Source organism: Castor canadensis, chromosome 11 (assembly GCF_047511655.1).
Source record: "Castor canadensis chromosome 11, mCasCan1.hap1v2, whole genome shotgun sequence".
In the NCBI taxonomy this organism is placed as follows: Eukaryota; Metazoa; Chordata; class Mammalia; order Rodentia; family Castoridae; genus Castor; species Castor canadensis.
This window is the reverse complement of record NC_133396.1, coordinates 127809708-127875450: the sequence shown is the minus strand read 5'-3', so window position 1 is coordinate 127875450 and position 65743 is coordinate 127809708. Positions and strand designations below refer to the sequence as shown.

Sequence of the window (65743 nt, the reverse complement as noted above, 5' to 3'; positions counted from 1 at the left end):
ATCCCCTTCTGTAGGGGAAACACATCCAAACACTACCAAGAACTAATGGAGAATGGTTTCTAAAATTGGCTGTGTATAGATGGGACACTGAGTCATGACATCAAGAATATTTGTCTTTTTTTTGTTCAGAACCTTGTTTCTTCCCTACTATGTATTGAATAACACTTGGGTTTTTGGTTTTTTTTTTTTTTTTTTTTTGGCAGTACTGGGTTTTGAACTAGAGCCTACACCTTGAGCCACTCCACCAGCCCTTTTTTTGTGATGGGTTTTTTCCAAGATAGGGTCTCATGAACTGTTTGCTTCAACTGACTTGGAACTGCGAACCTACTGATCTCTACTTCCTGAGTAGCTAGGATTACAGATGTGAGTCACCAGCACCTGGCTCACTTGGAATTTTTTTATAGCAACTTTTAAAATAACGTTTGAATACCTGTACATTCGAAATCCTCCATGATCTAGCTCCAGCCTATTTTGCTAGCATTCTATTCTAGCACCAACCAATAGAAATATGATGCAAGCCACATATGTAATTAGAAAATTTCTAGTAACCATATTTTAGAAAGTAAAAAGAAGCCAGGTGCCGGTGGCTCATGCCTGTAATCCTAGCTACTCAGGAGGCAGAGATCAGGAGGATCACCATTCAAAGCCAGCCTAGGCAAATAAATTTGTGAGACCCTATCTTGAAAATACCTAACACAAAAAGACCTGGCAAAGTGGCTCAAGGTGAAGGCCCTCAGTTCAAGCCCCAGTTCCTGCAAAAAAAAAATAAATAAATAAATAAATAAAAAGCAAAAAGAAACAGTGAAGCTAATTTTAACAATATTTTTATTCAACCCAGTATATCCAAAATAGTATTTTTTAATATGTAATCAACGTAAAACATTTTTAATGAGATATTTTATGGGTTTTTTTCCCTAATAAGTCTTTGAACTCTGATGTGTATTTTACACTAACAGCACATCTCAGTTTGGACTAGCCACTTTTAAGCCACATAGTATAGCTATTACACTAGTGTAATTCAATATTATATCTCATCCTACAACCAATACCAATCGATCTTATGCATAATAACCAACTCTTCCGTTAAACTGGGTTCTTCTCAGACTGTGACTTTTCTTCTTTTCTTTTTTGCAGTACTGGGGTTTGAACTCAGAGCCTACTCCTTGAACCACTCCACCAGCTCTTTTTTGTGTTGGGTTTTTTCAAGATAGGTTCTCATGAACTGTTTGCCCAGGCTGGCTTTGAACTTCAATCCTCCTGATCTCTGCCTCCTGAGTTGCTAGGATTGCAGGCGTGAGCCACCAGCACCTGGTTCAGATTTTGTCTTCTAATTCCTCATCCTTCCCTCCTCTTTATTCATGCCATCCCACTTCTTCAAATGCCTTCTCCAATCTCTGCCTCTTGAAATCCTACTTATTTTTTAAGGCCCCACTCAAATTATATCTCTTTTACAAAATCTTCAATGATTATGTTAATAGGAAAGAAACATTAATTAAAAAGCCCTACATCCAGTAATACAGCCATAATTTATTATTCAAATTGAAACAATAAAATTGGATCAGTCTATCACAACATGCACAAAAATCAGTTCTAAACAGATTAATGGCTTAATTGTGAAAAGCAGATCTTTCAAACTTTTACAAGAAAATATATAAGAGCATTTTTATGGCACAAAGACAGAAAAAAAAAATCCCTTAAATAATATATATTTAAAAATTGGGCTGGAGGTGTGGCTCAAGTGGTAGAGAACCTGCCTAACAAGTGTGAAGTCAAGTTAAAAAATAAAAATCACAAAAAATAAAGGAAAATAATAAGTTTTACTTCATTAAAAAACTTGTTTAGATCCCAGCACAACATTAATTTAGGGTTGGTGGAGTGGCTCAAGTGGTAAGTGGGCCAGCCTGGCAAGTATGAGGCCCTGAGTTCAAACTCCAGTGCTGCCAAAAACAAAACAAAACTTGTTTACTGCCAGTGTGGTTGTGCACACCTGTAGTGCCAGTACTTGGGAAGCTGAGGCAGAAGAATTGTGAGTTTGTAGACTATCTGAGCTACATAGTGAGCTAAAGGTCACCCTGGGCTATCCTGTCTTCAAAAAACAAACAAAAAACCCAAACAAACAAATAGGCTTATCAAAGGTAAAATTTAAAAAGTGAAAGCAAGCTATAATTGTGAAGATGATAACTGTAATACATATAACCAAGAAGAATTAGTATCCAGATTATATAAAGAACTGTTACAAATTAATAAGAAAAAAAAACCCAATAGAAAAATGGACAAAAGATAAAATTAGGCAGTTCATAGATGAGGAACCTTAAGTCAATAACTATGGAAAAATCTTCAGTCCTGCTAATAATCACATAAAACAAACCATGAGGAGAAACCATTGCACATCTATCAGGTTTTCCTATAATCTGAAAATGCTGATGACTGGCAAAGACATGAAGCAACAGCCTTCTTATACATGCCTGTCAGGAGTATATATTTATACAATTACTTTGGAAAGCACTTTGGTATGATCTACTGAAGTGTGTGGTATGTACAGCCTGTGACCTAATAATTCTGCCTATGGTGCACATGGAGACAAGTTTGAGTAGGTTGACAGCAGCACTGTTTGTCACAACAAATAATTGGGAATACCTAAATTTATTTATTTATTGTGGTGCTGGTGATTATACCAAGGACCTGACACATTCTAGCTAAGTACTCCACCTCTGAGCTATATCCTCAGTCCTTAAATATTTATAAAAAAAAAAAAAAAAGGGCTGGCACAGTGGCTCAAGTGGTAGAGCACCTGCCTAGTGTGAGAAAGCAGTCTTTTCTATCAAAGTGTGTGTCACCATTTTAATTACCAGCATTATCTGTAGTTGCAGCTTCTTCCTGATTCTTGCTAATCCCCTTTGCCCATGAAAATTGCCCTCGATGGTAGGTATCTTAACTCCTCCCCCAAATTAGTATAGAATTTCAGCCAATTGAGAAGATTGTGAACTCTTGATCTGGACCGATCCAGATCAGATCAAGAGGCAGGGTCAGTTGTGTCAGAGATATAAGGAGGGACACTGCCTGTCTCTTTTGTGCTTGCCCTGCTTGCCAGCATACTCATACCCTTCTGGTCAAAAGTAAACTTTTGCATTGCTGAGACAATTCATTGTTACCGTGTCTTCCACTGGAACTTTCATTTCTACAACTTGGTGCGTGGGCTGGGAAAACCTCAGAGTACTTGCATCTGGGAGAGGTGCCCAGAAGTCCCTTCTGGGGGAGGCGCGCCCCTCCACCTCTCTGTGAGAGGTGAGGGGTATTGGGTGAAGGGCATTCCTGGACTAGGGGCGGATTCTCTCATCAACACAGGGAGAAAGGACCCTAGCAAGCACAGCACACTGCAGCGACCAGGCAACTCTGGGCACAGGCCAAGTAAGAAAGGCCATTAGGTGGCAAAGTATTCCTTGGTGGCTGGGGGAGGTCTTGGGGGTTAAGAGTGAATGAGATATGTCTTAGACACAAAGTGAGTGCGGAGCTCCAATTCAATTCCCCAAACTGGAAGGAAACAATATCAGTGGACAGTTCTTTCACAAGGTTTCACAGATTCTCTCAACTTGTTCAGTCAAATTTTAGAATAAGCACTGGAAGAATTTGCCCTTCCCCATCAGACAAATTTATTACAATATGTAGATGATCTTCTGTTCTCCAGACACTGAAAAAGAGGTGACTAATGCTACAGTCAGTCTTTTAAATTTCCTGGGCCACCAAGGACTAAGACTCTCTAAAACCAAACTGCAGTTGATAGAGGAAGAGTTAAGATATTTGGGACACATAGTCAGTAAAGGAAAATGTAGACTGAGCCCTGAAAGGATAGAGGGGATTACTGGCATGCCTCTGCCTCTGACCAAGAGGATTGATCAGGTGTTGTAGGCTTTGGATAGAATCCTATGCTCTTAGAACCAAAACGTTATACTCCATAGTACTAGAAAAGGAGCCTGCTCCCTTAATTTGGAAACGAGGAAATTCTAATGATAGAGGACCTTAAACAGTCTCTGATCACTCCCTGTGTTGGCCCTACCCTCCCTGGAGAAGCCCTTCCACCTATTTGTTGATGTAGATAAGGAACAGCCTCGGGAGTCCTCACCCAGGAACGAGGAGGGACTTATCCAAAATTCTTGATCCTGTCACACAAGGATGGCCAGAATGTGTCCAAGCAGTAGTGGCCACAGCCCTATTGACCAAAGAGAGCAGGAAGCTGACTTTTGGGGGATCTCTAATATCTCTAATGACTTACCAGTTTAGGGCCATTCTCTTATAAAAAGTGGGGAAGTGGTTAACTGGCTCTAGGATTTTAAAATACAAGGCTATCATATTGGAAAGGGATGATCTGGCTCTGATTACTGAGAATTACCTAAATCTGGCTGAGTTACTATTGGGAGGGAAAACACAAGATACCATGGAATATTGTTGCTTAGATATCATTGAATATCAGACCAAAGTTAGGCCAGCCCTCAGAGAGACTCCCTTTCTGGATGGATTCAAATTATTCATAGATGGTTCCTCTAAAATGATCGAAGGGAAAAGACACAGTGGGTGTTCAATGGCGGATGGAGAAACATTAAGTTATTGAGTCAGGAAGATTACTCAATAATTGGTCGCTCAGATCTGTGAGTTGTTTGCACACAATCAGGCTCTAAAGTTTCTAAAAGACAAGGAAGGAACCATCTACACAGATTCTAAGTATGCATTTGGGGTAATAAATACCTTTGGGAAGATGTGAGTGGAAAGGTGATTAATTAACAGTAAGGGACAGGATCTGATATACAAGGAATTGATTATTAAACTGCTAGAGAGCTTTACACTTCCTGAAGAAATTGCAATAGTTCATGTTCCAGAACATGGAGGAGGTAACTCCCCAGAGGCTCAGGGAAACAATTTAGCTGATAAGGCTGCAAAGGAGGCTGCTTTTCATCCAGAACTCCAAATGTTACATCTCACTCCTGTTGTCCAGGCACCATCCCTAAACCCTGTTTTCACTCCCCTGGAGAATGTTCAACTAAAAATGTTGGGTGCCTCCCCAATGCTGGAAGGGAAATGGCTACTCCCAGATGGGAGAGAAATACTTTCTAAACCTCTTGTGAGAGTAGTAATGACTCAACTATACTGGGGGAGTCTTTGGGGGAGGCAAGCCATATGTGACTCTATTCTCAGGGTTTACATATGTCTGGGAATTTATACCTTGGCAAAACAGGTTATTGAGAGCTATTTGCAGAAATGTTAACAAGCAGGTTCTGTGAGGACAACTTCTGAGGTGGCGGCGGGGAGAATACAGGATTAAGGCCCTTTCAGAGCATTTAGGTGGATTATACAGAGTTACCTTGGGTGGGTCACTTAAAATATTCACTAGTTATAGGAGACCATCTAACCAATTAGGTCGAGTCTATGCCTTTATCAAGTGCCACTGCAAAGGGAGTAGTCAAAGTACTTTTGGATAATGTAATTCCTCGATTTGGACTTGTTGAAAATACAGATTCAGATAACGGGAGCCACTTCACAGGCAACATAATTAAGGAATTAATGAAGGCATTAATATGGGAATATCAAAGCCCATGGCGTCCCTCCTCCTCAGGAAGAGTTGAAGGGATGAGCCAGATCTTAAAAAGACAATTAACCAAATTAGTTCTTGAGACCAGGCTACCCTGGACTAAGTGCTTACCCCTTGCCTTGCTTAGGATCAGAACAGCTCCCCAAAAAGGTATAGGCATTTCTCTTTATGAAATGTTATATGGGTTACCTTACTTAGGCCAGCCCTCTGGCCTCCCCTCTGAGTTCCTCTGAAACTATGTACTCAATCTCTCTTCAGTCTTGTCATCCCTTAGGCATCAAAGACTGTTGACTCAAGCCCTACCACTCGAGTTCCCAGCATACCTATACCAACCCAGAGATTACCCCTTGGTCAACCTAGAGCAGAAAGAAGCTGGAGCCATCCTGGGAGGCACCATACCAGGTGCTACTCACTACTGAGACAGCAGTGTGCACCGTTGCACTCTTAAGCACACTAACACTCGAGTAAAGTGAGCACCCCAGGAAGAACACTGGACTGTGTCCTCAAAACCTGGCAACACAAAAGTAACTTTAAAAAGACTCTAGTGGGACTGTTGTTTCTTTCTTTCTGGATTTATACAATTCATTCTAGATTTATACAATTTAATATATTAGCATACAACAATATTATTGTAAGTGAAAATGAATTAACTATACAATTTAATATCACTGACCTTTACAATGAACAAAAATGTAAGCTGTAGGGCAGGACATATATATAGCTTGATGCCATTTTTTTGTGTGTGTGTGTTACTGGGCCTTGAACTCAGGGCCTACACCTTAAGCCACTCCACCAGTCCTTGTTTGTGATGGTTTTCTTTTCAGATAGGGTCTCAAGAACTATTTGCCCAGGGCTGGCTTCGAACTGTGATCCTCCTGATCTCTGCCTCCTGGGATTACAGACGTGAGCCACTGGTGCCCAGCTGCTTGATGCCATTTATAATAAAATTAAGAGCAGAAAATGCTTTTAAGAAATATACACATACATAAATCCTAAACATCTAAAAAATGCGTAATGGGGGTAAATATCAAACTCAGATACCCTCTGAAGTTGAAGGAGGAAGACGACAAAGAAAGAACTTTGTGTAGGTGGAATATTGCTCCTTAGGAAGAGTGGTGGGAAAAAGGTTATCTTCTTTTTTATACCTTTTTGTATGTATAAGGTGATTCATTGTATCTTTCTTTTTTTCAGAAAAGCTATAGACCAGTAATATTGACTATTAAATCTTTTAAAATGAACTGTCATAGAAAAAAATGTGTAATTCAATCATCTTATTTTACAGATTGGGATACTGAAAATCTGAAGAACTGTGTAACATCTGGTTTCTAGAAATAGCTAGACTATAACCCAGATTTCCTGTTTATTAGATAAAGAAGTTTTTCCTTTTCAGAGAAGGAAGTGGTACTAAGAGTTAGTTATTAATTCTTCAGCCAATTTCATTTCTATGGTAAGGTTATTTATTTGACTGTTAGAAAAGGAATATAGTAATTTTTTTATAGGAAGTCACTTGATGAAGTCTTATGAAATACTGCTGTACATTACCATTAGGTAGTCACTGGTGTTTGGATGATTACTGAGCAATTAATCACAAACCAGTGTCAATCATGATGGGCAAAGCTCTATTCTTAGCTATTCAACATATTTATCAAGGCTTTAAAGGGAGACAGATTAAATATGTTGATCAATATGTTGCAAAATGCAACAATTAAAGAGTTACTGTCCCTTGACCCTCCAGCTGAGACTAACAGCAGCTCATCAATCACTGCACTTACCACATTCTCTTGACCTGACAGTCTGACTGCTCCAATTGCCAGATTCCAGGTGTTACTTGTTTTGGAAGCCTCTAGGTTAGGCTGTGGCACATGGGTGTTCAACAAATACTCGTTGACCTTAAACAAACTGAACTTTGTGGCATGGGAATCTTAATTCCGCCACTCCTCTAGGAGAAAGGCACCTACTGCTAACTAAATACTATTTAAAAGACCCAAAACAAATTACTGTTTTTTTTTTTTTAAGTAGTTACACAAAAACAGGGGGAATAGTTGTTGTGGTTCACCTAAAAAAGCCCCTCTGCATCTTAAAAAAAAGTTTTTTTTTTTTTTGTCGTTGGTCGTGAGCAACTGTGAAAAAGAGACTTACTTCTTCAGCTCTTTTACAGAACTCCGATCCTCCCAGTTAGGGAGAGATTATGCTGGAAGTAGAGCAAGATTTAAGATGTAAATGAAGGAAAGTCATTGCCCAATTTTATTTTGCATGCGTATGAACCTATCTCTGGTAGCCACATTTTAAAAAGAACGAACAGGTGTTTGTCCAGAAGATAGCGACCAAAGAGACAGGGGGTTCAAAGACATGTTAAAAAAAAAAAAAGTTAAAAACTCAGGGGTTTCTAGCTTGCAGAGAAAGTAGGGAGAGGGTAGAGGACGGGAATTGGAAGCTGTCTTCAAATAATTGAGTATTGAAAATAATGAAACCGTACTCTGTTCTGTAAAGTGCAGAGGTAAACCTAATTACGAGGTAAATTATTTCAGTTTAGGAAATCCTCTAAACTCAGGATTCTCCTGAAATAAGTAAAATGAGGTATTTGCGGGAGGCTATACCTCTGGGCAAACCGGCAGCAGTTGAATAAAGCTTGTTGGAGAGGTCTGCCCAAGGCGCTTCCATATCGAGAGATTAGATGACCTGCTTGTGTGACCCAAATTAGCTCTCACTGTTCTTTGCACCTCTTTTGGCATTTACCATTTATCTTGTAATTGTTACTCAATAACCTGTTTTATCTTCCCCCATTGAGCGACAACACAGGGGGCTCTGTTTCCCCCTTTCTGTCAACCCGTGGGGAGTAAGGATGACAAAGGTACATTAGGGAACAGAGGGAGTGGCAAGAAAGCGTCATTTTCCTGAAGAACTGAAGGATGCCTCTGACTACGCACCTAACTCTCTCCCGTCCCTGTTTTCTGATCTCCTATGACACTATGTAGCTATCACAAGACTCTGAGAGTTCCCCAAGTATTCTCTCCCGCGACCTCACTAGTTTCCGTTGTCCAGGATCGGCGACTCTCTCTCCAGAAGAGGGTCTACTCTACTGTAGCCGGCGTAGCCTCTCTAGCACTCTAGTCCTCCAGATCGACCTCATCTATGGTTTCGGAGGCCTCACCGGAAGCTCTCGCGCGAGATGGGTTTGGGAGGCCGGAAGTTGCGTCCTCATTACTCGCCGTTTCAAAATGCTGCTGAGGGCTTAAGACTTGCGATTGCCACCCTTCCCCCTGGATTCGGAGTGGGGGCAACTCATGGAGCGGCCGTAAGGTGTGGCTGTCGGGCTTGGTCTGCGGGGTGCCCGCAAGCCGGGAGGGGAAGGAGGAGGGAGAGCAAGCTGTGGTGCCGCCACTTGTCCGGGCCCCGGAGCGGGGTGGCGAGCGCGCGGAAGGAGCTTGAGGTGTGGGTGGCGGCCTCCGATGGTGGCGGAAGGAGGGCTGGTGGGGGATGGGTGTGAGCTTAGATAAAAATGGAGGTGGAGTTAAGTGAGGCCACGCTCACCAACGTAAAGTCGGGGTTGTGGGATTAGCGATACTTAACCAGACACAAAAAATTTGAGGCGTACCGGGACGCTTTGTGGGACAGAGGGAGGTGGAGAGAGTTGACATTGACATGACTTAAGATTTTTAATAATTTTTAGGGCTGCGGACCTGCCTGCCTCAGATTGTTTCAAAAATGCCCGTTTTGGGGCTAAATCTAGACCTCCTGAAACAGAATATCACGGAATGGGACTCGGGAATATGTAGTTCTTAAATCTCGCCTCCCAGAAATAGGTATTTTAGTCATCACACCTTCCAGTGATCCTATACTTTGAAAACCACTGTTTTAAAGTGATACCCAGAGAAAATGCTGCTACTCTTTTAACGTCCTCCGGAAAGATCATTGTTGGTGAGGAAGCGCCACCAGGCCTTAGGATTGTCCGCACATGGAACAAGTATCTGTCAAAGATAACTTGGAGCCTTTTGGTGGTGTTAACTTATGTATCAGTTCAGGTTTAGTCTCTTCTCATACAGTCCTGATATAAGGAAGTATTTTAGTTTAAATGAATTTCTTTACAGTATTCTAGGAAGTTTCATGTTAGTCTTAGAGTTGTCTTCGAAGGTAGAGATTTGAACTCTACCTTTAGTCTCTTGGACTAAGTATAGGGTGGAAGCCACTGGTCATGGAAAGAATAAGACTCCGTTCCCTATGATTTCAGTCTAGTAGGGACACACACAGAAACATGAATATAGTAATTTTTTTGTGTGGGGGTGCTGGGGAGTGAACCTAGGGCCTTGTCTAAGCAGGTGTTCTCATAGCCACACCCCAATGCCCAAATAAGTGTTTTAATAGATGTGTTCAGCGTCATCATTTTGCCTTGGGGATTCAGAAAAGCCTCGACTAAGGAGATAGGTGACTTTTGACCTAGTTTAAAAAATGAGTTAAGAATTTTTGAGGCATGGGGAAATGAGAAAGGATAGATGCTAAGGTAGTGGCTTTCAGATTTTAACCATGGTCACCCTTGAAGAATAAATTTTGTATTGTGACTTGTTGAATACAAAAAACCAAAATCTTTTTAAATATTGTGACCTGTTATATGCAGGATGGGTGGTTGTTAAGATTTCTGGCTTCTGCAGACAGAGTGCTTGGACTCCATGATTTTGGGCAAGTTATCTTCCTCTTCAGTTCTCTTATGAAAATGAAGACAGTATGTTATCTACCTCATAGGATTTGCATAAGGATCACATGAGTTACTGTGTGTATTGTGCTGTAAAGAGTGTCTAACACAAAGTAGCTGAGTCATTGGTATTGGCTGTTGTATAACAGAAACAAGTTCCACAATACACAATCTAGCTTTGTTATGCACTACTTTATTTTCTGTTCTATTCCATTAATTTTAAGGGAATGTTAGATTAATTGATGTACAACTTGCAGTTTGAAAAGTCTGAAAAATGCTAAGAGGAGTGGTAAAGGGGCTAGGCAAATTCCAGAAACTGAATTCATTATTTGGCCTGGAGAGTGGAGACTTGGAGAAAGACACCATTTTGGGATAGAAAGTAAGTAGGAGATAATCAGAAGTTTCTTCACCTGTACCAGTGAGGGGGTTGAATGTCTGGTAATGGGAGTGCTTACTGTAGGGGACTGAAAAATGGATTCCTTCCACATTTCTAGGTTCTTTAACTGGTCTACAAGTTAAATTGACACAAAATATTAACAGGAAAAGAATATTATGGATGTATACAAACTATGATTTAACCTTCCTCTGGGGAAAGGCATTGGGGCTGGAGGCTTCAAGGGAATGGTGTTGACACAAGTTACAGGAGCAGGAGGGGAGCAGTTTTATGATGAATAAAGGTTGTCTTCTTATGCATTGTTTCTCATGTAATAAAGTCTCCTCAGCCCTCTTTTTGGGCTCTTTGATACCGATACCTTACTGATTAGGTTTCTTTTCTAGATATAAATTTGTTTTACACGAAGCCACTCTTAAAACTACTCTTTTGTTAGCAGTTTCTCAGGATAACAGCTCCAAATTTGCAGAAGAATTGCAAGGGTGCTCCCTGTTCACTTGGGAGGAGGCCAGCCTGAGCAACATAATGAGGGCTTGGCAAAAAAAAAGAAAAAAGAAAGAAAAAAATGGCCAAAGAACCATTTTTTAGGTTGGTACATTCTGGTCTCCTACAACCGTATTTAGGTGTCGGGTGTCCTGAGATCCATCATTAGTAGTCAGGGCCTCATGCTTGATAGGCAGGTGCTCTACCATTTGAGCCACTCTACTAGCCCAGTAGTCAGCTGTCTAGGCCCGGATAGCATAATCCTTTGCTTTTCTAGTGTCCTGAAAAACTAGGCTATTTTGGCCTGCCCTGGATAGTCCTAATTCTCTTATATTGTGGGATGAGATGGTCAGATTGGCTTCTTTTTATCACTGCTGTTGTCAGAAAACATGTCTTTGAGGGAAAACACCTCTTGAGAGCAAGCAGAACTACAAAAAGGACTTCTCTCATTCATTTAAAAGCACGTAAATATTTTCTGCTTTCTTCTTATCCCTAGGATTTAATTAGTTGAAAAGACACATCTTCAGGAAGCCCAAATCAGTTAGTGATAATGATTCTTTTATTTATTTATTTTTTAAGTCAACAGTTTTGTTTTGTTTTTTTTTTTCTTTTTCATCATTCACATACTTCACAGGGATGCAGCAAACAGGTCAAGGTTGTATGTAAAAGAAATCCAGGTTTGTACAATCACTATCCCTGCATCCGCCACAGTATCTGCACTTGTCAGATACCTCTTTGCATACACAGCCCTGGGTACACTTGGCACAGCCCACTGTTAAGGAGGTAACATTTAACCTGAGACTTGAAGGTTTAGGATGAAACAGTCTTGTATAGAACTCACAGTGCTCTAGATGAAGGAACTGCGTGCAGATGCCCTGAAGCAGGAAGCAAAGGCTAAACCAAGATTGGTGTGGTTAAGGAAAAAGGAGTTGGGGGTGGGGGAGAGGGGAGTAGGGATAGTGCAAAAATAAGAGTAGAGATGTGTTGAGAGGCTACACCATGGAGTTTTCTTTGTAGCAGTAGCAAGCTCTTGAGCAGGACCTGATGCTGTTTTTTTTTTTTTTTCTCTTCTTTTTGCTGCTGGGGACCCAGCACAGGTCCCCTCCTGCGTGCTGGGCAAGTACTCTACCACTTGAGCTACACTCCCTCTCCCAAGAAATAACATGTTTTAAAGTGGGAAGTGTGGTCATGAAGATGGCAGGGAGTGGTTTTGAATGATTAAGGAGTCAAAATCTGCAAGTTTTGAGGAACAGGGAGAAATCAAGAATGACTCTTAGCTTTATAGTTTGAGCAATTATTAAGTGAAAAAGTTTAAGTTTTTGACTTGGGCAAGCTATTTGTCTCTTAAGCCTCTCTCCTCTTTAAAAAGTGTTTAACAATACCTGACTCGTATTTAAAAAGGATTCTAAGTGGAAAAGGGACAAAAGTCTTACTTTGAATTCAAATCAAGCTTATCAACTGACTATATTTCTCACTTATGTCCTTGATCAGTGTATTTGTACATTCTTTTAGTATTTTCTCATTAAAAAAAGAATCAAATTTTTCTTTGCCCTGAGCGTCCATGGCCCTTAAAGTAATTACCTTTTTTAATGGCACAAAATTTTCTACTGAATGTTAATGTAAGAAACCCTTCAAGTGGTTTAAATTCTTCAAAACTGCCAAGAAGTCAATTCCAATTCCTACCAAGATGCTGAATGAGCATGAAACCAGAATTTTGGACCCCAGGCCCAAACTCCTGGGATTCCACATGTCAGGTTGGGCCACTCTCCCCTGTACACTAAATAGAGACTTGGTAAAGGGCAGAGAAAGATTTATTACATGACCTGGGACATAGTATGAGAAGTTGCAGCTTAAGCACTCAGCCTATCCTCAGCCATCTTCAGGTACAGATAAGAGCTTTAGTTTTAAAGCAAGGGCTGAAAGGTATGCATAGTTAAACAGTCCCAGTCATGGGTGTGGCCCAATTGGTCAGTCCTTGTTCTCTAAGGGTTCTGGAGAAGTTACTGCTGTCATCACTTGAGGGGAGCAATTGATTACTCTTGCTCCAGGGTGCAGCCTCATCAAATAGTTAATTATCCTCATTTGGGAAGGTGGTCTGTCCTGCAAGGCTCCCCTGTTCCTTAGAGGTAATTTTAACCTGTTGCCATGAAGATGTTATCTATCATTCCTGTCCTTCCTTGATTGAAGGTGGCTGAAGGAGAGAATGGCTCAGAGCAACAGACAGCAGGAACAAAATGGAGACAGAGATGCCAAGCTTTTCTCCTAATTTTAGTTAGTTTATGGTCCCAAGTAAAGAGTCAGGACTATTCAGCAGAAGCGGTTTAAGTACCTCTTACATGACTGCTGGCTTTGTTTCCCAAAGTCATCCCTGGGGAACTATAAAGGGAAGAGCTTTGAGAAACAAATGGGTGATATGGGTTATTCTGAACTAGTGGGAAGGGAAGACTAGTCAGATAATGAGTAGCTATGGGAGAATAAGACCATTGGAATACTGCTCTAGTTTCTTCCTTATTTCATTTTACCTTTTTTCACTTCCTGTGGCACAGAGTCCTAGTTTAGCTCTCAGGCATAAATCGGGGTATAACAGAAACCCGTATTTGTGAAGAGTTGAGAAAAAACTAAAAACTCAGGTGGTGACTGACAGAATTCGTGTTCTCTGACCTTTGCTCTCTTAATCCTTAGGTCTTTGCAAATTCCTATCATTCCTGTCTTAAAAAGAAACGTGATAGGAATTTGGCAAGAAGAGAACTATAAACTGAGGCTGGCAACTTGATCAGGCAGTCAAGTCATAGAGATCTCAGGCACTTTTCTCAGGCACTTCTTTGGGTAGAGTTTAATGATTAATGCCAAGGATATGTACATAATTGGAGGGGCATTTCCAAGAATGGGGGAAGTGACCTACCTAATAGTTTTCTCAGAGCCAAGCTGATGATTTGGGGGTGGGAGGGGGTATGCATGAAACTGTAAGATACAGATGAAACTACTAGTTCACTTTAGAGTTGGAAAGTCCCTGTTGGGATCCATTGCAGTGACCTCTGGCCCTGTGCCATGAAGTAGCTTCAACCTTGTTAACTGTTACACCAGGACAATGGTGGAGCAAAATGTACCCAGATATGGTGCTGCATCTCTTTGTTGACTCCTTTCTATTATTGTTCCCTTTCTATCTGCCTACCCCATATCAAAACTACATTGGAATAAGTGCACAAATCCTATACCATAATAGTTCGAGATGCCATTACATCTTATTTGTAGGTGAAGATGATAGGGATTCGTAAGATGTTGCAAGGATATGTAAGATGTTTATGAACATACATTTGTTATAGAATTGGTTATCTACTCAGTGGCATTGAAAGCCTTAACAATTTCAAAGATAAGTTTAAATAGGAAACATAAAATATGCAGGGTCATGTCTATTTAACTCATGGGCTTAAAAGTTATGACACAGATTTGAGAATGAGAACTGTATTTCACCCTGTGGGCACATGTCTATAGTTCTAGCTGCTTGGAAGGTTGAAGAGGGAGGATCACTTGAGCCCACAAACTGGAGATCAGCCTGGGCAGCATAGTGAGACTACATCCCAAAAAAGAAAAAGTTCTGCCTAATATAATGGTGCACATCTGTAATCCCTGCCTTGGGAGGTTGAGGCATATGGATTCTGAGTTCAAGGCCATCTTGGAGTTACATAATTAGACTTTGTCTCAAAAAGAAATGGTTCTGGAGGAGGATTTGCAGCCTTAAATATTCATATTATAAAGAAAGAATAAACTGAATATCTAACTTTAAAAATCAGGAAATGATCAGAATAAATTTGGAAAAAGAGCAGGTAATAAAAATAAGAGAATAAGAAGAAAAGATACTGTAGAGAAGATCAAAGCCAGAATCTTTTTTTTTTTTTTTTTGTGGGGAAAGTAAATAACCTTTATAAGATTGGTCAAGAAAAGAGAAGATGCGATATATTGTGCCATGGATAGAGAGGAGGAAGCATCTGCTCACAAAAGATAAAATGGAAGATCATAAAGCTTGATGATCTAATATTCATGAAAAATTTGAAGCAGTGATTAAAAGTCTTCCCACAAAGAAAACACCAGTAAAACTTATAATCTATTTACTGGTGAGTTTTACCAATGTATTAAGGACCAGAAATACCAATTTTGTAGAAGTGTTTTCCAGAAGTGCACAAATCCTATACCATAATAGTTCGAGATGCCATTACATCGAAAAATAAGTAGTACTTCCTTCTGAGGTCCGTATAACCCTGACATCCAAAGTAGACAAAATTTTATAACAATGGAAACTTACAGACCTTTTTCACTTGTTAATACAGGTTTAAAACCTAAATATGACAGTAGCAAATCCAAATCAGTAGTGCACACAAAGGGTAATGCAGAAAAATCAATTTGGACTGGTTACTGGTGACTCACACCTGTAATCCTAGCTACTCAGGAGGCAGAGATCAGGAGGATTGCAGTTTGAAGCGAGCCTTGGTAAATAGTTGGAGAGACCCAATCTTGAAAAAACCCATTACAAAAAAAGGATTGATGGAGTGGGTCATGGTATAGGTTCTGAGTTCAAATCTCAGTACCACAAAAAAAAGTCAAGTTGGGTGGGGATATACAAGGATTTAAAGTTAGAAAATCCATAAATAAAATTTAAATTTCACTTTGATTAAAAGACAAAAGTAAGATTATTTGAAGATACGGGAAAGGCTTTTTTTTTTTTTTTTTAGGAGAAAAAGATTTATTAGGACATCATTAAAAGGGGAGATGACGGCTGGTCACTACAAAGGGGCATAGGGCAGAAAACATTTTATTTTTTAAAGATTTAATTTTTTAAAATCAAATTTCAAAGTGATACATAAAAATAGTAAACATTCATGATGTGCCATGTGACTTTTTAATACATAAATACATTGTGTAATGTTTAAATCTGATTAAACATGTCTACCCTAACTTTTTCTCCTTTATTGCCTAGGGTTTAAACTACAGGGCTCAAGCTTGCTAGGCAGGCACTCTGGCACTTGAGTCATTCCACCAGTCCTTTTTCATGTTGAGTATTTTCGAGATAGAGTCATTTGAACTATTTGCATGGGCTGGCTTTGAACCTTGATCCTCCTGATCTCTGCTAACTGAGTAGCTACTAGGATTACACGTGTGAGACTAGGGTTGTAAGTGTGTAATGTTAGAGCACCTGGCTTTAATGTTTCTTTATGGTCAAAACATTCAAAATCCTTCTAACTTTTTGAAATATTCATAAAATGATTTTACAAATCACTTTTCATTACTTTCTTAATGAGGAGGAGAAAGAACCCTCCTGAACTGATAAGGAATAGCTATTAAAAAACTATAACAAACACTGTGGTTTAGCATATGGAGGTTCTATTCAATCCCAGCATCCAAAAGAAAAGAAAAGCAAAATAGAGTTATGTTATGTAGGCAGATGTTAGAAGCATTCCCTTTGAAGTCAGAGATAAAGATGCTGACATTAACTTAAGTATTGATGGTGTAAGATTTAAGTAGAAGAGATTAGAGACATCAGAATTAGAAAGGAAGTGAAATTTTGTTATTCATAGATACGATCATTTACATAGAGAATCTAGAAGTATCTACAGACAAATAATTAGAAATAATGTAGCCCAGGTTGGCATTGAATTTGTTGCTGATAACCACTGTCCTAATTCAGCCTCCTGAGTGCTGGGATTACAGGCGTACACCATGGATATACAACTAATGAAAGTCATTTGTGGTTTCGTTTATCTGCAAAAACCACTGCAAAATAAAAAGAAGCTTTACAGTAGTATCAGAATATGAATTTTAGAAATAAGTAATGAATGTGCTAGGCCTCTAAAGGGAATTTTTTCTTTTTTTTTTTTTTTTGGTGGGACTGGGTTTTGAGCTCAGGGCTTCAAGCTTGCAAAACAGGTGTTCTGCCGTTTGAGCCACACCTCCAGCTCAAGTTATTTTGCAGATGAGGAGGTCTCATGAATCGTTTGCTTAGGCTGGCCTCTTATTGTGATCCTCCCTATCTCAGCCTTCCGAGTAGCTAGATTTACAGGTATGAGCCACTAGCACCTGGCTGAAAATTATAAAAATTAATTAAGCTATTAAGTATCCTTAATAGAGGATCATAGCATGTATGAATTGGAAAACAATTTGATCTGTTTTCAATGTAATTTCATTCAAAAACCCAACAGGAATTTTCATGGAACTTCATGATACTGAAGTTCATGTGGAAGAGTTTAGAATAGCAAGTTACTTCTTTTTTTTTTTTTTTGGTGCTGGGATCGAACCCAGGGCCTCACACATGCTAGGCAAGCGCTGTACCACCGAGCTACATCCCAGCCCAGCAAGTTACTTCTAAACATGAATGAAGAGGGAAAGATTTACCCTACCAGACATCTACATTTCTTATGAGGTATAGTGTGTAGTTAGTATTGTTCAGTAGAATAAAAGGGAACTCAGAAATACTCATTTATATGGAATATTTGGTGCATGACAAGTGGCTCTCAGTCAAGAAAGAAAGGCATGTTCAATTAATTGAGCTAGAAAAAAATGACTTAATGGGAAAAGAGACTGAAATTGTTCCCTAAAGAGAAAAAGAGACAGAGATCAGGAGGATTGCAGTTTGAAGTCAGCCCGGGCAAATAGTTCAAGAAAACCTATCTCAAAAAATTCCACCCCAATCAGGGCTGATGGAGTGCCTCAAGGTGTAGGCCCTGAGTTCAAACCCAGTACTACAAAAAAAAAAAAAAAAAAAAAGAGCAAAAAGAAAATTAACTCCAAATGACATATAGGGACTTAAACTTAAATGTCATAAAAGTTTTAAGAATCTTAGCTTCCTCTGCTCCCATCTTACTAGAAAGCATAGGAGAATATATGATTTTGGGGGAGTAGGCAGTTGCTTAAGCCATGGCCCAAGAATGTTAATAGCACTAATCATAATAGCCAAGTCTAGAAACAATTCATATTTATCACACAGAAATACACAAAGCCAAATATATGTATTCACACACACACACACACATATACATAAAGCCAAAATGAAGTAAAGTATGCTACAACATTTTTGAACCTTGAAAACTTGCTAAGTGAAATCAGCCAGACATAAAAGGACAAATGTATGAGTAGGCAAATTCATGGAAATACAGGATAGAGGTTACCAGGTGAGAGATAATGGGGAGTTAGTTACTGCTTAATGGGTTTGGAATGATGAGAAAATTCTGGAGATGGCTAGTGACTGATGGTTCTGCAACATTGTGAATGTATTCAAATGGTACTGAATTGTACCATTAAAAATGGTCAGAATGATAAATTGTCTTAACAGTTTATCAAATACAAGTAAAATTTAAATGAACTAAAGTGACATGACAGGAATTAAGCTGTTTTAGTGAAACTGTCACCAGATGAGTAGGCAGGGGGTTTCCTCACATTTCCAGTTTCCATGAAAAATCATGGGTACTTGAGACCTACATGTGCAAAGCATTTTAAGGCATCTCACAAAGTGGAGATTTTCACGAGGTAGAAGTTTTGGCAAGGATTTGTTTCTATTTTAATGTAAGATAAAAGAGAGAAATGGAAATGAGAGTAAGACTCAAAATAGTGGCTCTTGCCTGTGGTCTTCTTGCCTTTATGCTTTCTGTCTTAACTCGTCAAGTCATCTCTTAACCCCTAGTCATTAGACAATGGTTTTTGGTAGTGTAGTTTATTATTTTAAAACATGATTGGATGTAGGGTCACCTAAAACTTAGGCGCAGATATTTAAGCTAGGTTTTCTCTTTGCCAGACCACCCTTTCGTTTTTCTGCTTCTGCTTATTTAAGGAGCCTTGAAGATTTTTAACATCTCAGAGAAGGCAGATAGAGATAGCCCCTTTATGTCTCCTTATTCTTTAAGTTAACATCTAAAAGGAAATGACAGGAGGGGAGCTTGTTGCTTTTTTTTCAGCTTACTTCCTGGTTCTAATTTCTGACTCTGGCACTTTTAATACTTTTTAAAAATCATATAATTTCCCATACAATGCATGTAACATTCCTGCTTTTTTTTTTTTTTTTGTGGTATCGGAGCTTGAACTCAGGACCTTCATCTTGAGCTGCTCTGCTAACCCTTTTTGTGATGGGTACTTTTGAGATAGGGTCTCAAAAACTATTTGCCAGGCTGGCTTCAAACTGCGATCCTCCTGATCTCTGCCTCCTAAGTAGCTAGGGTTATAGGCGTGAGCCACTGGCACCAGGGCTTTTTTTTTTTTTTTTTTTAAAGGAGCAACTAAACTAAATTTTGATTCAGTAAAAAGGAAAGTAAGGGAAGGAAAATACAGAATTCAGGATGGTTGTTGTTGGATGATAGGGTAATGGTATCACTCAGGGTATTTGGATAAAAGATTTCCTCAATAGAAGAATGGAACTCTCTGTACTCCCACTTTCTGACTGCTTGTCAGAAGGTGGTGCTAGTCTGTTCCCCTCTTTCTTTGCACTCTGCTTTGTCTTCCTTTGCTAAATAAATTCTGCTGGTCCTCTACTCTGGGTTATTTTGAACTTCATTTCATCATTATTCCCAGTTCCTGGGGGGTTTGAAGCCAATTTTGGACCCAAGGCCCAAACTCCTGAGATTCCATATGCCAGGTTCGGCCACCTGCCCCTAAACACCAAATAAAGAGGCTTGGTGAAGGCAGAGAAAGGACATTTATTACACGGCTTGGGGCATGCCATGGGAAGAGGCAGAACAAGCACTCATCTCATCTTCAGCCATCTTTGGTGTACCAACATGAGCTGTAGGTTTAAACAGACAAAAGATCTGGGTATAGGGAACAAAGGTATGCATAGTTAAAAAGTTCATTCACAGATATGGTCTGGTTGGTCTCATGACTGGTGGGGCTGGCCAATTTGGTCAGGCAGGTGGTCTGGTCCAGTTTTGGGAAGTTATCACCTAGAGGGAGTAATCTGGCTCCTGCTTGAGAGGATTACTCTGGTTTGGAATATGAATTATTCTCACAGGGAGGGTGGCAGCTCCAGGTGGCTCTGGTTCCTTGTCATAAAGTTGTTACTAGTTCTGTCTTTCTTCAATCCAAGGTGATTGTAAAGTGACTGTAAAGAAAATGGCTTGGAGCAAAGACAGATACATAATGGAGGCAAGGATGCCATGCTTCTCCTATTAGTTAATTTGTGGGTCCAAGTAAGGAGTCAGTGCTTTTCAGCAAAAGCAACTTGAGCGCCTCTTACAGGTTCATAGTAGGCTTAGAAAATCAAGTAGAGAGTTCCCCTCTTCTACCAGGGAAATCTCTTTTTCATATACCTTCCTCTTGACAATAGATGGGTATATTATAATTAAGAAAAGGTTATTGTCAGAGTCTTCAGTGTGTGGATGTTTATTGTATTGGAAATAATCAAGAAATGGTCTGGGGGGTGTTAGAGCGCTTGCCTAACATGCATGAGGCCCTGGGCTCAATTTCCAGTAGCAAAAAAATAAGTTGAATGAATAAACAAACAAATTAATAATAAAATGGGTCTTGCATTGGATGAAAGGGTTTTGATTAATTCTGTGTACCAGAGTTCTATTGGGAGAAAAATACTGCTAAAGCGGGACTTGCAGAGCTTCTTTGCTTATTTCTCATTCTGTCCACTTACAGGCTGGGTTGGACAGACTTGTGGTCTATCATGTAGCTGTAAGTCAGGCAGCATCTGAGGCTAGAAGATGTGTGGTGCTTGCGAGGGTGTGGCTACAAGTCTGGGTTCACCAGGACGGCTGGACCTTGCCCTCTTCATGTGGTCTTTTTATGTGATCTCCAATAAGAACCATATTTCAGGGGCTTCTCAAAGCACCAAAAAATGACGCTGCTGTGCCTAATTGAAGCATTATCACTTACTGCATTCTTTAACTTGCATTGATCAACTTGTTACAAGGTCGAGTAGGTGGTGTGGTTCATTGGGGGTTATCTTTAGAAGCCATTTGCACTATTACTACTAATGTTTCTATCACCATATTGCTGTAACGTGTATATAGTTGTCAGCTTAGGCTCTGAGAGTGTTTATGGTGCTGCCTGTGATGCTGGGGATTGAACCCAGCACCTCACACATGCTAAAATGGAAATATATTGATGAACAAATAGATACCAACCTCTCCCCATGTTGAATTACATTCTACATAATAAATAATTAAAATGTATAGTGTATTGGTTGGTAATAAAGATGGTTCAGGAAAAGTGGGAAGGAGATAGGGAATGATTGGGGGTTGTAGTTTGAAAAATGGTTGGACATGGAAGGCCTCATCAGTGGGCTGACACTTGACCAAAGACAAAAGAATAGGAACTAGAAGACTAGGGTGGATGTAAGAAAACCTTTAGGAGGTGTGACATTGTGGGATATAAGTTGGATGTTCTTGAGTTTCCTGGCACACAACTTCTAGAATCCTTGGAATCCCCAGAGTGATGTGTCTTTTGCATGTTAATTATTGAGGGCTGGCAGCCCCTAGGTAACTTAGAATGGGGGGCTGGTCACCAGAAAAACAGGCAGGGTTAATGAAGGGATTTTTAGCCCCACTCTCCAGTCTCTGGGAAGGAGAGAGGGGCTGATGGTTGAGTTGATGACCAATGGTGAGTGATGCCTATGCAGTACTAATCATGCCTATGTAGTGAAGCGTCTGTGAAAGCCAAACGGATGTTCCAAGTGGCTTCTGGGGCTGAGATTCTTGGGCAATAGTTCACTGAGAGATGGCATGGAAGCTTCATACCCCTTCTTACATATGTGGACCTGTGGACACCTGCCCATAGCACAATTGGCTGCTATTGGGAAGAAGCCCCCAAAATTTTGGTGACCAGGGCTTCATAAAATCTTCTGTGTTGAGAGTACAGCAGACCTTTGGTATCTGCATGTGTATGGTTTCAGGGAGCCTGCCTTTAGGAAAAACAGAATGCTTAGGATGCAGAGATTGGTGCTGTATTATGGATACTTGATTTATTTTTTCCCCCTAATTCTGCCCACTTTCCATCCAAATCTCAGATTTTCATTTTATCACTTAGATTAAACACATTAACTTTTACTTTGCCTTTTGAATACTGTTTGCTTGGGAGGCAGATTTTCACTAAATTAAGGTCAGGGAAACACTCAGCAGATCATACCACAATTTCAGCACAACTGACAACACAGGACTGACTGAAAACTTCTTCACATCCACTGAGCCATGTAATGCATGCACAGGATTTAAAATTTTTTGCTTTTGAAGTTTCTTTGATTTTTAAAATTTATTATTTTTTTGGCAGTGCTTGGTCAAACTCGTGTGTAATAAATGTGAAGGAGGCAGGCTTACTGTGTAGGAGAAACTGAGCTTGTAAATTCTCTGAGGACACTAAAGCAGTTTAGAGATAGGCGAATTGTATTAGTGTAATAGTAATGGAAGTAGTGAGAAGTGGTTAGATTTTGGATATATTTTGAATACACAGCTTCAGAATTTATTTATGAACTGGGTGTGGAGTATAAGAGGAGTCAAAGATGGCAGTGGTGGGGATTATTGACCTGAACAGCTGGAAGGATGGAGTTGCTATTTACTGAGACATAGAAAACTACAAAACTGGTAGGTTTGAGATCAGGATTAGTTTCATGTTTGTAAGTCTGAAATGTCAATTAAAAGCCAGTTGTAAGTGTAGCCAGGCATGGTGGTACATGTCCATAATCCTGCTACTCAGGAAGCTGAAGATCTCCAGTTCTAGACCAGCCTGGGCAAGACCCTGTTTCAGAAACAAAAGGGCTAGGAGTGTAGTTTTAAGTGATAGAGTGCTTGCTTAGCATGCCCAAGACCCTGGGTACTATCCCAGCACCACCAAAAAAAAAAAAATTAAAAAGTTGTAAGTTGTGCTTATATTCTGTTTGAGTTCCTATTTTGAAGTAAGAGAAGCTGATGGGGCAGGGGGGAATTTCTACTTTGTTGTAGCTAAGAAGCCTTCCCTAAAGAGTGATAGATTCTTGTTAGCTTCAGCTAGTGCATTTGATGATTGTTTCTCTAGGCTGCTTTTACTTTTTTCCTGATGTGGCTTAAGTCACACATTTCATTAGTTGAATGTCATCTATTTATTAGAAAAAGGCCTGAAGGCAAACTCAAAACAAGTTTATTTAAAAATATATTTTCCTTCTCTATTAAGTTTTTTTTTTTAAGGAGAAAAAGTAGAGAATGAAAATTTAGATTATCTGTTATTGTCAATTCATGCTGCATTTCTTCATGATGATCTGTATCCATCTTAGTTTGATCCACTTTATACATTTCTAGTTGCCATGTTTTTAGGTTTGGTACATTTAAAAGGGTTTTTCACTGATACTGAAAATGTTGATTCATTCTTCTATGGTCCTTTGTCAAGACATGTTCCAACATGTTGCCTAGGTTTTCCTTGAAGTGCTCTGGAATCTTATCTTTGTAATTTCCATTTCTGCATCTGTCTTCTAGAGGGTGCCTTTGTGCACCACCCAAGAGGAGGAGGTAACTGATACCACCTGATATTCAGGTGTTGAAGTAACTGTAAATTTGACTTTCAGCCAGAACAATTTACTCTCTAACATCTGTGGAAGTTGGAGCATGCCCAAACCTGTTTCTGTTTCAGGCTTCACCTGAGGGAGGTGTGGTTTAGTCTTAAGCTATTAAGGCTTTTTTTGGATCTGAACTAGAAGGTGGTCAAAGGTATGGAGACTTTCAGCGTGGGTATATTGCATTTGTGTTAAGTGCTCTGTGCATATCTTTTTTACTTCTGCCCGCTGCTTTTTCATAAGTGCTAAAGACAGAATTTTCTGTTACAGAATAGATTATGTGTATGTACACATGTACATATCTTTTCTTTCTCTTTTAGATTTACCAACAGATTGTAATATAGTCACTGCCAAAATGACGTCGTATTCTACCTCTGCTCAGTGTTCAACATCTGACAGTGCTTGCAGGATCTCTTCAGAACGAATTAGTAAGGTAAGTCATGATTAGGCATTCCTATTTTTCTTTACATCTTTATATTTTCTTAAGTCAGCTATAGCTGACTACACACAGAGCAGATGGTTGTATTTTAAGCCTTCCAATATTTTTTTCATTTTGGCAGCACTGGGATTTGAATTTAGGGCCTCAAGCTTAATAATAGGCAGGCTGTCTACCACTTGAGTCACTCTGCCAGCAGAAATGGTTATATTTTAAAATGTTACATTAGGGAAATGGGTAAACAGTAGCAATGATCAATTGCTACTGAATTGGTTTGAATTGGTTATTAGGTAAATATTTGGAAGTTATAGATTACTTAGAATGGTACCTTTCCAAAGCTAGTAGCATGTTTAGGTTACATATGGCTAATAAGGAATTTGGAACCAGATTATGTTTGTTTTCTCTCTGTTGTAGTTAGTTTGTTTGCTTTAAAAATCAGTTTAAACTTGTAAATATAGCAAATGAATTCTTTAAATCCAAACTTTATGTACTTTTAAGTATTTGTACTAAAGACTCTTATTTATCTGCTTCTTTCCCCTATAGTATCTAACCTGCCCTAAGATGTGGTGGGTCCGGTTTGCACACCTTTTACATGTATAAAAACATGTATTTTATTTTTGTGTTTTCATAAATATTTCACAATCTGTAGTACCCTGTTCCTTTATAGATGATGAAGGTGGAATTTGGATTTGGTGAGGAAAATATATGGCATGTACCAATAGTGTTTTTGTGATAATTGGCCATCTCTGGAAGAAAAAAGATGAAGACTTTTCAAAATTTGTACAAAAATAAATTCCAGACAAATAAGGATTTAAATGCAAAAAAATACAATTAGGGGAACATTTAGAGGATATTTGTGAAACTTTAGAATGAGGGAAGTCTTAAGAAAAAATTGAGGAGGCTATAGGAAGAAGAGAGACAGATTTGACCATAAAATAATTTAAAAAAACAGAATTAGGCACCATGGGTGTGCTGCACTAGCCAGCTTAGAGGAACAGTTATTCTGAGCCTACTCGTGGCTGTAGTGGTCCAGGTATGGGTTGTGGTGAATAGCAGCAGAGCTTGCTTGTGAGCCCCTGAAAATACCTGGATGTACAACCATACTAAGTGTTTAGAAATAATGGAATTAGATTTAGAAGGTTGTCAGTCAAGTTTATAGCACCAAAACTGTGTGGGATTACCAGAACTCCATTTTATCTGTCTTGATACTGAGATAGAAAGAGAAGGGTTGTAGACTATGAAAATCCTGTTTCTCTGAGCCATAACTGGGTGAGGGAGATCTTGAAGGCATCTCCAAAATTGCAGGGTAATCCAGATATGCTAGTGTTTTTACTTTAACGATAGTAGAGTCCAATTCTACAATAGCCTATTTTAAACTTACTGATGGATTATGCTCCCAGAGTCTCAGAATATTTCTCTTAGAAGATGACAGCCGTACTTTCTGATGTTTATTTTATGCACATAAAATTGTATGTGATACCCACCAGCTTCGTTTTTCATCTAAGACATAGGATTGATTTAACTGGCCCTGTTCCATAAGTTTTCTTTTTAAAGAATAAGACTTCTGCAGATAGAATTTTTTATTGCTCAGAACTTCTAGAGCTTTCTTATTTGGAAACTGTTTAATTATACTTATAGTTGTGTGCAGGTTTTTACCAATGATGTTTTCAGAGGAGTGACACCCATGTACTCCTGTCATCCCACAGTCATGGCTGCCTCTTTTTATTGCTGCCACTGATATCCCTTATTCATGTCTCCCCAAAAAAAATTTGGCCACTACAGCTAGCTTGGAATGACATTTCATATGTACATTAATACTTGAATTGTTTAATTCTGTCAGCTTTATCCCCAGTAGAGAGTAAGAGATGTCTTTCAATGAATTTTCTTGTTGCACTTATTGTTAACTTCCTTCTTTGGTTGACTTTAAATAAAAACTAAAAGTATGCTCATCCGAAGTGTAAACTTTAAATTAGTAGGGACCGAGAAATGCTACCTAAAGAGTACTGGTCTTTCTTTTTACTCTTATCATCACTATCCTTATATCATAGCTGGAATATTAGCGAGTTGGGGGGACAGAATCACCCTCAAAAATGTCTTTATTAACTACACTCAGTTACTCCACTTTTGTTAACATTTTCCAATTAGATTGTTGAAATTGTGAAAAAAATATATGCATAAAGATTATCCACCTGGCATTGTTTATTTATTTATTTTGGCAACACTGGGGTTTGATCTGAGGGCCTCATGCTTGCTTGATAGGTAGGCGCTCTATAACTTGAGCCACTCTAGTAGCTCTTTTTGTGTTAAGTATTTTAGAGACAGGGTCTCAGGAAGTATTTACCTAGACTGGCCTTGAACAGTGATCCTCCTGATATCTGCCTCTCTGAACTACTTTTAATAACCCAAATTATCCTAAATTTGAAGTTTAGGGGAGAAGTCAGCAAACCTGTTGTATAGAGCCAGAAAGTAATACATTTGAGACTTTGCAGCCCATGCTGCCTCTGTCATAACTTCTTGCACTGCTGCTTATAGCATGCAAGTAGCTGTAGATAATATATAAAAAATGGGCATGACTACACTACAGTAAAACTTAATTTACAACTGGGGTATAGCTTGCTGGTAGAGTGCTTACCTAGCATTTATTTGTGAGCCTCTGAATTTGAACCCTAGCACCACTGAAAGAAAAGGAGGGAAGAAGGAGAACTTTACTTACAAATGGGGGGCCGTATTTGCCATCCCCTGATCTAAGTAAATAGTTAATAGATAGAGATGAGTGGTATATTACATGCTCATTAAAAATTTTAACAGTGCATACTAAATTAACATTTTCATCAGAAAATGTTGTATTACAGTAAAAATGTAAAACTATATGAATGGATACAAATAAGACACCAAGCATATAATAAAATTAAGTAAATCAATTTACTCTGTTTATTATAGGATGGCAGGGTAGTAAATATATGTCCTTGTCTTTCCTCAGTGTTTCAGTTTTTCTTGATAAAAATATCTAGAAATAAAACAAAAATGCCCAAGTGATGTTGCTGAAAAGCCCACAGACTCCATAGTCATGAGTGAGCAGATGAATGTCTATACCAGATTTTGATTATTCATTCATCCACTGACAGACATTTTAGTTGTTTCCATCTTTTGGCTATGAACATTGCTGTACAAATAGTCTAGTCTCAGCCTTCAGGTTTTTTTCATAAATACCAGTAGTAGAATTACTGGGTTATATGGTAATTCTATGTTTAACTTTATGAGGACTGCAAAGCTATTTCCCATAGCAGTTATACCATTTTACATTCCCATCAGCAGTGCACAAAGGTTCCAGTTTTTCTGTATTCTCTTATTTTCTTTAAAAAGCTTTTTTATTGTAGCCATTCTAGTAGGCGTGAATATGGTATTTATAAATGCCTTTTGTCAGACAGCAAGTAGTAGTGTGATCATTGCAGTTATTTTACACCTTAAAAGATTTTACATTATTAGGTGATAAGTCTCAGGTTTTTTGGGGATTTTTTTTTTTTAAGCATTTAAGAAAGTTCTCTTGCCAGGTGCCAGTGGCTCATGCCTGTAAGTAACCCTAGCTACTTGGAAGGCTGAGCATGGGAGGATCGTGGTTTGAGGCCAGCCCAGGCAAAAAGTTCATGAGACCCTATCTCCAAAATAACCAGAGCAAAATGGACTGGATGTGTGGCTCAAGCAGTAGAGCACCTGCTTGCAAGTGGAAAACTCTTTGAGTTCAAACCCTAGTCCCACCAAAAAAAAAAGTTCATTTGTTCCATAGAGTTTTCAGAAACCAATCCAAATTGAAATATAAATAGTAGTTTTATTTTATTTTATGCTTGCATCAGGTACGACCAAAACTGCCACTTTTGAAGATTTTGCAGGCAGCAGGTGCGCAAGGTGAAATGTTCACTGTAAAAGAGGTAAGCCATGACAGAAAATTTAAATCAGGGCTAAGAAAGGAAGTTTTACTTCTGAGGTATTTTGAAGGGGCAACTTTTGTGTTTTTTTAAAGATTGTCATGTTAAACTAATTACTTATTGCTCTTAGAATTTCTTTTGAATTATCTTATAAGATTAACCATGAATTCATTGGCCTGAGAGTTAAAATGAAAACATGTACAGATTAAGAAATGACACTGTGATTGTAAGATGTATTGCCAGGCAGGAATTTGATTTAGTTTTTCATTATAAATGTGTCAGATACTCTCCTGAACAACATGAGTTATTTTAAACACTTTTGCATTTAAATAACTTATTTAGCTTCTGAATTTCTTTAAAAAATGAAAACAAATTGAATTCCTTAAGTGGAAAAGACTCAATATTAAAATGTTAATCTACTGGAACTGTTTGCATTTAATAGAGTAGTACTAAACCCTTTCTTTCTAAACAGAATAACAAGATTATCAAGTTTTTTTTTTTGTTTTGTTTTGTTTTTTGTTTTGTTGTTACTGAGAAGATCCACACCTATCAGTACTGCTGTTCCCTTGCCTTTCAAGGAAATAAATCTAGAGATATTTTAGATTTTTCTAGAATACCCATATTTCCTTCTTTTTTTTTTTTTTTTTTTTGGTATGCTGGGATGCAAACCCAAGGCCTTATATCACTGAGCTGTGTCTCTAGGACCCTTCATTATTTCAAATACCATTTTAAGCTGTATTTTTAAATACAGTTTAAGACATAAGACTTTAATACATAATACGTAAGTCTAATACATAAAACTTTGATCCAAATTGTTAAAATACGGATTTTTTGGGGAGGGTGGGATGGGACTAGGTTTTGACTCAGGACTTTGTGCTTGCAAAGCATATGTGGCTTGAGCCACACCTTCTCTCCATTTTCCTTTGGTTATTTTGAAGATGGGGTCTTGCAAACTATTTGCCCTAGCTGACCTCAAACTGAGATCCTCTCAATCAGCTAAGATTACAGGCATGAGCCACTAGTGCCTGACTAAAATCCGAATTTTTATATCTAATTGTTGTGCTAATAAGTTATGATAAATAAAGTCATCTTCATTAAATAGTAGAGTTTGCCTTTATTTACACCATACCTTTCTTTTATGAATCTTCACCCTACGCTATACATAAAGAGGAATTTCCTAATTTTAATTAATTTATTTATTTATTGGCAGTACCGAGGTTTGAACTCCAGGCCTTGCACTTGTTAGGCAGGTGCTCTACCACTTAAGCTTTACCTTCAGCCCCTGATAATTATTTTTAATCCATGGTTCTCAGCGAGGCAGTGTGTTGCATTAGGAACAGTGGTATTCTATGTCCATTTAGAGAATTGTTTTAGAAGATCTTACATACTTAGAGTTGGTTGATTTTTTTTTTTTTTTCTGAAAGTTGGATGGATGTAAAGAACTTTGTTTCTTGCAATAGATGCTTCTCCTAATTAGATGTGAGAGCTCAGCTAATCTGTTCCTACTGGATATGTGGTGGGGAGAGGAGTTTGACTAGGAGCATCAGTGCTCCAGTATAATGGGAAACAGAAAAATTCTGTGTAGATGTTAATAATTTCTAAGAAGTTGAGCCTAGAGCTAAACACAGCTAATTTGGTCTGCTTGTGATCTGTAACAAGAACTTAATTACTAAGTTAAAAAATGTGAATCTGTTACCTTTAGAAAGCATTTCAACAGATTTCATTATTTTTGTTTATCATAAAATTCAGCTGAGTCCTTAACAAAAGGTAGCAACCTAGGTAATGTAATAAATGCTTCATCTACATTTTCTTTCTTTTTTTTTTTTTCTTGTTCATCTAAATTTTAAAGGGTAACTTTTAAGTTAGGGATCCTGAAATTGTTTGTATTCCCTTTCATTTGTGAACTGTGAAAAAAAAATCAGATTTTTATTAAACAGCTAGACTCTGTTTTATGAACAAAACATACGCTATTATGCTGATGGTTCATTAAGCATTGTACATTTACCAAAAAGAAGTAAATGAACATGCATCAAAAGCCTATTGTTTATTTATCCCCTGAACTTAGAAATGTTTTTATGGCCCAGGAAGTATTAATTTTAATGATTCCTTCATTTTGACTGGTAAGAAAAATTTTAAGGGGATGCTAAGTAAGTCATCGCCTTTTCTCATTGTCAGATAACTGCATCTTAGTGCTAAAAAAGTCTGCCTCTGAAGATGGCCAGAAAGCTGAGTGGATGAGCCTAGTAGTTGGAAGCAACTATCCTGGTGTAGAAGTCAGTGCACAGGCACTGAAAATCTCATTATTTCTTTCTCTAGCAAAATGCCTTACTACTCAAAATTTATACGTGTTTTGGCAGCCATTGGGCAGATTGTCTCATGGTGCCTTGTCCCCGTGCAGGTAATGCACTATCTAGGCCAGTACATAATGGTGAAGCAGCTGTATGACCAGCAGCAGCAGCACATGGTGCACTGTGGTGGAGATCTTTTGGGAGAACTACTGGGACGTCAGAGCTTTTCTGTGAAAGATCCAAGGTATAAAGAGTGAGGGATTGTGTATCTTGCTGAGTACTTACACTATCCACTTAATCCCCCTACGTTACTAATGATTATTTCTTCCTTTAGTTAACAAATGTTCAAGAGCCTATATATGACAGGTAATCCATGAGGCACTAGCAGTAAAGTAGTGAGCAACATAGACAGTCTTATTTCATGGAACTTACAGAGTAGCCATGACAGTGGATACTCTTCCTTACTTAAATAATCACACCCTATCATGGTAAATTTACACTGCGGTAAGTGCTATAGAAAAGACACACAAAGCTGAGCACCCGTGGGTCACACCTGTAATCCTAGCTACTCAAGAGGCAGAGATCAGGAGGATTGTGGTTCAAAGCCAGCCTGGGCAAAATAGACCCTATCTTGAAAAAACCCCTCACAAAAAAGGGCTGGCAGAGTGGCTCAAGGTTTAGGCCTTGAGTTCAAACACCAGTACCACCAAAAACAAAAAAAAAAAGAAAAAGGTACACAAAGCAGGGAGTGGGCAGGATTTAGAGTGTTAGGGGTTTCTTAAAGTAAAGAGCTGAAGGACACAGTTGATTAGAGGGGATTAGTTGAAGGAGAGTTTCAAATTGAAGATTGTATGTAAAGATCTGGGTAGGAAGGAGGTAGATCTACTCTACCTAGATTAGAATTTTGTGAGGTAGTTACTAGAGGGGAGGAAGCAACAGGGAGCTGATGAGAAAAATTTACAATTGCCAGGCAGTTTGAGCCCAATAAGAATCACAGTAGAGCTAATCTGCCCTGTGTGGTTTTTTCCAGTTGCTTGGGGTATATAGTTATTAGCTTATCCAACTAAGCTAGTTAGTAATTGAGAAGCCATGGCTTTTTTTTTTTTTCCTCTCTCTCTAGCTTAGTAATGCTTTCTTCTGAGCTCATTTTGTCTTACATTGGTAAGACTCCCCTTTACCACTACTCCCCAATCAAAATATAAAACTTTACCCATAGAAGGAAGCAACAATTTCCAAAGAAAATCTTCCCATTTTTGTCTGTTAGCTAATGAAATAAAGTGTAAATTAGTTTCCCCCCCCCATACTAAGGATTGAACTCAGGGCCTACACCTTGAGCCACTCCACCAGCCCCTTTATTTGTGATGGGTTTTTTCCGACATAGGGTCTCTCGAACTATTTGCCTGGGCTGGCTTCAAACAGCAATCTCCTGATCTGTGCCTCTGGGGTAGCTAGGATTACCCCGCAGATCAGTTTTTTAATAGGTGATAAAGTGGTGCAAGAGCCTGAGCATTCACTTATTATTTAAATAATTAAAAAAAAAATTCTGCGTTAAAGATACTGTCTCTGTATAGAGAAAGTTGGGAGATAACATATCAGCAATACATTTAATACTAATGGGAAACTACCAGTATCACTGATCTTTAGAGTGGCATTTGGGTTTGTTAATTTTTTTATTTCTTTTACAGCCCTCTCTATGATATGCTAAGAAAGAATCTTGTCACATTAGCTACTGCTACCACAGGTATGTCACATATTTCTTCAGTCTGTATCATAGCTTTGAGTTTAAGGGGGCAAATGATGGGAAAGGAAGGAGCTTGAAATGGAGATGGAATGCTGTCTTTGGTGTGACTGGGAGGAATACATATTACCTGTCATACAGAATACCGTTAAACTTTTCACTGTGAAAAATTTCAGATGACTTAGTAACTGTAAATATTTTAATGTGCTTCATCTTGATATACTTGAAAAAAAAATTCTAACAGATAAGGACTTTTTTCCTTCAAACACAACTACAACATCATTATTACACTCAAAAATAGTAGTAACAAAATCAGTAAGTACTCCATAACACTATCTAATAAGCCAGTTTGTCATTTGTTTTATGTTCCCCTCAGTTATCTCAAAAATATCTTATATTTTAGCTTGTTCGAATCAGGATCCAAAGTCCACACATTGCATTTGGTTGATATGTCTCATAAGTGTCTATTCTGTAAAATGTAACCATCCTTTTTTTTGTGTGTGTTTGTGTTTGATTTAGTTTTAACACCTTTATTCGATAACAAAAATTATTTTTAAAAAAACTGACAATTGTGCATATTCATGGGGTACCATGTATTTTGTCACACGGATAGAGTGTGCAATGATCAAATTAGGGTAACTAGCATATCCATCACCTCAAACATTAATCTTTTTGTGTTGGAAATACTAAAAATTTTCACTGCTAGCTCTTTGAAGTATACATTATTAAATATACAGTAAATTATTACAGTCACCCTGCTGTGATGTAGAACACTCCCTTTGTTTTCATGTCATTTGTTGAAGAAATGGGTCATTTGTACTGTAGAATTCCCACATTCTAGAGTCGGCAGATTGTATTCTTGTGATTGTTTAACTTGTTTCTTTATCCTTCCTATTTTTGGTAAACTAGACGTGCTTGAGTAGATTCAAATTTAAATTTCTTTGCAAAGAGACTTTCATAGATGATGCTTAGTACTTCTGTTTCATCACATCAGAATCATGTAAGGTCTGCTTGTTCCTCTTTCGGTTGTGTTAAGATTCTGTGGGCTCAGGTAGTGTCAGTTCTGATCCATGCATTAAAAAGGTTCCTCCAGGAACCTTTCACCTAATGACTTTAGTAATCTGTTTTCTGACTTTCAATATGTCTAACCCTTTGTTTGGTCCCAGACCTTTTAAATACTGCCCTTTGAATTAATTTACTACAGTGCAGAAAACTAGCTGTTTTGGAGTGTGACATTGCAAATGGTGGTAGGGTAGAGAGAAGTGAATAAACTGGATACTACTGAAATGTAACTCTATTTCTCACTCATTTCCAAATAATGAGACTTTTCCTCTTCATACCTACGTGAAGCCTTTTTGTGAGCTTCAAATTAAGAGTTTAGGTAACATTGCCCCTAACAAAGCCCAAGATATGTGATATCTTCAAGTTGACTATGTTTACTGAGATAAATACTTTAAAAAGAATTCCCTCCTGATAAAGACAGGTTTTCAAGTCAGAGAAAGAGGTTTTGCTCTCACATTGAGACATGGTTTTGAACTTACGTTGACTTTTGAAGCCTGTTTGTTTCATTGAGCTGTGCCGTTTGCCCACTTTGCTCACTTCATGTAGCTGTAAATTTCATTGTGAAATAAAATGGCTTTCTTGGGGTAGTCATGCATGGCTTAAACACATGGAGAATTTTTAAATTGCTGATCTGCTTTTTCAGTTTATTTTTTTTCTGATTATTCTGTTTTCTGGATATCTGGAGTGTGTATAATTCTCTTTCTTGTACTTTCTCTGCAGAATTTAACATGTATTTTACAAAACTTTTTTTTTTTTTTTTGGTACTGAGAAGTGAATCCAGGGCCTTGTACATACTCAGCAAGTGTTCTACCATTGAGCTATCTGTGCAGAACACTTCTTTAGCAATTCATTCTCACAGTGACCTTGTGAGGAAAGTCTGGAGATAAACAGGTTTTTTAAGTAAGATGAGTGACTTGCCCAATGTTAGATCCCACTGGTGGTGGTAGAGCAGAGATTTCTGTCTGACCACTCCTTGTCTGCCACATACTGATGTCTCCTTAATCCTTCTTAACCTTTGCTTATAACAGAATCCTTTCCCCACCCCCATTTTTTGGACCATTTTTTCCTCTGAACATTAAATCTTTAAAACATTGTTATTTTTTATCTAAGTTGTCATTTTCAAGAAAAAATTCAAAGTTAAAAGTTGTAAAAGTCAGGGTATTGTGGTTCACACTGTAATCCCAGCATTCAGGAGGTAGAAGTGGGAGCATAGCAAGTTCAAGGCCAGTCAGGGAACATGGCAAGACCCTGTTTCAAAAAGCCAAAGGAAGCCGGGTGCCCGTGGCTCACACCTGCAATCCTAGCTACTTGGGAGGCTAAGATCAAGAGGATTGCAATTTGAGGCCAGCTGGACAAATAGTTGGTGAGACTCCATCTCCAAAAAAACTAGAGCAAAATGGGCTGGAGGTGTGGCTCAAGCAGTAGAGCACCTGCTTTGTTAATATGGAGCCCTGAGTTCAAACCCCAGCCGCACCAAAAGGTGGGGGGAGGGGAGAGAAAATAAAAGTTGAAAACACATAATGTGGACTTCCCATATCATATCTAGATTCCCCAAATGGTAGCATCTAACATAACCATAATAATAATGATGTGTTTAAAAACTAGGCAGTTGCCCCAAGTAATTCTTACTGTGTTTGCTCTGACTTGCTCTTGGTACTTATGGATGGCCATTTCTGTTGATTTTTACATTTTTTATTTGAAAGGACAGATAAGAAAAGTAAATGTTTTTACACCTTTGCAAATGGGTTAGGTCTTTTACTTTGATGGTTAAAGACAGTGCCATTATTTGAAGTAAAGGTGGTTCTTCCTAAATCATTCTCCAAATTTCCCTATGTATACTAATAAAATTAAATACTATAAATTTTGTGTTTATTTTTAAATTTCTTCTTGCATTGTAGCTTTCCCAGATAATTTACTTTTACTTCTTACTGTTTTAGCCTAGGTAAGGTCTTAAGGCTTTAGTAGTATAAATGATAGCAATAGAATTGATTTGCTTAAGAACTGCTTTACCCACATTGTGTAGTAGTTAGACTTTGCTTTGAAGACTGCTGTGGTTAGAAAATGCTGTCTCTGAAACTTTCAGTATCTCCACTTAGCTTTAAAAGTACTTTAGAAATAATGCTCTTTGTTATTAAAATTTTGAAAAAATGTTTGCTTTGTGCAAAACAACTGAATTGTCCGACCATTCTTAGAATCTAGATTCACTCTCTGGTAGTTTTTATCAGATGATGATATTTCACAAAATGTCTTGTCTCTGAACCTGGCATTGGCTGATGAACCTGATCCACAACAGACTTACTTAGGTGTATCTCAGTTACATACAGCTTCATATAACATATAGTTCAGGTTATTAAATTCTCTGCAGCTGGTTCTTTTCTGTAGCCACGTTTTATCTTTTGTTCTACTGAAAATTTTCTGAGTCCTTGGAATACATCAGCTAATGCAACATCTAAGAATTTCTCTCAACTAGGTTATATTTTTCTCTGCTTCTGTTGGCCTTGTGAGAAACTGTATCTACTTCCTTTTCCTTCTTAGGAAATGTTTGTAGTAACTGAAAAAAAAAATGAGACTTTGTGAAAGCTATCTGTTCACATGATGGGAATTTAAATTATGAAGTTACCATTGACATTTCGAATGTAGGTTTGCTTGAAAGTGCTATTGATTTATGAAACAAGTGGGGAAATTCCAGATTTTCAGATCACTGCAGTGTAACACTTAAAAATATAGGTCAAATTTAAAAAAACAAATATTTTTTGTTTTTTATAAATTAGGCAGATTTGGTAATATAGGAAGAGATGACATATTCTCCAGTATTTCCTACTTGGGACATTTTTGCATGAAAATACAAAAGCTTGACATGGAAAATATTTTTAATCATTTTTCATTTTCCTCTAGATTTTATCTTGGTGTTATTTTGAACATGGCTTGTCTTAGTCTTTTGTTATTTTTATCAGTTCTGGTTTTTCCCTTGCACATGAGAGCCTTGTCTAGCCAACATGGAGAAGTACATCTGTAGGGAGCAAACCTGGCTTCAGGGTTGTTTGCTGAGGTCCTTTTTTGTGTGGAAAGAATGGTTATTACCAGGGAAGGTTTTCCTTTTGTTTTACTTGCTATCCAGATGCTGCTCAGACTCTCGCTCTCGCACAGGATCACAGTATGGATATTCCAAGTCAAGACCAACTGAAGGTAAAATCACCACACGGTGACTTTTTTGTTGTACAGAGTGGCCCCTTCTCTGTACCTGTGGATCTTGAACTCCCAAGGCCTTTCCTTGATGTGGTAAGAATTGAATAAGAAAGGTTCTTGGGAGTTCACAGATCAGGGACAGAGTGAACCTTCTCTGTTCTGCCCATAACAGAGTTCCAGTCTCTGAATCTTTCTTTGGGATGTAGCACTTCTGATCTTCAGTTCTTCCAGTTGCACTTTCTTTGGGTTTGCGTGTGGCTGTGTTTGTGTTTTTGAGATTGTGTATGTACGTAAATGTTTGAGGAAACTGTTTTATTAGACAGTAACAGGCTTGTAATTAAATTCATTGTCAGGCCCTTTCCTAAAGTTTCCTTAAATCTGGGGAAATAATTTTGGTATATAGGAAGGGTTTCACATGTTTTCTGGATTATGCTTAATTTTGTAGCACGCTGGAGGCTTTATACAGATAACCTGTTTCAAAGAGTAGATTTTTTTTTTTGGCCTTTGTGCAGAGGTTATTTCTCCCCTCCCCCCCTAGGTTTGGGATTCTCCCAGCTCTGCTCATAGGGGTTGAGTAGAGGTCTTGTGTTGCTGTATTTGATGACTGTTGTGAATTCCAGAGTTCTCTTTCTTGTGCATAACCCATTGTGTTGCACATTAACTGGTGAGCCAGAATGGAACTGCTACATCCCCTGGTCTCAGTCATTTCTACTGCACTGATGGACACCTTTCTCTTCTTTCAGCAAAGTGCAGAGGAAAGTTCCAGTTCCAGGAAAAGAACTGAAGAAGGTAATGTTCCCACACTGCCTACCTTACAGCATAAACGCAGGAATTCTAGAGAAGGTAAGTTTTGGGTTAAAGCTGTGTACACTTTTCTTCTCTTTGTTTCTCTAATTTTCATAGATACTTTTTTTTATTTCTAGAAATGGCACATACTATATTAAGTACTAGCTGTAATTATGACCATTATACAAGCTTTTGTATAGAGAACTCAAAAAATAATAATGCTGTCTCTGCATGTGTGGGGGGTGTTGGGGGACAGGTCTTGCTTCTCATTCTTTTTTTTTTTTTTTTGCAGTACCAGGACTATAACTTAGGGCCTACACCTTGAGCCTCTCCATGAGCCCCTTTTGTGTTAAGTATTTTCAAGATAGGGTCTCTCAAACTACTTGCCTGGGCTGGCTTCGAATGGAGATCCTCCTGTTCTCTGCCTCCTGAATAGCTAGGATTACAGGCATGAGCCACCGGCGCCTGGCTTTGCTTCTCATTCTTATCTGAAAATCTTTTTTCAGCCTAGTCACCACTGTTAACTTTGAAGATGGTATTGCTTCCTCCATGATTAATGGGATATAGTGTAAGAACTTTCACTAGCTAGCATGCCTAGTAGAAGATGGTTGCACATTTATCAGTTTACCACCTACTGAGTTTTTTGTATATATGATTTCAGTTTACTTGGCTTTTTTAATTTGTTACCTCTGTATAAATTTGATTTTGTTAGAATTTTCATTTTGTCTTTTGAAGTTTGCAAAAATGACAAAATGTACTTACTGTCACAGAGACAAGAATAAGATATAGGAAGCCTAGTAATTCATTTGCCCTTGGCTGGTAGTCACCAGGTCTTTCCCATCTTATTTGTCATGCTGAATGAGTTAACTGATTCCAAAACCCTGCCTTATAAAATATCTGCTAAATATGGAGTTTTTGTTGTTGTTGTTTTAATGTATAAAGTCATACATTTTCCAAAGGTATTTTATGGCATTATGGTTTCTAGTCTAGTTACCTGGCTCATACTTGGATCAAAGGCAAGTCAGGCTTCTGTTTGTATACCAAAAAGTTATGTTGCTGAAGTTATTCTAAATGTTTAAATTTGAATCAGTTTGTCCATGTGGATTTTTTTGTTTTTCAAATTATATTTGAACATAAACTGAATTTTGGGCAGCCTATTTGCCTTGGAACTATTTCAGTATATATGATATTAAATATGTAATTTTGATATTTAAATGTAAATACTAATTTTCTACTCAAGGCTGTTTAAAATATAAGACCAGTCAGTTTAAGAGACTGTATTGTTGGTGATGAAAATTTGGGAATAAATTTAGAATTTTCAGGAAGGTCTGTAGGTAGAAAGGACAATTTTTGTCTGGAAAGAATGATCTATTTACTTTCTTGATAAAAAGTTATAGAGCTTGAATACAAGGATAAACTTTAATATGATGTGATCTCAGGAATTTGGCTTTTGATCATTTAAGCAGTGAGTAAGTAAAAAGGTAGTTGAAGTTTCCTTGACCACAGACATACCTATAATAACAGGATCAATATAATTTGTAAGTGGACAAGATAACCTTATATTCTGATAGGAACCCATTTGTTGCAGAAATTCTTTCACCGGTATGTGCTTCAGCATATTTAAGCACCTGTGATAGCCATGGGCAGGCCTAGTGCATTGAAAAGAGGTAGAAGAAAGTGAGAAAGTAGGAAAAAAATTGAAGTACAGTAAAAAGGACTGGAGGATGGGAAAGAAAGAAAAGATGTGATAGTAGACTTATGTTAGTAACTCTGTTCAGTGTGGTTCAAATATGCAACACGTGATCTTGAAATTTGTGGGGGCCTTAATATTAGTGTTATTTCTAGATAATTAATTCCAAAAGAACTCATTGACCCAGAAGGGACACACACACACACACACACACATTTAGACAACTTAGGGTTCAGTGTTTATAATGGTTGTTTGTTACAAAAACATGAATTATTGAGAAATATCCCAAAATAACATGATACCAGTAAGAATGCCTGAACAACCTTGTGATTGCCCTTTATAGTCTGTATCACGCTGCTATGCTCATGAGAAGGCTAGGCCACTGTGCTGTTGCCATTTGCACTTCAGTGGGTGGAGGCACTATCAGGCATCACGCACTAGAGCAAGCCATTCTCTTTTCTTTTTAATAGTTTATTAAAGGTAAGGGAGAGGCATTACGAAATGCAGTATGGCCCCATCTGGCTAGGTGTGCCAGGTGGGATGCAAGCGGGCACTGGGAAAAGGAAGAAGTAGGGGTCATAAAACTCAATGGTGGCCCCACCTGGCTAGATGAGCCAGGTATTTTGGAGAAGCAGGAAGGAGAGAGAACAAGTCATTCTTTATTGCAGAGGTAAGAATGTTTAAAATGCCAGTAAATGGTCATTTATCTAAAAACCCTTTTAGAACAGTGCCATTTTTCAGGTGATTTTAGAGTTTAAATTCCTTGATAAGTGATCTACTTCTAATGTCATTACTTGCTTAATGAAGCCTAAACAGGGAAGATTTGGGCTCTGCCACTAAGGTAGATACATGATTTCTGGTTCTTTCTTACTGAGAATTAGGAATTATTATTATTTTTTTACTTACAAAGAGGATTCTGAGAGTATTCTGAGGAGAGTCTTTGTTCTTAAGTTTTAAATACATAGATGTTATTTTCATTTGACTTCTGTAGATGAAGACTTGATAGAAAATTTAACTCAAGATGACTCCTCTAGGCTGGACCTTGATTTTGAGGAGTGGGATATAGCTGGCCTGCCTTGGTGGTTTTTAGGAAATTTGAGAAACAACTATACACCTAGAAGTAATGGATCAACTGATTTACAGACAAATCAGGTAAATTCACATTTAAATGGAAACTAGTTTTGTTTTTTGAAACAGTAACATTTGGTTATTCTTCACTACACATTATATTCTCTAAGAATTCTTGTTGACTGCTTTGACTTACCCATCTGTATGTGATGCCCAAATCTCTTTATCGCTAACTCTGACTTCTTTCTAGGTGTCCAGCTTCCATATTGAGCTCCCTACTTAAACAGTTCCACTTTTAGAAATTGTCTGACATTTAATATGAATTCTCAGTTTTAAAAAAAAATTTTATTTGGGCTGGAGGCATGGCTCAAGCAATAGAGTACTTGCCTAGCAAGCGTAAAGCCCTGAGTTCAAACCCACTACTGCCTCCACCCCCCCAAAAAAAATTTACTTTACCAGACATTCCTTTCTTAGCCTATTTGGTTTCATAAATCTACCATCTACACAGTTCTTCCAACCAAACTGATTACTTTCTCTGTCATAGACCCCATCAGGTTATCAGTTCTTTATCTAAAAGAGTTGGGCTCTTCATTCCAGCCCACCTGGGGTACAAGTGAGACTGTCTCAACAAAAACAAACAAAAGTTCAGAAAATGTCAGAGCAAAAGGTTGGGTTACTATCAGTATTTCTTTAGTATGCATATCCAAAATCTAATCCACTGTCATAACTTAATTCATCTTTCTTTTTCATGTCAGTAATGTAGCAGCTTCATACAACTCTTCTGCCCCCCCCCTTTTTTTTTGTGGTATTGGGATTTGAATTCAGGGCCTACACCTTGAGCCACTCCACCAGCCCCTTTTTGTGATGGGGATTTTTTGAGACAGGGTCTTGTGAACTATTTGCCTGTACTGGCTTCGAACCTCGATCCTCCTGATCTCTGCCTCCTAAGTAGCTAGGATTATAGGAGTGAGCCACTAACGCATGGCCCACTTGGTTTTATTTTTATGCATCTCTAGTTGAGTTTTCTCAAATGTAAATTTTTTAATGGATAAGTTACATCACTGCTGTGTTTATGATTCTTCAGTGGCTTCAGAAAGCAAGTAGAATAAAATTGGAACTCTTTGCCAAAGCCATGGCTTGCCTTACCTCCTGTGAGTTCACCTTCATTGTTCAGTGCCTGTATTCCACACACAAGGCTTCTTTCTGACTCTGTAGCCCCAGATTCTTTACTCTCGCAGGCAACTTAAATTTGTTCTTTCCTTTTTATGGAACACTCTTCCCAAATCCTTTCATTTCCTTCTCATGATTTAGGACTTGGCTTAAATGTGATTTTTTTTTTTTTACAGAAATTATGTCTGGCCACCAAGGTTGTCATGTTGTATAAGTCCAAAGGAATGTATTCACTTTTTGTTTTGTAGCTGGTGATGTATAAATAGTGGCCTTTCAAAACTTAACCCTAATTAAAATATCTTCTTCCCTGGCTACTCCGCTCCTTTATCTTACTTAATTTGTATTCGTCATTGCACTTGGCATTTTTTTGTATATGTTTGTATTGTCTGTTTAACCACAGTAGGTGCTAAGTAGAGACAGGTTGAATGAATTCATGTCTGTTGAGGAAAGGTGAGGTGTTCTTTGGAGATGTAATGTGAACATATTAAGTTTTCGGTTCATTTGTGTTGGCTCAGTATCTCTGAATATGCCACTGATTACAGAAGCTCGTGTTTGTTTCTCTCTATTAGGATATAGGTACTGCCATTGTTTCAGATACTACAGACGATTTGTGGTTTTTAAATGAGTCAGTCTCAGAGCAGTTAGGTGTTGGAATAAAAGTTGAAGCTGCTGATTGTGAACAAGCAAGTGAAGAAGTAGGGAAAGTGAGTGACAAAAAGGTACGTTCTGGAAAATTTTCATGTTGATTATATTTATGTGTTCATAGTACAATCTGTTCAGGTTTTTGTATCTGTTTGTACAATACATTGCTCACATAATTTCCCCCTTGTTAATTTTTAATATTTCCTAACTCTTAATTTTAAGATTCACATTAAATCAAGACTGCCTTAGAAATAAGGTAGAATTTCATGGTGAAGCTCCAATTTCATTAGAAGCAATAAGCCACTTTTTTCCCCCCGCTCTGCTTTTTTAGTTTCCCATTATGAAATTTTTTCTTCTACAAATCTTGCTTTGCTAATAAGGCAAAGTTCTAAATGGTTGTAATATTTTCTCCTATAGGGAAAAAAAAATCCTAGTTTCTTAAGTGTCGGTAGCTTTCATAATTTTATAACTAAGTTAGAAGAAAGATGAATTTTTTCTATCTATTTTAGAGTTAAAATAGGTGAAAAGTTCTGAGGAGTTAGAATTTTTGGTGTGAGCACACCAAAATATAGTCATACAGACAGCCTGTTCAAGTCTCAAAAGAAATTGGCCAATAGAGATAGTGCTCAATAGATAGAAGATTTTCAGTAACATCCACTGACTAAATATAAGAAAGAAACAAATCCGAGGCCTACATTGAGTCAACTCATTCATTAATTTATGGAATTTTTTTAGAAATTTAGGTTGTTTGATATAAATAGTTGCTCGGATATTCTACACTACTTACGGGTAGCATGGGAAGGACTGCCAGTGACATTTGGAAACTTACATAGATAGTTGGGCTTAACATACTTGAACTTCTGTGAGAAAGTTGTCATACAGATGCTGATAATTGCTTCCTATTACTATTTACTGAACCACAAAACCAGGGTTTTTAAGTTTTAGGATTTTAAATTCTTGATTTTAAAATTTAGATACTCCCCACATTTCCTGACTTCGTTTCCTGGACTGTGCGCAGGTTTTTATAAAGCAACTGGAGTATCACATAACTAATTTTATTCTTGAATGTGAGAAATAAAATGATTTGTTTTCCTTTCTTCACATCTACCTAGTTTCCCAAGATAAAAAAAAATTCTTTGTTTAATAATTTATAGCTTTTCTACCCTAATATTTTCTTTAAAGTCATAGATGTGGACACCTCTCCCTTCTGAATATAGATGGAAATTGGTAACTCTCTGGGTGCTTTTCAATTATTTGTGCTACTAAAATGTTAGCCAGGTGTGTAAATAATTTTTTTTGGTCCCACATTTAAGCTCTCTCCTTTTTAAGTGCTAGTGATGGAGGCAGAATGTGAGTTTTAAATTGACTCTATTATGTCTTTGCTTTCAGGTAATAGCCTCATCTAAAACAGGTAAACCTTGCTAATGAGATGTCTTTGCCTTCACAGATGATTGAAGCAGGAAAAAATGATGACCTTGAGGACTCTAAGTCCTTAAGTGATGATACTGATGTAGAAGTTACCTCTGAGGTATGAACATCCAGTCAAAGCTCTTTTGTACTACCACATGTTTAGATGATATCTTGTGTTCAAGAGTACCATTTTTCCTCCATTTCTGTTTACTTTTCCTAGTTGCTAACAGATTTGGGTTCATTTTGTTAGGGGTTTTCTATTGGAATTTGAGAAGGAAAAGGATAATTTGATTTAATCCTTTCCTTACCGTGGAAAAGATCTAAATGCCTCCATCCCTGCCATCAAACTCTTGGGCCATGATACAGTGGAGATACATATTTTGTTCAAAGTAGTCCTGCCTCCTTTTTCCCCACTAAACACTCTCTAATCCCAAGGACAGAGATCTAAAATTCTTTGTCAAGTACAGAAATAATTTTGTCAGTGTTTTCTTAAAGAGAAGCAAATGGAAAAGAGCTTAATTTCTACACAGAAAAGATTTGTTATTTAGCTCTTAGGTAATAGATATGAATTTGTTACTAATTGACAACTTAAGTTTAGACATACCTCTTTTTACATTATTTATCCAGTTTTTCTTGAAGTACTTCCTTCAGTTAAGTCACTCTGGGAAAAAGGTGGGAGGAGTTAGGATAAGAAAGAGATTTTACACGTTGCTGCTTGGGGAAAGGGTGTAGATCCTCCCCTTCTCCATCTGTACTGCTGTTGACCATTACGGTAATTCACTGCAGATTGTCTGTTTATGCATAGCTAAGTAATAAAGTGGAACATATTGGTCCAGTAAATGTTTTTGATCATAAGACAGATAGCAGAGATAAATGTTTCCATCTTAATTGGACTTCTGTGGCTACTTGAACACAGAAAAGCTATTAAGCACATAGACTATATTTCATCAAATCAAATATGCCATTGAATTTAATAAGACCAATTATTTTATGTACTATAAAAAAGAAAAACTGATGCCAGTTAAACTCACATGCCATCAATTATGAGTTCCAAGTCTTTGTGACGTTCTTTTGAGTATTTGTATAGCATTGTAGATGAGAGTCAAGGATCTTAAACATATTTTGTGGCTCTTTGGAGAACATCTCAGTTTAACAAATGGTCATGTCCCTGTTTCGCAGTATAGACAGTTGAGTTACGACTTTTAAACTTGAAGTGCTTGGTCTTTATCCTGAAAGAAATCAAGTCTGCCTATGTCCAATCATTGAGATCCTGTCAGAGCCAGGCAGTTACCCACATTAAATATTTGTGACTTGTTTCAGGTAGCTACCTTAAAATTCATTAAGCTCTAGTTCTCTTAATTTGAATAGAGAGAAGTAGGGGGAAAATTACTTGGCATTCAAGGACAAGAACACTTATTTTTTAGAAAGGTGCAATTTTAGGCATACAGTTAGCTATCTGTAGTCCTGAAATCAGTGAGAAGTAATAAAACTGAGTAGTTTTAAAAATCACATTTTAGTTTTAGCTTCTTTGTCACCAAGTTTTATAATATTTGTTAATTTGTAGGGAAAAAAAGAATAATTGTCTTTTTCATTCATTAGTCTCTTGCCAGACAAAGGAAGAAGGCAACAAGGAAAACTAAACAATGTAAATTTCACCCAGCCCGGTTAGAAAGCCAAAATAACTAATATCCTTGAAAGATAGCTATTTCAGATTTTGGCTTAAAAATGGCAATTGTGGCACTGTTGGCATAAAACTTCCAAAGGCTTTCTTTTATGTGGCTGTAGAATTTGTTCCACAGATGGCTGGACCACTGGTTTGGAATGCCTGGACCATCACTAGCTTAGTGAAATGATAATTTGACTGGCCTTCTCTTTTTTGTCCACGTCAGGTTCACCGTTGAGTGACTATTACTTATCTCTTTGTAGGATGAGTGGCAGTGTACTGAATGTAAGAAATTTAACTCTCCAAGCAAGAGGTACTGTTTTCGTTGTTGGGCCTTGAGGAAAGATTGGTATTCAGATTGTTCTAAGTTAACTCATTCTTTCTCTACATCTGATATCACTGCCATACCTGAAAAGAAGGAAAATGAAGGAATTGATGTTCCTGACTGCCGAAGAACCATTTCGGCTCCAGTTGTTAGACCTAAAGATGTATATATAAAGGAAGAAAATTCTAAACTTTTTAACCCCTGCAACTCGGTGGAGTTCTTGGATTTGGCTCACAGTTCTGAAAGCCAAGAAACCATCTCATCAGATAACCTTTCTGAGCAGAGAACAGATAAAGAGAACATGGAAGATTGCCAGAATATCTTGAAGCCGTGTAGTTTATGTGGGAAAAGACCACGAGACGGGAACATTATTCACGGGAGGACAAGCCATCTTACCACTTGCTTTCACTGTGCCAGAAGACTCAAAAAGGCTGGGGCTTCATGCCCTATTTGCAAGAAAGAAATTCAGTTGGTTATTAAAGTTTTTATAGCATAGCTGAATCAATTGCAAAGAAATATTTGGAGGACTAGACCATTTATCAAAACATCAGTATTCTCATGAGACAGGCAGGAGAATCACAAGTGCAAGGCCCATCTCAAAAAAACAAAGAAACCAATACCGAGCTTCAACATCTCTTTACTAAGTGTGGACCATGTGTGTGCATTTATTCATGTAAACATCTATGTTTTGGGTCATTTTTGCTTTTAAACTTAAGTGGGATTTGAGAACTAGATAATCAATTTGGGGACTTCATTAACATGAAAAAAATATATAAAACACTTCATTCTCCATCCAAAGATGAAGATCTGAGAGGGAACAAGTTCAGTGTATACAAAAATGTATTCATCCATTCACTGAACAACTTGTCTGAAGATTAATCCTTTCTTTAGTTAATTTTATTCTCTACCCTTCTGCTTTATGATCTTCTCACAAAATCCAAGACAGTTAGTGGAGGCATCAAAATCTAAGGTAGTTATTAGGAAAGCACAAAGACTAACACCACAACAACAAATAATCTGATTAGTCAACTTTTAAAGTGCTGGTTTGATCATTTTCTGTTGAAGTCAGGTCGCCTAGTTCAGAGAAACCAAAACAAAGGGGTTTGAGCTACCCTTACTATTATAAGAGACAGTCTCTCTGTGTTGCTCAGGTAGGCCTCAAACTCTTAATCCTCTTGCCTTAGTCTTCTGAGTAGCTGATATAGGTGCATACCACATGCCTGGCTTAAGAAAAGTCTTTATAAGGATTTCATTTAGGGTATGCCTTAGTACAATAGTTAACATTTTTTGATAACTTATCCCTGAAATATTTTTGAGAAAGTGTGTATAACTTTTTGCACATTTAAAAATTGCAGGTATAATTAACATATAATGAAGTATTTCCTTGCAGGAGTTACAGAAATCTGAATTGTCACTCCAAACAAGTTATAGGATATTCCCGTCACTCCAGAGTGTTCCACTGCACCCACTTCCAGGCAGTCCTTCACCCATTTTATGGCTGTCACCCTAGATTAGCATTCCATTTGCACATCTTTAATCTAACATCTAAATTTTTAAAATTTAAGTACTTACAAGGGATCTACCATCCAATATACTGTGTGTTCTATATGTGCTTTAAAAATATTTTTATCAGTGTTGGAGCTATAGATTTAGCTGATTGTGGAAAAAGTCCTGTCATACAAACTGGCAAAGCCTGTTCTCATTTTCAAATTAATCAGCCAAATCAGACTAAATTTTTAGTTAGAAAATGTCTTAATTTTAGTTCAAGTAAATATATGAGTGTACATCTCTGGCGCAGCATTTCCCAGTGATCCCATTCTAAAAAGAGAAGGTACAGAATTTTAAACCAGAGCTTTCTTTACCTTGCTTTCTTGGCCCTCATTGCCTCTTGGAGGTCCTCCTGTTTTTGTTCGGGTTTTTTTTTTTTTTTTTTTTTTTTGGCTCTTTATGCCCCTGGAGTTGTTCACACTGTGAGCCAGTGACCCACAGTAAGATTTGAATGAATGAGAGAATAAGGACTATGGTTGTTTAAAAGGGAAGTAATTAAAGAGACACAAATGTCTTTAATTCTCTTTAGTCATCTTTGGCCCCCATCAATTTTAGGACAAATAATAGAAATTGCAGGTTTTCAAATTGATTTCCTTATAGCTGTTTGTGTCGCTTAACCCAGTGTCATGTAACTTAAATCCTGGGATAGTCCTGGTAATATGAAAATACCATTTTGAAGACCAGGGCCCTAGAATTGTTGAACTTGATGGGTTGAAAGAATCACCTGGATTGCTTGTTGAAAGTGCTCCAATCCCCAGAGACTGATCTCTGAGATTTGGGCCATTTGAACAAATACTCCAGGAGGCTCTGATGCAAGTTTTGTATTCAGTCCCTCTTAACTTTGCACATGAAGCCAAATGTCACAGCTAGTGATAGAGCTGATGCTAGAATCAGCCTCTTGACTAGTAAATGTTTTAAAAATACTTGGTACCTTCTCATAGTTTGTTAAATACTTTAACTGGTGGTGCTTGTTGAATTTGGAATGACTAATAACCTTAAAATGCAGGTTTTCTAATAAATGGCTTTATAGCCAAAAGGAGATTTTAGAGAGAATAGAGTCTTCTAACATTTATTCCAAAAAGGCCCTGTTGTAAACACCAGGTTTAGCTAATCAAGCATTCTCCTACTGTGAGAACAAGCTGAGAGATAAGAGAGGAACCTGGCCACTTTTCACACTGTTTTTCTGGGGAATGAAGTTTAAGTCTGGCCCCCGGCATGTAGGGTGAGAGTTCTACCCCGTGAGCAAAGCTTGTCCTTTGTAGAGCTGGTCTTGTTAGGAGACAGTGAATACTCTGAGATTTTAGGAAGTTAATTTCTCTCCCATCAGTATTCTTCATAATAGTTTGATAGCATTCCAGTTTTGCTTCATTTTTGCCTGTCAAGTGCTTTTGTAAGTGATAAACTAGAGTCATGGAGAATGTGGGATCTGCGATTATACACTGATCCCCTTATATAAGCTAGCAGGTTTTTTTTTTTTTTTAATTTTACATAAGAAAAATGAAAACATTTTATTTATGTTTGTAGATAAGAGTTGCTAATTTGGTACATCCTTATCCAGCACAGAATCCCAGTAGGCTACTCAGCTTTGCTTCTTTTTTTGGTTCAGCTGAGTGTTTCCACTGCCCTCCTTAGCACTAAGTGCTGTCCTCAGAAGACTAGAGGATCATGTTTCCCTGAAGGAAACTTAAGGTAAACATGTTAATCTGTTTTTTCTCATTGCCACCAAGGTACAGATTTTTTAATTAGGTCACTGAAGTGAGGCATGTTTGTATGTGAAAGCTTGAGTTTACTAGTATAAGACATACCCATCGTTTTGTTGTCATGGGGCCATATGCCCTGGTTTTCTAGAGACTACGCCAGTTTGTCCCTGTTTGTCAGCATACTATCTGATTACTCTCCATTTCTCCCCTTTCACTTTCAAATACCATCATTTGGACTTTAAAACTATGGTCAACCTAATTGTTGATAAGCTATGCTTGAGTTGAAATCTTGATTGTGAGGAACGATCTTTTAAAGTATCATTGGAGTTCAGTATTTTTTGTTGCATCATGCCATAGACTGAATAATGAGTCTTACCAAATTAGCTTTGAATTTCTTATTTTAGTTATCATTTAAGTTAATATTTATCATTGTGATTTATTTGACAGAAAATTCAGAGCAGAGAAGATAGATCATTAGAAAAACAATTCCTAAATTATGGGAAAAAATTTCCTGTTATTAACTCTATCTCCTTCCATTGTTCTTAACAGTAATTGGTATGTCTTTGTATGTAGTACTTAACACAGACTAAAAATTTACACCAAGCCTTTAACTGGTATTACCATTTCTTCCCAGCCCATTTTAAGGACATCATAGGTTTCCAATTATAGGCCGGAATAATGTATTGGAATCCAGCTAAGCTACCCTCTAAACTATCACAGACTTGCATGAGATAATATTAAGTCACTGCCAGGTGTAACAAGATTGTTGTGCTTTAGTTATAATTTAGGTATATTTGGATGTATGTAATACTGTGTGGGTTGTTACTTGGTTTGAAAGAATTTATTTTTAAAGGTCAGAATCATTTGTAACATTTTTTTGTATCAATGCAATGCAATGTTGGCTTCTTTGAAAAGTCAGTGAGAATTGGGTGAATGTTGTTGACTTTTACAGTGCTATTGTAATGTTACCTTCTTGGTTCACTTTGAAAGGAGAAAACTTGCTAACAAGCTGTTTCTTTGTTGATGTTGTTATCCCCTTGCCACTCCTCCCTTCACCCTTCCCCACAGAACGATGTGAATTTCTGAGTATATGGCTTTAGATACTGTGAATCCTTGTTTTGCAGTTAGTCCTTTATGTGCCTAAATTATTTAGACCAGTATCCTAGAGAAGAATTAATTTTGATGGTTCCTCCCACACATGAGTGTACATGTGTGTATACACACACACACTTATCAAGACATGCTACTTTTGCTAAAACTGGTTGTAGATTAGGCGCTAGCTGTGTTTTGAATCTGCACTTAAAAGATAAGGGAACTTGCAAGCTCTCCCCTGTGCCAAAAGTGAAATGTACGTGTTTACAAATGTCTGGAATTTTGCACACTGCCATAACAAATGGTGAGGTTACTTTGCTGAAATTTCTCAGATTTGTGAGTAGGCCAGCTGCAGTTTAGCATAGGAGAAATATTGAGGCCCTTAAGGCTAAACTAGAAATGAGTATCTGAGACAGTGGTTCAAGTATCTCCCTATATTTAGTTTGGGGAGTTTTCCTGATTGTTTTGAGATGTTCTTTCTGTTGGCAGAGCTCTCCATATTGTCTGCCGCTGCTATCTGCTTCTTCTATTGGAGCCATCAGTTCTTTTCTCCTGTGGGAGAATGTCCTGTAAGCATTTTAGGTCTTTTGATGTAATGAACGTGCAATCTTATCTAATGCCATTATTGGAGAATGTGGCACTGTTAAAAAGATGGAGTAATCACTGAACCTTCACCAGTAGCCTTTTGAATGACTGCAAATCTGCAGAAAGAGGTGTTTAATATTTCTTGGTAGCATATCTGAAACCCATAAGGCTGCTTTCATGAAGGGTCCTCGTTTAATGTCTTCTGGGAATACAGCACAGCTAGTAGAACATCTCCTTTTTTTTTTTTTTTTTCTTAAACTGTCCTCTTGATCTAACACCCTAGCCTGAGAACTTCCCATTTCTTCTTAAGGTGAAGAGGTCAGTGATAACTTAAAAGGGCCAAGAGGTGTTATTAGAGCAATTCCTTTCTTAGAGTTAGTTGCTATAATTTTGGCAAATGCTTTACTGAAAATTGACATTGTCATAACACTTGATACAAGTTTATCAGAACATTTAATTTCTTATCCAGAGACATTTTTTTATTTATTCATATCAGAGGCATTTTTTTAAACAGCAAGTACCCTAATGTCAATAGACATTTATTTCCTCTTCCTCCTTCCTTTTTTATGACTTCTTAGTTTGATTTTCGATGTTGTTTTTATACCCGAGGTCTTCTGTGTCACCACTTGGATACTCTTTAGATAAGACCCCTTTTTCTGCCAGTCCTGAGGTGAGGAGTATTTGAGTTGTGGATTAGATGGTGAGTTCAGGCAGTGAGGAAAGGGGGTTGTGATGACAGAGCTACTGTTCAGCATAAATCAGTGGCTTGTAGTTGAGGTTTCTTTTGTGTTGTGATAGGGGTGGGGGTGTTTAGCTTTGCTTTGTCTCAGGTCAGCCCTCCCTCTTCATACAGAAAGATTATCCCTGTAGATTTTGCCTCTTTTTTTTTTTTTTTTTTAACTTTTCAATTATAAAATATCCACTCTGGTCTTTTTTCCTTCCCCCCTCTTAAAACCAATAGAAAACAAAATGTTCCTTGGCTTTCTCAGAAGTTGCAGTCAGTGTGTGAACTATTTCTGATAGCCAGCCTCGATTGCCATCCACTAATTAGTGCCTCTTGGATAAAGAGTCTCTGTATGCACCTCCCTCCCACATGAGACCCAGTCTTGAAGTTCTTAATCCTCAGTTTTTCTCCTATAACACACACCCACCTTTTCTACCTCATAGTTTGTTGTGGGGATTAAGTATGAGAGAGCAACCTTAGTACCTATTATTGCCTTGAGGAAGCTATTATGGTCTTGGTAGATTGAGCTCTGGGGTTTGTATCCCACAATCCTTATGTCCTGGGAGCTAAGCACAAGTTCTCCCTTATAACCTGCCTAGCAGAACCTGTGTTGCTAACTGTAAGCTCTTTACCCACACTTCTAGCTCCCATCCGTTCCTCGACACGAGGCTTTCGGTTAGAAGAGTTCTGTGTCCAGGTGTTCGGAGAGAAATGTGTTTAGATTTGATGTAGATTCTATCCTGATAGAACTGTCTTGCTGTGGTGTGGATATACAGAAATTCTTTCTGCATATGCTTCAGTAAAATGCACTGTCAGTACATAGAAAACAGGCAGTTTTCCAAATATTTTTGATCAGGTTGCACAGTCAACAGGAGTAGCAAATAAGACTTCATGAACTGGGAAGAAAGGCAATTTAAAGTAACTGAGCAGTGGCCAGCTTACTAAGTGAGAATAGAGGGAGACATTTTCATGTGTCGTTGCCTAGTTTTATAAGCACCACTAAGTTAATAGCGCTGTATCTTTTTGCTGTTTGCACTTTGTAATGCTTTTAATGCCTTTTGATTTTATTGTTTTTTTGTCCATTAAATGTTTTTCGTTTTCATTATGTGTTGTCATTATTTTGGGAAATACATAATTTTGTTTGTATACAACTGTCTCATTTTCTTACCTTTGGTTTGATTTGGGGAAATTAATTGGACTTAAAATTAGTAACAACTTCCCGTCCCCCAAGTAAATTGCTATATTTCACTTTCAAGTTCCCTATCCTGAAGGAAAGCCTCAAATTTTACAGAATCTTTTTAAAAAATTGAGCTTTCTTTGTAAGTCAGGATTGTTACGAAGTTTGTCATACAATATTTCTTAGTTACATCTGCTGAGGTATCTACCAGTGGCTCTTCAACTTTTGGGGATTATAGTCCTCTCTGAAAAAAGCTAACAAACTTTGGTGAAATCTCTCCTAAGAAACAGCATAACATTTTACAGTAAATCTCAGGGGCTTCCTTGAAGCTACTGGTCTGTGGCCCAAGGTTCTGCTCTTTGGAGGGATGTTAGAGAAGAGTGAATGGCCTACAAAGAGCTTGATGGTGTATATGCTTTTCCAGAGTTCACTCACTTGGAGACCTAAAGCTGCTAAGTTGAGCGAAGCAGGTCAGTTGTCGTTAGCTTAGGCTGGGGAGGGACCACCGTGGAGTTGGTGTGGATTGGTGTGGATTGTTTACAGACTGCCATGTAATTGATATTCCCTAGATGTGTGTAGTGTGCACCTGTGTCAGGAGGTCCTGGAGAGTGCTATTGGAAATAACCAGGGATGGCATTTTAAAAATGAAAACAAGAGGAGCATTACAGACCAGGTTGGCCTTAAAGTCAAGATCTACCTGTATCAGCTTCCCGAGGGCTGGGATTACAAGCATGCATCACCACACCTGGCTCTTTAAGATACTTTTCAGTATGATTCCAAGTGCTTGATGTTCTGTTGGCCGGGTTTTTTATCCTGCTCATCTTGAGTTCCTAGTGCTGTAGACTCATTGTTTTGAGGCTAGAGTAAAGAGTGGCCCGCTAGTTACTTGTGGTCTGAATGATGAACTAGGTGCATAAGGTAGTTTCCATGTAGGCCAAGGAGTGAAGAAAGAACTGAAGGTCAGAGAACAGCTTGTTTGGGAAATTGGTTCCATGGGACTGAAATAAGCCATGTGAGTGGAGAAGTGATGAGATGGGGCAGGAGTGGTAAGGAGACAGGTGGTGTGTCATGAAGGCAGTGGAGAGCTATGAAAGGTGGTAAGGAGAATGATGTTGATTCTGGCTCCGTTGGTCACCAGACTGGAGTGCTTATTGAACAGAAGCAGGTACAGCAGGCTGTGAAGCAATCTGGGCTGGAACTGGTGACACTCTGAAGGTAATGGTAGGCCTGGAAGAATTATGCACTGGTGTGTTTGGAGGTGCTGACTTGGCATCTGTTAGAGATGTTAAATAACTTATCCAAGAATCACAGTCAGTGACTTAACCCACTATGTTTACAACAAAAATCCAAAAGTGCACGGAGTTGAAAGAAATCAAAGTGAAAAGTATGACTTACTGAATGAATCAATGTGATGTGAGGGAAGATGAGGAGTCAAGGATGGCTTGGACAACTGGTGTGTGGTGGTACCATTTATCGGGATTAAAAGCATGAGTAAAAAGCCACGTGTGATGGTGCACTTTTCCATCCCAGCACTCGGGAGGCTGAGGCAGAAGTATCACAACTTGGAGGTCAGCCTGGGTTACATAGATTCCTGTCTCAAAAACAAAAAAATCCATGAATATGGATAAAAGAGTATGTGTGTGGTAGTGGTGAGATAGACAAACAATCAGGTTTTTGTGTGTATGAGAACATCTGATGGAAATGGAACTTAGGAGAGACCTGGGCTGTAAATACTGATACATGTTACCCTGTATTTTCTAGGCAGTAGGCATACAGTGGTGAAGAAGTTGAACATGGTCCCTGCTCTCAGGCTTAGTTATACATGTAGTATCAGTGCACTGGATGTTATGTTGAAGGTACTGTAGAGTAGTTCATAACTTGTTTGAGGTCAAAGGTGACTGCTGCAAATCCTGTTTCCAGGAATGGGGCATATACAATGCAAAATTTTATTTGCAAATTCAAGAAACTTTTAGACTCCCTAAGACCATCTGTGGGTCCTAGGTTAGGAGCCCTGTTCTGGAACCTCAGGTTGTTGGGCCCACCCACAGGCTCCAATCAAGTAGGGCTAGTTTGGGGCCCCTGGGTCTGTATCTCCATCAAGTTCCTAGGTGATGCTGGTGTTGGTGCTCTTGGTGCTCTAGGAACCATACTCTGAGAACCACTGCTAAAGTCCCAGGATGAGAAGGAGGGAGAGGAGCAGTGAAAGTGGTTAGGGACAGGGTCATATAAGCATCATGGCAGTGAAAGTGGGTTTTTGTTTTGTTTAACAAGACTCACAGATTTTAGTTAAGCAGATATTTCATTATTTCTGCGACACGGAGAAAGCCTTTTAGGAGTGGAGAAAAGAAGGGAGAGGAGATTGAGAATTTATTTCAGGTTTAGAGCACGGCACATAAAAAATCTTTTAAGTTACCATGGCCTAAAAGACCCTCTGTTGATCATTCTAGCGTTACAAAGAGAAGAAGTGATACCAAGTATTGCATAGTTGACTGGTATGTTTGATCTGGGTAACCGCATCTTGTGTGCTTGATGAAGGGGCTTCTTTCCTCTTCATCATTAACCTCAGGAAGAATCAGTGGGAATTAAGCTGTGTGTTTGAGTTGTGGTAAAGAGATTTTAAAATTCCAGTGCCCTAAATTGGGAAATCTTAGAACTCCAGCAAGGTACCCTGCTCAGAACTGGGTAAAATTGCTACCTTAATACAGAAATGTTTGGAGTTTATGCATCTTTTTTTTTTTCTTTTCATGTATACTCATGTATGTGTGTAAGCATGTTTGAGTATGTATTTGTGTGTGCCTTTGTTTGAAACACTGACCACCAGTATTCCTGGAATCCTTGGCACCAAATTAGAATTGTTAGTCAGCTGTTTGCTAGGTGACCTGAGGTGATTCACTGAATGTCTCTAAACCTCAGCTTCCTGATTTGTAAAGCAGGTGTGCTGGAGAAATGAGGTACTGTGTGTGAGGTGTGTAGCACCTGATACTTCCTATTCTTCTTGCTGGTATATCAGAGTAGATGGTGGTGATGAGGGGTGGGGAGAGTAGTTGCTTCCTCAAACATGAATGACCTTGGGGCGAGGAGAGAAGGGAAAGGGGATATAAGGGAGGGGGTGAACTTGTTCAAAGTACACTGTGCACATTTATGGCATAATCACAATGAAACTCCCTTGTACTATTAATGTATAATTAAAAAGTAAAATAAAAAAGTTTAAATGTTTAAAAAAAAAGAACAACCAACTAACCCTCTAGCCTCTAACCAGCAGGTATATCTTCCACCAGAGGGCAGCACTAACCCATCATATCTGAAGAAGGTCCTTTTGCCCTTAAGACAATATAGTTGAATCTGTCTGAGCATAACCACCTAGGTTCTAATCTTTATTTAAATATTCTCCCGCTGGTGTTTTGAGGGCTCATTTGTGAGACTCCACTAAAATCCATCAGTAAAATCTTCAGTAAAAGAGTAAATGGTACTCTAAATATCAGCCACCAAAAGATTTATAACTCCATTTTTAAATTGTGTCCATTTTTACTATTTGTTCTCAAGGCTGTCTGTAACCTAGTTACAAATTATTTTCTCAGTAATAATCTATTGCAGTTTCTTTCTTCCTGGTTTATTCAAATGAACTACACTGCTGTTTCTTCCCTTTGATGTACAGCCTGCCCCTCACCCCCCCAATCAGCCTTCATTCCAGCAGGCAGCAGGGGGAGGGATCTATTTCTGAGCCTCTGAAAGCTGTTTCCTGAATCCCTTTGTGGTGAGAGCTGCTGTTCTACAACAGGGATCTTAACCTAGGGCCACAGCTGGTTTTAGGGAGTCTCAAGGGTATCAACAGGTGTCCATCAAAAACTGCTGTATCCTGGGAGAAAACTGTTTCTCCACCTGAGAAAGGGGACCACAGGGAGAGCCTGAGGCCACTAACCACCACAGCATCCTTCAGAAATCACAGACTTCAGTGGAGCAGTGTGACATACCACTGTGTATCTGTCCTGAATGTACAGTTGGTTCTTTATCCATCTTCTTTAATCTGATGGGAAAGGAAATATAACCCTGGTCATCTTTCAGAATTGTGCTTGGGAATGCTGACCCAGACAAGAAGAGCCTGAAAGAAAAACAAAAGGGTATGGCATGCACTTTGCTAGGAACACAGGACTGCAGATTATTTGGGGTGGGTGGGACCTTGCTGTAAGAGAGCAGAAATGACATGAACTGGGTCAAAGTCTGTTAATAAGCAGATTATTTCAGCAGAACTAGAATTCTGGTCTTTGGGCGGACACAATAATTCTTGTCCTGCCATTCCATTTTTCTACATTAGTCACCATTTACTGTGTGTTTAATATGTGTCAAGTATCTGCTTTGCTTTATCTCATACAATCTTCACAACAACTCTGAAATGTAGTGTTGTATGAGTGAAAATGTTATTCCCATTTTACATAGGCATAGATAGAGCAGTTAAATAAATGATATAGCATAAAATTGGCCAGCATTCAACTTAAATTAGTGTTTTCCATGAGGATTAGTGACATTTTGAATGGGACAAGTTTTCTTTTTTCTTTATTTTTAAGTACTGTGGTTTAAACTCAGCCTCATGCTTGCTAAGCAGGTGCTCTACATTCAAACCACCCCACCAGTCTTTTTTTGTGTTGGGTATATTCAAGATAGGGTCTTGTAAGCTGTTTGCCTGGGTTGGCAAATAGTACAACCATCCTCCTGATCTCTGCCTCCTAAGTAGTTAGGATTACAGGAGTGAGCCACTTGCACCTGACTCATTTTTGTTTTTTTTTTTAATGGGCCCATTCCTTATATAGCAGGATATTTAGTATCTCTGGACCCAAGCCTGCTTTCCCTAGTCATGATAACATCAAAAAACTTCCAAAAGCCTTGCTATGGTTTGGATATGAAATGCTTTCCACAGGCTCATGTGTCAAATTCTTGGCCCCTAGCTGGTGGTACTATTTTGGCAGGGGGTGGAAATTTTAGGAGGTGGGGTCTATCTGGGAGAAATAGGTCATGGGCAGGGAGGTATGCCTTTGAAGATTATACATGGTCTCCATCCCTTCCTGTTCATTATGAGGTGAAGAACTAGAATTATTTTGGTAGGACTAGAATACAGGTCAGGTCTGTGGGAGATGCATGCCCCAGCTTCCATGATGTTTTCCCCAAGTGTGTGAGGTCAGTCAACCATGGGTTGAGCCCTCTGAAACCTTGAGCCAAAATAAATTTTAACTCCTTTAAAGTTGTTTATGTTAGTTGTTTTGTCATAGTTACACAAAAGTGATAGAGAAAATTGGTACCTGAGAAGTAAAGTCATTGCTGTGACTAAACCAAACTATGTGGTTCTTAAGCCTTTGGAACTGGTTTGCAGGAGGAATTTAGAAAAGTCTTGAGAAGTGGGCTAGGGAAAGTCTACGATGCTGTAAGCAGAGCTTAATGGGTGGTTCTGGTGGGAGTTCAGAAGACCAGATGTCAATAGAAATGGAGATAGTAAAAGACTGTGCTCATGAGGTTCCAGATGGAAACAAGAAGTCTATTGACAATTGGACTAGAGGCCATTCATGTACCTTCTGGTAAAGAACTTGTCTACATTTTGTCCATATCCTGAGGCTTTGTGGGAGGCTAAGTTTAAGGTGATGGGCTAATTAGTCTGGAGGAAATTTCAAGGCAGACCAGCATTCAGGTTGTAGCATGGTTATTGCTGACTGTTTTTAGCCAGGTTTACTGTGAGAATCGGTAACAAAGAGCAGAGTAGAAGGACTTGAAAAACTTGCAGTTTGATCAGAAAAGCCAGTGTAAAGTTGAGGCTAAAGAAGGCATGACTTCTGAAGAGATTAGCACCATTAAAGAGAAGCCAAGTGGGCTGGAGCTATGGCTCAAGTGGTGAACACCTGCCTTGCAAGTGCAAAGCACTGAGTTCAAACTCAATACTACAAAAAAAAAAAAAAAAAAAGGTGTGGGGGGGTGGCTAGTACCCACCCTTGCAGGCTCCAGGGTCCATTTTTCCTTGAGATACCTCAGAGGTATTCTGCTCCTACAGGCCAGACTAGGAATTAGGCAGACTAGCTAAATTATAAAGAAAGGGAATGAACCCTAGGCCAGGGAGGATTCTGGTCCATGGACACTGGTAAAACCTGGAGCATGGACAATGTCTGATTTCATAAAATCATACCTGTAGAGTCCAGTGGGATCCCATAAATAAGGATATCAGCTGGGCTGAGGATAATAGGAAGTGCTGGGGACGGGGATAAGCTGGAAAGACATGCCCACGTTAAGTCAGCAGTTATTATCCAACTCCAGCCAGGTGTTTTGAGGTAATGTGGAGTCACTGCCTTTCTTACATATCGAGAATCTTGCAAGGCCAGATTTTTTTCTAGGAATCTCTATGTTATAAATATTGGATAAGAAAAGTTTTTAAATACTAAGAGGACTAAGATAAAAATGCTGATAGCGTTTGGGTTGTCTGTGAGTTGTGGGTCAGGAAATCTCTGAAGGCCAGTCCCACCTAACAGGCCTCATATATATGCATACTATGCAGGAGGGTAAAAGGGAGGCAGGGGTTTTTGTTGTTGAGTGAGGGAATGCCAGGAACTGAACCTAGGGTCTTGTGTGTGCTAAGCATACATTCTAACACTGAAGTACACCCCTAGCCCCTGCGAGGCAGGTTTCAGTGCACAAAGGAAGGAAGCACCGTCTCCAGTCCCTTCTAGATCTGAGATTCTGGAATTCTGGAGCTGTGATTCCTTGAAGGCAAAGCCAGGGACAAGAAAACTAGAGTTCTGTTAATGGCTGGAGTGCTAACGGCCTTCTGGCAATTGTACCTTAGCTCAGTCCTGTCATTTCCCCTGGTGTGCAGGCACAGGCAAAGAAGTCACTCAAGTCCCTGCTCCCTAGAGGCCTTCCTCTTGGTTCATAATACTGGCAGTTTGCAAAATCAAGCTGCTTTTATTCTCTCTCAGCCAGTGAGTCCCTGCCTCAAACTGCAGAGCTAAACAACCAATTTTCCAGCCCAGCTGTTCAGCTACACTATGAGTTAAGTTAAAATGCACTCTTCTTTAAAAACCACCAGGAGCTATCTGCTTCCTCTTGCCTGCCTTCTGCCCTGTTAGGCCAGTGGGAAGCAGGTACTGCAAGATAAGCATTACTTATGCTGGTGCCCGTATACCCTCCCACTGGACTTAACCCACCTTCCCCTTTGGGGCCATGAAGAGATGCCTGACTCCTTTACAAGGAAACCTGAAACACCTGTTTCCCCTGTTCTTTCCTGGAAAGGCCTGCTGGGTTTTCTCTGGTCCAGCAGCATTGTATCTTTAAAAGCAGTGCCTTTGCCTTGGATCTGTTCTGACTTTTAGCAGCAGTATAAAGTGTGTGGGAGTCAGTAGGGCTTTGTCAACCAAACTCCTGATATGGGGGAGTTGAAAACCCAGGCTGTGGATACTGTAAATACTAGTATCTAACATGCTAAGAAATCACAGCTCCCCTTCACCAGATACTAGTCAGTCTTTTCTGAAGCCTGTGTAGTCTCTTTTGCTCCTGGTTTTGCTTATATTCCTACATCCTGGGTTGGGCTCTCAGAAAGGGAGAAGGTCCCTGTTGCCTGACTTTCTTGACCTGTGTGCCAGCTTAGTCCAGGTTTTTTTAAGCCTCAGAAACCTCTCTGTGACAGAGAAGACCATATAGGTAAGTACTGTTCTGTTAGAACAAAATACCTTAGACTGGTAATTTATAAACAGAAATGCATTGCTCACAGTTCTAGAGTCTGAGAAGTCCATGATCGAGATGCTAGCAGATTCTGTGTCTAGTGAGGGCCCATTCCTCAAAGATGGCACTTTCCTTATAGATACAATTTTTGATCTATCATACATTAATAATACAAGGAGATTTCATTATGACGGTGACTTTGTGTGACAAAAGAGGCAAACAGCCTCCCTCTAGCTTCTTTTATAAGGGCTTTAATGTTATTCAGAAGGGTAGAGCCCTCATGACCTGTTCACCTCCTAAAGGCTCCTTTCTTAATGCTGTCATATTGGGGATTAAGTTCAACATGAATTTGGGGCACACAGGCATTCAGATGGTAGTGCAAGTCATGCAGCATGATAGACAGAATGAGTCTGGAGATGGCACCAGAGAAGGTGATTTTTTAGCTTCACTCCACCGCACCTTCCCTCTGGCATCCCCAGGAGTCTGTTCATAGGTCATAATTTTCTTCTCCTTTCTCTTCAGCCTCAGTATCTCAATGCCAGTCCATTTAAGTCAGCTTGCTATCTCCCACAAGACAAGGAGAACTCTGATGGCCTTAGGAACCTAGGTAGTACTGCTCCGGAACCATCCCTCAGCCAGTTTATCTATAACACAAAACTTTAGAGTTGTGAACAGGACTAGTGCTTCTGCACACGTGGCTGTCACAGATGAGTAAAATTAGAAACAGCAAAACACAACAATGATGGAAACCATATATATTTTTTAAAAATAAAGATTTACATATGGTTGCCAGCCTTTATTTCATCAAACGTGAACATTTTGAAAAGAACAATCACTATTATGTTACCTCCATCCTTTCATTAAAAAGAGGATTTTTAGGGGTACCCTTTTGGGATCCCCCGATTCTGGGGGCTCTATTCTCCCAATTTACACTTCTTTATCTCTAAACTCTCTGCTTTACTTGCAAAAACAAAGGATATTTTAAAGCCACAAATGTAGGGAGGATATAATCTCCAATAAAGTGTAGTTCTCTGAAGGAAATCATTTAGCTTTATGGAAAAACTTACCTCAGTTTTCTGTTTTTATCCCAAATGTGACACTCCTCTTATGGACTTCATCAGCTCTCAGAAAGCACTGGCACTTGGGAACCACTAGATGGACTAGATGACTTTCCCGTTTCTGCTGTCTGTGTCTGTCCCTGTTCCTTTCTGCTTTGCCATGAAATAAGGATAATCACAATGTTAGGAAAAATTGCAAAAGACTTTGAAATGCTTAAAGTGTCTTTGCCTTTCATTGTCTTTGACCTTCCTATAACTCTGTAAATTGTAGAAAATTGATAATGCAAACGATCTTTTCCATAGAAATGTAAATTATATCTAATGGAGATGCAATTGATTATTGCCCTGTGGGTATTGACCAGTTTTCCATTTATTAAGCAAATTAATTTCAGCATTGCTAATGACTTATGCATGTTTCTGCTTGTTTGGATTCTCCTTTGAGCAGTTCCTTCATTAATTGATGAGTTTTAAATTAAGTCATCAGCATATGTTAGCTTGATATGCTAACAAGGGCCTTGGTTTTACTTTTTAAAAAATATTGCCCTGGACTGGACGCATGGCTCAAGTGGTAGATAGAGTGCCTGCCTAGCAAGCTCAAAGACCTGAATTCAAACCCTAGTACTGCCTCTCACCTCCCTCAATTATCCTTATTAATAACCACTTTTGAAGGTTGTTACGAGGGTGGAATGAAGTCATAGATAAGAAAATACCTTGCCCAGGGTCTGCCATATACCTTGCTTTACATGCTTGGGGCAGTTCTTCAGTTTCTGATGGTTTCTGTTTGTATTCTTCCAAACAAACAACAACAAAATCTTTTGATTAAATGTTTCACATTACAGTGTCAGTATCTTTCACAGGTTTTCAAAGAGAACCCTAGAGAACAGAATGCTTACCAGCATGATGACTATAATGGTGGAAGGCCAACTGGGTGCAGTATACAGGTTCTGCAGATATTTGGGGCTAACTGCTTTTAAAATAACCTTCAGCTGCAAAGGGCAGTTTGATTTCCCTACCTCCAGCTGCTCCCCAGTGCTGGAAGGGCAGCCTTACCAGGCATGGGAAAATGGTTTCAATTTTGAACCAGAATCTTAAAGCATTTGCTTATTAAATCTTCAGTTAATCTGTAAGGTGGATCTATTGATTTTTGTTGATAAGGAACTAGGAGCGAGTATATGACTTATCCAGAGTTATACAGGTAGGAAATCGTTGTGTCACCATTTAAATCCAGGGTCTGAATCCAAAATTCATGGTCCATCCGTAGTTGGAGCCATGAGATAGCCTTTCTAGTCCAGATTCTTTTTCATCCTCTAAACCCGTTACTGCTGCTGAAATTCACTGCCAACTGTTGCACCTGGGCAAAGACATTGCTTCCTATTAAAATGGCAGTGACCTGGGGGGCATAACTCTTGGTATAAAAATAATGCCAGAAACAAACTTATCTGAACCTGGGAACAGGTTTTGATCTAAGGGTTAGGTAGGACACAGCCCAGAGTGGATCAGGGAGATGGGAGGGGTTCTCCATCTAGCAGGGGGCTCTGTGTTCAGTGTTCCCCGTGGACACTGAGGGTTGTGGATAGATTATCAAGAGTGGGAAGCTGGGGAGGATCACACTAGTAAGTTAGTGAAAGAGCAATGAGAATTTATGTATGCCCTTTCTTCCTTTTTTTGACTGTACTGAAGGTTGAACTCTGGGCAAGTGGTAGGCAAGTGCTCTGCCACTTGAGCCATTTGGCCAGCCTCTCTCTTTCTTTCTTGGACTCTGCTAGCTAGAAAAGATACAGAGCATAGGAAGAGGAGTTTGCAGGTCTTTGGAACTGAAGTAGGTTGCATCCAGTAAATGGGTTCTTAAAGATTAGCTAACCAAAGCCACCTTCCTTCATGGCTGAGCCAGGCATAGCAGGACAGGTAGGTGCTGGGACAACTCAGGAGGCAGGGTCAAGGACAATGAGCAAGGTTAGGGCATTGTCTCCACCAAACAGGGAAAACAGGAGGCTTGGAGCCATGGAAGCAGGTAAGTGGTATCTTTATAATTGATGGGAGTTCCCTGGCAGGGGTGACCTTTCCCTCTGTCTCTTCCAGCTGGATTGTCCTAGTAGCTCTAGGCTCCTTGTCATCCACTGATTGCTTTGTGATTGATACAGAAGTCTTATTTCTACCTCCTGAACCTGCTCCAACTTTCTCAGTTCCCATGGGAGATCCTTTTGTACTTAGGTGATTCACTCAGAAATTATCATCCCTAGGGCTGGGATGTAGCTCGGTGGTACAGCGCTTGCCTAGCATGCGTGAGGCCCTGGGTTCGATCCCAGCACCAAAAAAGAAAAGACAAAAAAAAAAAAAAAGAAATTATCATCCCTAGAATCTCTCAGCAGACTGTATACAGCTAGTGACCAGGTTATACATTTGATTTCCCTGAAGAATTCTAACTATGGACAGGCAGGTGAGTCTCAGCACTATGGAGAGACTTAAATACCTGCCAATCCTGGAAGCAAGGGGTTGGGAGGAAAAGTGAGGAAGAGGGGGGCTGGGGGGAGAAATGGCCCAAACAATATATGCACCTATGAATAAATGAATATAAAAAAAGAAATATTGAAAACATTAAAAAAATTAACTGATAAATGAAAATATAATAATTGTATATATTACGGGTTTCATTTTGGCAAAAACAGCTAAAATATAGAAAACAAATATTAAAAACACCTGCCAATGAATAAATCAAAGGCCATCTGAAAGCAGACACTGTCATTCAGGAATTGCCCCTTCTTCCTGCACACTTTTGGTCTCAGCTGGAAAACAATGAGTTCCCATATGGTGACCATTCACTGGAGTCACTTGTCAGGTCCCAACACAGTTCCACATACCAGGGGCAGCCTGACCCTGGTTTACCTGGAGTTAGAGAAGGACAATTGGTGGGTGGGGAGGCTACTCACATTCCTTTCACCAAGCCAGGTAGGCACTGTTCCCTTCCAAATACAGAAAGCCAGTGCTCTCAGAAGGACATTCGTCTTTCCAACAAATATTTTTTTTATCTGGGCCTGGCATCCCCAAACAAAGACTGCATATGAACTAGGTTTGATGCTGATTTACCTAGATGGACTTTATAATTTACCAGCGCAAGAAGGACAGAATCGCATGCTATTAACAGTCATTCATTCAACAAATATTTACGGAGTGCCAGACAGGAGAGAGACTGTGTCAACTCTTTGGGAAAAGCATTGTACTTTATGCTGTTCATTCTTTCATGCTGTACCAGAACTTACCTAATTATCCCCTACCCCAATCTGCCCTTGCTACAGGGCAGAAGAAAATGTTTTTGCTTAATTTGAGGAAGCATTTTAGGTAAAGGATGTTGAGGAGAGGAATAGTCTATCTACAGAACAAGGCCAGGGTCATAAGTTCATAAGAGACACAGCAAAGTTAGGATAGAGGCCTGTGAAATCCTTCCATAGACTGCATGGGAACTTCAAAGAGAAATTAATCTTCTGGTAGTAAGGTGTATTTGACGTGAAACTTGTTAGGAGGAAGCCAGCTGCTGTGATGATAGGAAGCCCATATATGGGGGCCTAGAGATCCCTCCTGGAATACCCAGAGAGCAGCAGTGGGCGTGGCCCATCTAGCTGAATGAGGAACACACACAAAGTGCTTTGGAAAGGTGCCCCTGCCAGCTGAGTCCAACGGGTTGTGGTTAGAGCAGGATCCTGGCCTGTGCACTCTTCCGATTAGGTATTTATGGAAATAAGCTTATTAACCACAGCCCTGTGAATGAGTTATTGTTATGACCCAGTTTGACAGAAGAGGTACAGAAAGTTAAATGACTTGCCCAGGGTCACACCTCAGCAAGTGGTGGTAATCTTGGCAGTTTTCCTCTAATGTCCACACACTTAACAATGATCTAGTCTGCCCTTCAGTGCAAGTATTCTCTTAAATTAGACTCTTTTGAATGGAAGAGATACTGCAGTCAAAGTGGCAGCAGTTGTAAAGGCTTGGAGATCAAAAGAAGGAATGTGGGCAGTGAGGGTTACAAGATGCTGGGAACAGAGATGGAGGGATGCCACAGGAATCCCTCAGTTGGGTTCATTGCAGTGCTCTGAGCAGAGGACTGGGACTAAGGAGAGATACCAGGGAACTGAGAATGGCCTGGCACCTTCCTTCCCTTTGCCTGTGTTTCTCATGCCCTCCTACTCCCAGCTTTCTTCTCTTTTCTCATCTGTTTTGTGTGGTTCTCCAAATCTTTCTCCTGCCGCCAACTCCCTTGCAGAGCAAGTGCTCCACAGAGGCAGCTTTGATCTGCTTCGGCTGCTCCCAGAGGGGTGGTCTCCGGTACATATTGAGTGTGTAGCCAGACACCAGTCCCCATGGAAGTCCCAATCTTTTAATTAAAGATTCAACAGGAGGGTGGCTCTATGAGGCACTGGGGCCAGCACAGAGACACAGGAGTGCATTGGAAACCTTCTTCCTTTAGGAGTTTGCTCTTTGATGTGTCATTTCCCCCATTCCCACTGCCTGCTTCCATTCCTGCCAGTTTTGATATTTGAGTTCTTCTGAATCTGTACAGTGAACTGACTTAGATGAAAAAGCTCCCTCCTTTCCCCCACCATCAACCCCACTACCATTCTGGATACTGACTATTGGAAGATAGAAGACAAGGCCAATCTGGTGACTAGGCCACATTCCTGCCAGAAACTCAGTGGCTTTTTCCTCCTACCCCTGGGTGTGAACTTGAGTCAGCCATTCAGCCTCCTTGGTCCGATCCATCTCATGCATCAGGCAGGCAGACCTGTGACTGATTCTCCTAACCTCTTGCACAGGAAGAGGCTATAACCCAAATGGAACTGAGAGGAGTTTCAGGGACCCAAGATGCCCAAGGCACAGACCTCTCAGTCTTCCCACTAAAGGGTCGGGCTGCCAGGAGTTTCAGCTGTTCACATTGGACCCCTAAGGCTCTTGCATTTGGGAGATGGGGTGCAGGGAGGAGAGGGGAGACTGGAAATGATAGTTTGGGATGGTTAATTTTAATTGTTGACTGGATTGAGAAGCACTGAGGAGATTAGTAAAGCACACCTCTAGGGGTGCCAGAGGTGTATAACTAAGAAGGGGGAGACCTGCCTTGAGTGTGGGCGGCACCACCCCACAGGTAGGGTG

The 65743-nt window shown here is 39.0% G+C and overlaps 1 protein-coding gene across 5 annotated transcripts; it reads left to right on the top strand.

Moving 5' to 3' along the window:
• The first annotated feature begins 8735 nt into the window (after window positions 1-8735).
• Mdm4 (MDM4 regulator of p53) lies at window positions 8736-51779 on the top strand. 5 transcript variants are annotated; one of them, XM_074048549.1, is made up of 11 exons: window positions 8736-8881; window positions 23962-24074; window positions 27929-28003; window positions 30399-30532; window positions 31974-32029; window positions 36207-36274; window positions 37018-37117; window positions 39742-39902; window positions 41558-41707; window positions 43078-43158; window positions 44967-51779. In XM_074048549.1, the coding sequence occupies exons 2-11, from the start codon at window positions 23997-23999 to the stop codon at window positions 45522-45524; spliced, it is 1461 nt and encodes a 486-aa protein (XP_073904650.1). In that variant the 5' UTR covers window positions 8736-8881; window positions 23962-23996; the 3' UTR covers window positions 45525-51779. The 5 variants fall into 5 exon arrangements, 3 of the variants coding, with proteins under 3 accessions (XP_073904650.1, XP_073904651.1, XP_073904652.1); XM_074048550.1 differs by lacking the exon at window positions 41558-41707; XM_074048551.1 differs by lacking the exons at window positions 39742-39902; window positions 41558-41707; window positions 43078-43158; window positions 44967-51779 and adding an exon at window positions 37353-37971.
• The last annotated feature ends 13964 nt before the right edge of the window (window positions 51780-65743 follow it).

Excerpts from the sequence above, each read along its gene's own strand:
- Mdm4 (XM_074048549.1), top strand. The coding sequence starts at position 23,997 with ATGACGTCGTATTCTACCTCTGCTCAGTGTTCAACATCTGACAGTGCT. Across the intron at positions 39,903-41,557 it reads CTGATTTACAGACAAATCAG|GATATAGGTACTGCCATTGT; the intron begins GTAAATTCACAT and ends TCTCTCTATTAG. Across the intron at positions 41,708-43,077 it reads GGAAAGTGAGTGACAAAAAG|ATGATTGAAGCAGGAAAAAA; the intron begins GTACGTTCTGGA and ends TTGCCTTCACAG.